Genomic DNA, 72,089 nt, shown 5'->3' on the forward strand with positions numbered 1-72,089 from the left:
TACAACCAAACGAAAACAAAAGTTTCTTCGAAGACACGGGCTCCTGATATGTCTTACCCTGGCCCTTTGCTCTGGATCTGGACTCGGAGTGGCTGGCTGCGGCTCAGCTGTGGCTGGCTGTGTCGTGTCATGATCGTGTGACTACCTCTGCTGTTAGTGTAGGCACTCTTGCTTGTCTGATCACACTGACTGGGACAGTCACTGGGATACTGCTGAACTGATTGAGCTCACTATTCGGTCACTTTTTATACGATAATGCTTACGATGGATGAGCGAGGTAAGATCTCTGATAAAAGTAGATATAACAAAGAACTGTCACAGTTCTAGATAGACACACCATGTCAGTTTCTAGACGGCTATAAATATCAGTTCGGGAAACCCACTCACAAGGGGGGCCCCTCCTTATAAGTAACCCATCCCCCTTATAAGTAACCCCGTCCCCCTTCATAAGTAACCCCCGGGGCACCCCTTATAAGGAGTCTCCACGCTTTTTTGCAATGCAATGCGAAAATGAAAGGACTGCGGCAATTCGCTTGATTATGTCCATAAAGCTTCACAAGTTTCCTAGTTACTCACGAAATTTGAGCAAAATCGGTTCGAGGCATCATATCTAAAATCATGGATTTAAATGCGATGTCAAACTCAGTCGCCACGTCTGCACTCAAGCATTGCCGCGCCGCCGCGCCTGGCGACACTCGCGCCAGTAATCGCTCGCATTTCAGCATTCGCATGGGTCGTTTGACATCGCATTTAAATCCATGATTTTAGATATGATGCCTCGAACCGATTTTGCTCAAATTTCGTGAGTAACTAGGAAACTTGTGAAGCTTTATGGGCATAATCAAGCGAATTGCCGCAGTCCTTTCATTTTCGCGTTGCATTGCAAAAAAAGCGTGGAGACTCCTTATAAGTTAATGGGGTGACCCGGGGGTTACTTATATAAGGGGGACGGGGTTACTTATAAGGGGGACGGGTTACTTATAAGGAGGGGCCCCCCTTGTGAGTGGGTTTCCCGAACTGATATAGACTCTACTACCTACCATTGCATGAATTACAGTGTGGTGCGTGGCGTGGCGGATCCAAGCACTGTGTACTGATCAGGGGGCGGGGGAGGCATCGGGCGCGCACACCCTCGTTTAATATTTTATTATTATTTTTTTTTTAATTTATTTATTTTTTAAACAGAAGAAATAAAAAGAAAAAATGGGCTTGGGGTGTGTGTTTGCCCCCTATTAAAAGGTGCCCTCTCTGTACGAAATTTGTGGATCTGCCCCTGCCCTGTATTGTCTGTTGTCTACGCTACCAGTACATTGGAAAAGAAAAGAAACGAAAAACTACATGTAAATTTATTTTAGATGTAAATTTTATCATTGAGTCATAAGTTGATACACATCTCACTAATTCTGACAGAATGTTTATCATCAACTTGTTGACTCAATTTCATGTGCTGTGCTCTGGATAAGAAGATCTTTATTGGAGAGGGTAACTTACAATTGTAATTCTCAAAGAGTGCATCACTGCACGAAAGCTGACTAAAAGATCAGTCTGTATCTTGGCAGGGATATGTTCTGTGGAGACTACGCTACATCTGGTTTCAGCCTTCATGGAATCCTCTCTGAAGAACAGACAGATTTTTTATTTTTCTTTTCTCTCCAGCATGAAATTGAAATACTGGGTGTGATTAGAAGTAAATGTTAAAACCTATTTCAAGACCTACTATAACTTGCAATGTTAAAAAGCATACATTGTAGATATATACAAATGTATGTTCAATCAGATGTCATTTAACTACCGGTACTGATATTCCCCAAGACATACATGTGTATATTTAGCTATTGAATCTGAGCTTCACGTTTACGAGAATGCTGCATGTTGTACTGTATGTGTATACTTGCAGCTCAAGCACCAGGTAATATGAAATTTTAAAGCCCTAACCCAATATGGCAAACCAACTTTGATTGTTAATATTCTACAATAAAAGAGATGCAAACTGTGTGGAAATATCTGTGTATTAAAGGACTCTGTCAACTTTGGACTACTTTCTTTATTTTGGGAGGGGGGATCATATTGCTCAGCACATCTCACCATAGCTCGACAGTAATTTTACTTCCATCTGCAAATACATGTAGCTCTTGCACTGACTCCAAATGGAGTTTAAATTTCAATTCTTTGTTACACCACATTCTTGCTTTTCCAATTTACCAGTGAGATTTAAATGTTTTAAGTTATTCTTTGTATAGTTCTTTTTAGGGAAACCGAAATGGATGAATAGGCTTACTGACACTCTTTTGTAATTTCCTTTGACTTTTCAAGAGGAAGAGAAGATGGCTGCTCCACTAACGATGAGCCGGAGGGAGAAGTTCAAGTCCAAGCACACACTCATCTGCCTCCTCCAGGCTTTGCAAGGTCGGATCACGACGGTGGAACTCCGCAATGAGTGCACTGCCACAGGTTACATTGACACTGTGGATGGATTCATGAATGTGACCATGTCAAGGGTGCTCTTCGTCAACCAGGATGGACAGAAAACTCACATGGAGTCCTTCTTTGTCCAGGGAAGTCTCATAAGATATGTCCAGGTGCCTGATGATGTCGACATGGTGAGGGCAATCAAGCGGCAGATGATGCACTTCAACCCCCACCGTGCACCCGCTGGAGGCGGACGTCAAAAATTCAGACAACCGAAGCGCAAGGAAACTGGCAAATACTGAAGGTTTATGAATATCAGACTGAACTGTGGAACTGCCTCCATGCTGTATACTTTATTTATTTCTTTGTATGCAAACCTGTGTAAAGCTTGAGGTTTAGTGTACTGTAAGAACTTTTTAAAGGGTTAGTTTCCTTGAAAGATGGATCAGAAAAATTGGGAAGAACTCAGTGAAGGTTTGAGGAAAACTGACAATCTGTTCTATGAATTTCTACTACAGTACTCTCCGCGTAATCGGGTATTGCTTAAACGGGTACTCCGTTTAATTGGGTAGAAATGTCAAAATCAGTTCCGATGCACATTAAAATTACCTGATAATCGGGTTGGCTCTCCGCATAAACGGGTAAATAATTTTCATCTAATCTAATTTCTACCCACATTTTATCGCAGATATAATACTTTTAGAAACCATGAATGTCAAAATTTCCATTGCTAATCGCATTCTCTGCTTAATTTGCAAAGAAGACAGATCATTTTGCGAGTGACTAAACATGACAACACATCTACCAGTATACCGACTTGCCACATGTAAACGAACATTACACAGTCATGTAGCTGGCACTCGCAATTGCATAGTCAATCAGGAGTTGAACACACTTGCGCTCCTCCCTTGCTCCGCAACATTTCACAATACGAGAAGTTTGCAACGAAAATCAGGTCATGCACCAGCTCCATAATTTTGCTTTTCCCCAGTCACTTCTCGAAAAGTAACCCGACGTTCTACGTGAGAGAAGTGTTCATTTCGGAAAACGCCTGCTTGTTAGCGAGGAGTCCATATTCAAACGACAAAGTTTTCTGAAATTTTGAAAACATATCTGTCCATAAAAAGAGTGTAAATTTTTGCTCGTGATTGAGCAAATGTAGGGTATAAGTATAATGTGCCGTGCAAGCACGCATGTTAAGCATTCAGTGTAGGTGTTTGGTGCAGTGTTCAATGCATTATTTACGTACACATTGTGTGTGTCAATTGTGAATGAGACGTGTTCTTCTGTTAATCGGGTACTCTGCTTAATTGGGTAAGAAACGCTCTGCTAGAGCCTACCCGATTATGCGGAGAGTACTGTATTAGTATTAAAAAAAGCTGTCTTCTGTAGATGAGTATTCTACCACAATTTATGATGTCACAATACATATAGTAGATCAAGACATAAAAAATATGAAAGGACTTTCACAAAACTTATAATTCTTATATGAAAAGTTCACAATGTCTCTGGGACCTGCTACCGAGATGTGCATAACATCAAGGTGTAATTCCTGTGATATATCTCTTTTTCATTTTGCTGCTTCTGTCACATCATATTATTGTAGCGTTTCCATTTAGAAAGTGGGATGCATCAACTAAAAAAAGTGAACACTCATAACTTTCAAACAATTTGTCCATATTTCCTCAAACTTTTACCAATTACTCGTCTTTCGGTATTCATAGACGCTCTACCAACTACAATCAAACCTGTCTACATAGTGTATATAGCGACCATGCAAGGGAGATGAAGAGTGGTCATTATAGACAGGTGGCTGCTATTGGCAGGTTATGCAACATTTGGTATGAAATGCCTACATGTATAATGTGTATTATGCTTGTTAACATCCTCCCTTAAGTAAACATGACATGTGTATATGAATAGGAGTAGGTACTGTATGCATAAAACTGTATGCACAAAATTCTGCCGCAAGACTTGTCTCCCTCTCCAGGAAATCCGAGCCCATAACTCCAATCCTCCGTTCTCTCCACTGGCTTCCCATACATCACCGCATATCTTTTAAAGTTCTTTTGCTTACGTACAAAATTCTGAATGGGCAAGCCCCCAGGTATCTCACAGATCTTGTTTCTTTACGTTCCATTACTTCCTCAAGACCCCTCCGTTCCTCCTCTACAATGCAATTGACTCCTGGACCACGTACTTCCACAAAATACGGTGATCGTGCTTTTTCTACAATTGCCCCTTCTCTCTGGAATTCTCTACCCGCCTATATACATCAAGCCACTTCCGTTAATCAGTTTAAGATTTTGCTTAAGACTTATCTTTTTAGTAGATAGTTCTTTGGAATAGTCCAGTTGTGGGTCGGTCAATGGAGGTGCACACTGGTTTTGATTTTCATTATTTATCGTAATTATACTCTGTATCTATTTTTTTTTCTTTTTGGTATGTTTGTACTTGTATTTTGGTATTTTTGTATTATTCTGGTATAGATATTAATTTTCCGGTAAACTGTGCGCTTAGAAACATCGGTATTAAGCGCCTTATAAATGTATTGTATTATTATTATTATTATTATTAAAGTGTCATGCAGTACCAAATTTCATACAGTACATGTATCATGTGCACAGCAAGTAAACTATTCACTGGTGCCTTATTATCGCGCTTTTTTTATTTTCACGCTTTTCGCGCTTTGAGGTTGAACCGCGAATTCAACATCACGCGAAAATGTTTTGAACTCGTGGGTTGTTACAACGCCATCATTACCGACCGCGAATTTAAACACACGCGAAAAAGTCGGCACCGATGGAAACCGCGAAAGTTTCTGTACGCGAAAGAAACCACTTTTACAGTACAGTACTAGTATTATGACTTGACAGGTTACTGCTAATCAGTATTTGTCATACATACAAGTTAAATTAATCAGGAAATGATTTGTCAGAAACAATCTCAAGCTCGTAACAGATTAAGAATGAAAACATTCTCTCAAGTTTTAATTTCATTCTTATTAAATTTATGACTGCCTTCATTGTATACGAGAGACATTGTTAATACTCAAAGGAGAAAAAACTAAATGATTTCTTCATTCAGTGGACATAACAAAATATTACTGTGCTTGGTCCTTTATTTTGTTTATACTGTATTAACAGCAATGTCACATGTAATGTTTACACTGACTGCTTTTGAGTTTGGCTTCTTCATGGGTGTCCATATGGCTATTACTATGGAGGTACTGTACTAGGCTTGCCTCAGGGAAATTAACCTGTTATTCACTACAGTAATATAGATAATTTGCATCCAACAAAGGGGCAAACATTACACTTAAATAAAGCATACATAAAAGTCTATGTAGAAGTAAATTGCCACTTTGGGAATATCTTTTGATTTTGTTGACAATTCTCCAGGTACAATGCATGTAAAATTTACCTTCTTTCACCCTGGTAATTATACTGGTGATTTTATTGACTCTTCCGACCCCATTCCGGGGTATGAGAGTACAACACATAAATACAAGATATGGTTATTACAATAACAAAGAATACATGTTTGTGATATATACATGATGTATATAAAATAGTCTATACCTACTAAACATATATACAGTGATATACAAATTGGCAAGCAAGGTTAACTAATCGTATGAACCATACGACCAAACAATCGTAACATACAACTACTATAGATCGAGTATCACTGGATGCTTAATTTTTCTACCACTACGAGTTACAATATTTTCTTTCTTGACTAAAGTACACTCAACTTGTTCAGGCTTCTGCAAATTTGCAAAATATGACATGATCAGCCTCACAAATAATACTAATCTATTAAGCTGTCCTAAATGCGAACATGAAAATAATCTGGACATGTGTACTGAGCAAGGACGTTCAACCAAATAATGATTGCTTAAATGTACCGGTAACTGTCTTTCCTTTTCAAAGAAGGGGCATACGAAAACAGTGAAATTCATCACCTGTTTCATGTCTATCACAAGGGCATTAAACATCCCTTTCATCAAATGACTGTACAAATCTTCTATTATTAACTGGCAACTGATTTGACCTACATCTAAAACTGCTCAATGAAATTCTATCCCTCTTACTCAACTGGACTAAATACCTTTCAAAGTGACTATTCCTCTTAGAAATCCTATAATTTAAACATACTCTATATGACCAAACATTTGCCAACAAATCCTGTTTAGACATATCACTTAATCTCAGCTTCAAGGTGCTCAATATCTAGCTATTACTAAATCCTTCCCCTTTTCCTAGCCATACAACACCAAGACCAGCATGGTTTAAAATTTCGTCAATATGAGATATTCACTTAAATACAAAGGTCAAAGGTCGTGTCCTGTTGACTTATTAGACTCCTGTGTCACAGAAGAATTAGACTCTTGCCTCCTTTTTAGTTTTATTTTAGTACATAATGGTTATTCTGTATCTGTGAACTAATAAAAAATCTAAAAATTGCATAATATTAAGCATGAAATATGCACTGAAATGTCTTAACTCATACAAGATTGACTTCACATTTGAATTTAGCCAAGACTACCAGTAAGCACACATCCACAAGTACACCAAACACACAATGCATGCAGCCCTCAGAACTTGTGCCACTCCATACTTCACTTATGTACCAAGCTGTATCTACTACATACAGTCAACTCCACAAAATTGGCAGCCAAAATGTCAAATAAATGACCAAGTTGATGAAAATAAGTCTCAATTTTCATTCATTACCTTACGTGCTATTTCTCTGTACACACAGAAGTGAATATCACTCAAGTTGCAGACTGCTGTGTTTTCCTCAGATCCGTCAAAGTCAGCTTATGATTAATATATATACGTATATATATATATATATATATATATATATATATATATATATATATATATTATATAAACATATTTAGTGTGTGTGTGTGTGTATATATATATACCGGTATATATATATATTCTCCTCGAACACTAAACTTTGCCAAGGATATCTTTTGAGACATGAATTCTTGTTCACAGTTTCACATTGTCAGATGACTTACATGATTTTAATCATCACAAGTTTTTTGCCTTGGATCCTGTCTATGAACTGCCTCCTCGGGCCATACAGATGTTTCAAGCTTGGTGAGATACAGAATTTATGAATGAAGTGCCATTGAGCAAAATAACTTGACCCCTGATATTCATTGTCTGGAATATACAACACATGTAATCCAGCGTCCATTTACAGACAGACAGACACACATAGGCAGCACACACACACATGCACACACAGTCACAAGGAACACACTGAATATTTTACTTGAATCTTAATTGTACCTGTTCCCAGCAAGCAGGCTTAGCCAGTCGGATCAGATGTATGGTAATTTTGTAGACAATTATACTGATGAGCAAAGACATCCTTGTGATACTGATGTACAAAGACATCAGCAATATCTACTCAAATTCTGTATTTTTTGTACAATGTAGTTTTAAATCCTTTGTAATTATTCTTCTTGCATCGAAAATTATACAAATACATGTACACACGCACGCACACATACACACAAAGTCCTGCTATACAATTTCTCGACAACTCAACACATGTATATAAATTTTCATGTTTCTTTATTTTTGTAACATCTTAGTTACATTTTCATAAAAATATCCATCATAAAATCTGTACAATGTACAGTTTAAAACAATAATTCATTTGGCCTTGCTACAGTCAGGTGTACATATGAGGAAGATTAATTGAATTTATGCAATAGCAGACTTTTGCAAGTATTCCTCTAACTTCAGTCATCTTCTGAGTAAAAATGAGAAAAAGAAATGACAGGCCTCATTGCAGAAAGCTTACACTGCAACAGACTGTTCTTAGTCCTACATGTACATGTACCACAGCATGGAGATAGTGACTGTACATCACTCTATATCGCTCTCATTGGTCCATTCATGTCAACAATACAGGAAAACCCTATTATAACGTCGTCATCATGACTGCTGTTTTAGCTTGTTTCAATACCAGTGCCTTGTTAACATATTTGTAAAAAGGAAAGAAAGAAAAAAAAAGACCAGATAAATAACAGTACACACCACTCCCATTACATGTACAAGTACATCAACAAGGTCCTTGGGACCAGCATTTTTCTCTTGTATACAAATTTCATTACAGCTGAACAAGTAAAGTATACCATAAAGAAAGATGTATAATAATTTGGGGAACTGAATTTCCCTTTCATTGTGACCGAATTTTGTTCTAACCATGATCACTGAAAAAGAGTGTACCATAATGGAATATTAGGCATGCTTAATTAACATCGTTAAAAGTAGCACCTTGTTCAAAGTGAACTCATCAAAATGGTGCTTCCCTGTTGTTACAGTCTAAGATATGAGACACATCGGTTGGAAGCATTCATCTACAATTCATGGACAATACAGCAATGTCTGAGTTCATATTCCACACTACTCTTTCCATCTTCCTCCAAACTGAACTTGAAGTGAAGAATGTATTTCACTGCTAAAAGAGCTCATCGTTAAAGCCCAGATTATGGTAACATTATTGGTAAGAGGTGAAAAGGAAGTTTCTAATTAGCTCATTCACAAAATAAGTAGCATTTTAGATGCCATGTATTCAAACATGAGATGTAGTGTGCAGTATGTTTTCATGTAAAGTGTATTGACGTGCAGTAGCTGTCTTGAAATGACACTCGATCCAACAGTCAGTCTCGATGCATACAATGTAAACTAGATGTAATATTTGGTTTGGAACTAATACATTTTAAATTCAGTTTTTCTACTGGTTGAATTTGTGATGGTGCAGAACTTAATTTACCAGTATCTTTTTTTTTTTTTTTTTTACAAGGAAGTTGGTTATCATCCACATTCCAAAATAATAGATACTCTGCACATTTGTGTCATGAGAAGTAGTATTTCTACAATTTTTTGCATAACATTTTGTGAATATACATTGACTCACAAAATTCAGAATTATACCAAAAAAACCCCCAAAAAACATAAAACACACCAAGTATTCAGTTGAGGGAAAGAACTCTCACATAACAAGATACAGCCCTTGAATTCAAACTGTTCCAATTTATTTCCATTAAATGCCAGTTACACAGATCTTTACATATGGACCCTCATTGAAGAAGCACCCATCATTACTCAGGGCTTGTAGACGAACCTCTTTTCAGTTGGATATTCAAGTAGCTTCATAAATCTTTATGGAAACCTTCAAACACTCCCAACACTGGTTGATGCATTACCAGTGGAATGGTGGAAAGGGGTGATATCAGGGAGGTGAGACATCTCACCTCCCCGGTGATACATTGTATATAAACACTAGTGTTGTACACATAGATTGTCATTGATACAGTATTTACAGAGAAAGTGGATAGGTAGGAACACACTGAAACAAACGTGACTGACCAAACCTCACAACCTGATCCCATACCATGTTCTCTTACACTATCCAAGCCTGCTAGAGGCTTCTAGGAAGTTCTTGCACTATGTGCGTTCAACAGTTCAAGGCCTTTTCCATTATCCTTGCCTAGATAAGTTGGTGAAGACAAGTTGCACATGTCTGGGAATAAAGAAAGGACACAGACAATAAAAAAAAAATGACAAAGATAATGCCATGAAATATACAAATGTACCTTCCATTTCAACATTTATTACTGTAAAATCTAATGCATATGTTCATACCTTTGTCATTATTTCATTGTCCTGTTCCTTTGCAATACACTTGTACTAGTACATGTATTTGTCTCCATACAGTACATACAAGAAAGGCCAAACCTAGTTCTCTGTCAATATCTGACATGTAAAACATGCAATAGAAATTTCTTTGAGAATGATATCTTCGTAACAACTTCACAATATAGAAATGTGTGTCTTCAGGTTAATATCTTGTTCCCTACATGACTGCAAAATGTCCTTCAAATCATTCATCCGGAACATTGTTTGTACAAAGGAACATTGGAATATTGGTGTAAACTTCAAATTTGCAGGAGATGCATCTATAACGAGGCAGTGATAACTAATAATGTCTTCCCACAGCCAGCAGCAAACCCCCAAACTCACCATTGATATGTATGTGTATCTATCCCTATTGAAATGACTAAAAATATCATGACAAAACATTTGAAGTTGAGTGTCGACTAACGGTACAGAAAAGTCTCTCACAATAGATTTCTCAGCACAGCCTATGGTCAAATGTTGAATCCAAGTCCTCTCATGCATTCTTTGTGGGCTTCGATGAGATCACCGCAAGCTGCTTCCCCTTTTTCCATGATGCTTCACAAGTCACAGACAGGATTACAAAGTCATGTAAAGAAAACAGAGAGAGAAAGTTAGCACACAGCTACTGTAGGAGGATTGACCAAGCTACGTGTACGCAAAGCCAAGGCAGTGTGGATTATTATTGCATGGATTACAACAGCATGCTGGCGTGATGCATCCTCTTAATACCATTTAACAGAAAAGTAAGTAGACCACAATAATTTTGTTTTATAAGCATTATAAGCACATCCATTTCCATCGTGCGTGTTATTTGAACGTCCACTTGCAAACATGTATTGGTATTGTATCCCGTCCTGCGCTGCGCCTACAAGGTAGCTAGCCTTCAACTTGTCGACTGTGCATGCACGTCGCACAGTACAGCTAGCTATAGCTGTTTAAAGTGCGTTCAGTCTACTCTTGCAGCTGCATTCTTGATGTTCGCCTGTCGATGTCCGGCATGAATTTTGAAAGTCCTTGTAAAGTATTTCTTTTTGATATTTGTTTTACTTTCAAATTGAGAAAGTACTAGTACTTACACGTGTAAGGTACTTTTAATTTAATAGACAATTATAGTTTTTTTGTTGTGAGAGTTCAAGTAAGCTCAGTTAGACCCTCGCAACCGCAAAATTAACAACACGCGAAAATGTCCTCCAAGTAGCAATTCACGAAAATATCTGTACGCGAAAATTTCAGCTCATACAGTTCCTGATATTACAAAGTCTTAGCAAACAGAGTTTTGTATGTGTTCAGAGCCATATCTAGATCTACAATGTACATGTACACTGTATCTTGTCAAAAAAAAAAAAAAATCTTCTCTTGGACTGAGCCATCATACAACTGAACATGTAGTACAGCATTGAGTGAGCAGTGAAGATGAGTTTCAGTTTCAGTCTAATAAAAGCATGTTAATCATAAGGGCTTGGCTGATGCAAATGTAGAAAAAATAACCAATATATTTAGTATTTTGTTACATTAGTGCTTTGGGGAAATACTTTATGAAAGTACAGTGTACTTTGAATAAATTTCTTCTTGGAGTAAACATTATATCTTTGATAGGTGCAGTTTGGTTCACATTTCTAGGAATATCTAGCTGAACTTTGAATCAAATTATCTTTCAGAAATTTATAGTACTGGACAGATACAACTTTAATTCTGGCAGGCATTTGCATCATAATGCACATCACCCCATCGAATGCTAACTAATAAATGGGGTCATGTACTTGTGTATTTCCAGCTAGTATCATTAAAGTACACATTGCAATATATTGTCTGGGGAGGATTTTACCAACAAGATGGTCTTTAACTACCTAGTAGATTTCATAAAGGAGTAGAGAAGTACACATGTATACATTGTTTATTCCCACATCCATGACTTGTGAATATGAAAATGTTTAAATGTTCTAACTTCTTGACATTGTGTACATAATGTTTGTTGTTTAATCGAGGTTATGAATATTCAGTGTCGATCATCCTGTTATTGGCATGTTTTTGTAAAAGAAGTATAGTTGTTGACACATGTATGTTGTGGGCATGTTTTTGTAAGAAGTATCAATTTATGATTTAGCTTGAAGGAATGGTATAGGATCAGTGGAGATGAGGATTGAGCTTTTAACTTTTTGTGAGATACATGAGAGACCACTCATGAAATGTTACAGAGCATACCATTCTAATAGGAATTCAAAGTTTATTTAATGCAAATCCGTTTTGATATGGCTGAGATAGTAAAAAACATAGTAAAAGAGAGCGATCCAACCAAAAAATTTAGAAGGATTCTTTAGTTTGGATATCTCGGCCATTTCAAAGCCAATTTCTATCAAGTAAACATTGAATTCCTGTTGGAATTAAGATGATCTTTCATATTTCATACTATTTGAAGAGGTTTCTTATTATCTCACCGAAAAAATCAGAGACTTGAAGCCAGGTCTCAACTTAAACTATACAGGTACCATCCCTTTAATGGGATCGTATAGTTTTGGTTGAGACCTAACTTCAGGTTTCTAACATTTTGGGGTGAGATAATGAGAAACCACTCACGAAATATGAAAGATCATGTAATTCCAAGAGGAATTCAATGTTTATTTGATAAAAATTGGTTTTGAAATGGCCGAGATATGCAAAATAGTGCAATCCTAATAAAAGGTGGGTCCCACCTTTTATCATGATCACTTTATTTTACATTGTTTTTGGATGTCTCAGCCATTCTAAAACCGATTTTCATAAAATAAACTTCGAATTCATCTTTAGAATGGTATGCTCTGTACTATTTCCTAAGTGGTTTTTTGGTAAGCCTACATTTGTAATCCTTGCCTTCACCAATACTGTACCATCCCTTTAATGGGAAGTGAGTCCTTGACATTGTATTCTTGAGCTTTAACCCGTTGAGGACGGTTTGATTTTGCTTCAACAGGCATTTCCCATAGACACCTGCCCGAGTATACTCGGGACTCGTCCTCAATGGGTTAAAGGCCCGTTAATAGCATGAGGAAACATGGATGGTCAAATTGGATTGATCTTCATTTGCTGCCCACTGGGTTACATTTGAAAACCATGTACTGTAAAAGTGGATATTTTCGCGCTTGGCCGGGTGAGAAGGGTTTCGCATGTTTTTAATTCCGCGGAATCAAGGCATCAACTACTGGCTCACATGGCATGCAAAAATATTCGCATGCTTTTATTTTCACGCTAGGTTCTGGTTGCGCGAAATGCGCGAAAATTTCAACACCGCGAAACTTTCCACTTTTACAGTATAGCGCCCATTAGCCACGTGTCAGCAAATATGTGCTTTGAAGCATATACTCATCGGTAATGGTCGACTCCAGTTGAGATCCTTCGGCTGTGTGTAATGTACATTACATCTAGAGATCAGTAATAAACCTGTACCCGATTCATTACAGGGATTCATGAATATAACTGAACTATAGGCCAGCCTTCCCACTACTTGGCATCCCGACACTACTGGTTCTTTAACATGACTGTCATACTATAGCATGAATGACACTTTCTCATGTAAAGCAGTACACCTGGGGAAGAAAAAGAAAATTCTGATAAACAGTCAAGAGATGAATGAATTTTTAGATTTTTTCGTTTTTTTTTTTTTTTTTAATCAAAGAGGACAAATATCAAGGAAGTTTGCATTGCCATTAGAATGTCAATTTAGTCTTTATGAAATAATGAAATATTGCTAAGTTCACATTTTCTCAAAAGATTACTTTATCGCTTCTATTGTTGAATATAAATTGAGGACATTTTGTTCCAGTGTACATGATCTATTAACAAGAGGGAGTCATAATCTTGGATTTGTAGGATTTGGAGGTCAATGCTAAGCACATGGTAGACCTACACTATTGTATTTAGCCGTTGTGTACGTACAAAAATAGCTCAATTAAGTACAATCTTTATCACAGTTATCGATTTATAGGCAAGAATATGAACAGCAAAGGGCTTTGAAGTGAAAGAAAATGTTTTTAAATACTCAGCCCTACAAAATACATTGATTCTAAGTAAAAAATGATAAATAGACACAGCAGCAAACTATAGAAGTAATGTTTTGCTACTGTTATTAAAACATCTGCGTTAGTATACAGTAAATAGCTGTTTTGGATATTGTGTGTTATGATTTTAGCAGTTTTTTTTTTTTTAGCAGGTTTTTTTTCTTCACAACAAACTCGTCAAGCACATTATGCACTTTATTGGAGTCTATTTCCATAGATGTAGTCATTCAGTCAGACTGAACTGAAGTAGAAGAAAATGAAGAGAGATTTTATATTGCCACATATTACAGTAATCCGCCATATTGAAGAAAGCTTTTAATGCCTCTGTTGAATGATGAATAGTAGTCATGACATGTCTGAAGCTTCCAGGGCAAAATTGCCAATACTACACAATGTTAAAAAGCAACTGATGTACAACTGTTAGTGTATTATGCTCCCTGTAAAGAAATTAGGATTTCCATTGCATGCTATTAAAATGACATCTCCCGATGTAAGGTTGTCAGCTCCTTTGACTGATGTTAGGTCATCGGTATCACACGTTTGTTTATGTTGATGTAGCTCTGCACTTTACCCAGTAAAACTTGGACTGTAGCTCATTTGTGCATGTACTGTATAATGAAAAGATGTTTTTCTTTTGATTGAATCCAAGGCAAAGGATGTACTCACCTGGAGAAGTCTGTGAGCTTGAACAGTGTGAAGAAAGGCCTAAAGAACTGTGGCTTTGGCCAGTGTACAGTGAGTACCAGAGCTTCTTAATCCTTTGAGTCTCGGGGGAATTCCCTGCAGAAATCATCATTGTGTCATTATTACATATCTTTTAATAGCATTTTTGAATTACACTGCATATCTTGTATTGGAGGAAGATTGATAAAAGTTACATACATCTGCTCAATCATTAATTATGTAGAAACTAAATTTACAATGTAGTTGATGAGGTGACGATATCGTGGCCTCACAAGTTTTCCGATGGCCTGCATACAAATACAAATGCAATAAATTTCATTCTTTGACAAATATAAAATACATTTTAATATCATGTTTGCCATATATTCTCTGCATACACAGTATGAGTGTATGTGTCATTTATTTTGATTGTGAATTTCTCGGAGAATGAGTCGAAGTTGCCATATTAGTGAACCAAAATTATTCAAGGAGAGCATGAAATTGTGTAATTGGCATGATTTCTCTTACATGTCAAAATGTTCTTTTTCTGGATGTCTAATTTTTTTTAGACAATAGTTTGTACTTACACTGTAGAAAGCAGTGTTACACAATGTTTGAGTCAGCTTTGATATGTAGCCATTTCAAGTGCACCGATTTGTCAAGATTTCATCAAAGTCAGACCTAAAATGAGGAAGTTGTGAAATCTTTTAAGTTTCATGTGTGTACGCTTTCATAAAAGAGTAATCACCTTTCATTGTACACAAATTGAATGATGTCATCATCTCACATTTTTACCACCAACTGGTTTCATAATCTTCATCAAATTTCCTTTTGTCATGAAATCATGCAAATATGTTGAATCCTTCACATCAAATGTTGTCTAAGTAATACCATAACCCACTGAAAATGATTGTTAACCCATTCCATACTGAATTCTGAAATCCCCATAGACTTTAATACGCAGACCACCAGGTTCCCGTATGGAACGGGTTAAGGGAAATTTATGGCTGTGATTATCAAAATTACCAGCCAAAGCCATGATTCTATGATATTTATGTGCAACTTTCTTCTCTTATGTCATGTTTTACTGACATTACATGTAGTCTCATTCTCCTCTGATCATCATAATAGATTACCGTGAACATAGTGAGAATCGCACTTTGATATTGATCAGCATACGTCATGTGTGTACCGTTATATTCCTGTATCTTCAGCAGTTTGCTAGAAGATTTCCTATAAAACAGTTAGAATGTGTAAAGATCAGGCAGCAAATTCATATTTATTCAAATTGATGAATCCAACCAGAGTACAGGTGTTCAAATGTATGCCCATCATTTTTCATCCTGGCTACTACCGAAACACTGAATAGATGAGTGCTTGATATTCATTTGTGCCAATGAAATGCAATTTGTCACTCAGATACAATGGAAATTCAAATTTATTTGAAAATGCAGCAACCTCCATGCAAGACTCCAGAGACAGAGGGCAAGAAAAGATTTTTTTTGCCATGAACGCACTGTGAACCACAACCGAGACTCTAAAAATATCTCGCCACTTGAGTGCCGTGTGCCGAGTGTGACAGCTTGCCCCAGTATGCATATTAATTGTGTGTATTGTATACACACTGGGGACGCAAGTGGAAAGTTTGTGGATGTTTTGAGCTGTGTGTTGTCATGTGACGTGTTTGGTCGGGGGCGGCACTAATTGAAGAGATCCTGTAGCAGGAAACTAAGACACTGTACAGTTTTACCGAGAAGACTTTTACGGCTATAGCATGGTAATTTAATGGTGCTCACAACTGCCAGTGTCAGAGAATTTGTAGTTCTGTCAAGAGAACCCAGTTTAAAAGCATCGTAAAGAGTCTAGCAACACAACAAGGTAAAGCAAGTGGTATGGTTTCACATCTTTTAAGTGTTTGTAGGGATTAGTTTTGTTGATTGTGCACGCGTCTCGTGGTGGTGGTATTATACGTAATACGGTACATGATTTACAACGTTACGTTCAGCAAAGTTTCCATTCACATAGATTTCATATGAGCCGTCTTCGCTCACAGATTTCTGTGTTTTATAGCTTCCCTCTTGTAGCACCAGTGGTTTTGTGTTTAATTGGTAGTAATATTTTTAAGTCTGTATCAGAAAGAAATTTCTTTAGTTCAAATTAAGAGTTTGATTTCACCTTTGTGAGCTTGCACGTACAACAAGTGTTTTCTGCCGGCTTTGTCACTCTTGTGTTGACTCAATGTCAAACGAATAGCAATCAAAACCTTTTTGCGAACTGAAGAAATTTGCTTTTGATATCTAGAGATTTACCAATCAGATTATTAACCTCCTCCAGGAATGTTTACATCTGTTTTGGTTGAAATTCTTAGGTAATACTTTTGATTTGCATGACTGAGCTGCATAATTTACTCTTGTGAATATATACACAATGTGTTCTAACGCCACGCGTCCATCTTGATACACAGCCATGTACCAATGATAAAGGAGGAGGCGGTAGCAGTCAGCGAGTGAGTTGTGCAGATGAGGTTGACGGAGAAGTTTTCGAACCTGTGATCTGGCTCTGCTTGCAATGTGGACATCAGGTTGGTGTAACGAATAGTGTGGCACTTGTGCCTCCTTTCTCAATATTAGGCCAGCTTGAAATTAAATTCTGCGCATGAGTAGACAAAAAACATGCTAAGAGTTAGTAAAGACCTAATGACATGCAGAGTTGAAATGAGCAATGTCATGCACAGCGACTGAATGGTTTCTGTATGTTGCAGTGAAAGAACATTGCAAACATCGAAGGGAGCTCATAAAAGATGTAGGCATCTGTAGAAGGCATGTTGGATTACATACAATGTATGTACACGTATTAGTGGGTGATATCCAGATTTACAACTGTTTTGTTTTAATGGTAAAATTTAAGGTCATCTGAACCATCGCTAGCTTCAAACTGGTCTATGTTTGCCATGCTGGGATGATACATTTAATGTAGATGAAATGGTACATTTGTATGCATTATTTCCTCAGACATTCAGCATTGCACATAAATAATATGAAGTGAACATACGTTATAGAGAGCAGTGAGTTGCACTCTAATTTCCTCTTGTCAAATGTATGAGGTACATTGTAGATAGAAGTGGCTGAGGTACACTCAAAAAATATGTTTGAGAATGACAAGCTCTCAATCTTTTGTTGTTTTTTATTGCTCTTTTCCATTGGCGACTCGTGTTTGCCAAAGTCGGTCGCCCTTGAGAGGTGGAATGAATTCTGTTCAGTTTCTTCACATTCATTGATCAATGTTTATGGTGGTTCAATTACCTTTGGAAAATTGCTGTCATCAACTATAATTTCAAGAGAACTACTGTCCCTTATAATTTCTGAATGGATGTGAGCTCAGTAACATCCTCTGAGACCCCGTTTACAGTGCGGGGCTGGGCCGAGCCGCGGCCGAGCCGCGGTCGAGCCCAACCTCAATTGCGAGGCCGAGCCCCGCAATTTTGTCTGTTTACACTGCCGGGCTCGGCCGCGCTTTTGATTAAAACCTTTCAATATTTTGTTGTAGCGGCGCTCTGCTTGTAAACAAACGCAATTTGGTATTGTCTGGTTTTCAGACCCTTTGCCAACTGAATTCCGTGGCAACGAAGTCGCTGTCGGGCAAAGGCCTTTGCCGAAGGAAAAAATCCTTTGCAGGACAAAACCACCTTAAATCATACTAGTTTTAGACGTTGAGGGGGTTAATATCCTGAATAGCAAAATAGTACAGGCAGAGGGTTTGGAAGCCAGACTAAAATTGGCCGCGCATTTGGCCCAGTTTACGTTTACACTGAGAAAAGGCTGGGCTCGGCCGCGGCTCGGTTGTGGCCGAGACCACCTCCAGAGCGTGGCCAAATGCGCGGCCAATTTTGGCCTTGCATTTGGCCTTTTGCGCATTTACACTGAAATGAAGGTGGGCTCGGCTGCGGCCTCGCCGCAGCCTCGCCTCGCACTGTAAACGGGGTCTTATTTTGTTTCTCTTGTGACTATCCTCATCTGTATGCAGGGTTGCTGTCGAAACAGTCCCGCCCAACATGCTCTGAAGCACTTTGAGACGCCCCGGTCTGGTACGCACGCTCTCGCCGTTTGCCTGGCCAATTGGAACGTATGGTAAGACTTAACTCACAAGTTGACCACTATTTCATATTTCTCTCATATCTCTTTCCATTTCTCTATCTACTGTAAAACATGATATATTCGCGGCACGAAACTTTCGCAAATTGGAGCCGACAGCCTTTTTCGTGGCAAGAAATTTTCGCGAATTGCCTTTTGCGTTCAATGCATATAATGTAGATAAGAAATTTCGCGAATCTTGGCGCTCGCGAAATTCACGAAATTAAAATACACACAAACATTTCTCGTTTTACAGTATTTATCTCACTCCCTCTCTCTCTACATGATATCCATTTCATTCTTTTCCCCCTCTTCATCTCACTCTCCCCCTCTCTTTTCCATTTTCTCTTTCTCTATTCATCCCACATTGGAGCAGATAGCCTTTTCTTTTCTTGTCATGAAACTTGTGGGAAATGCCAATCATGAAAAAATTACGAGAGTGCTACATGTACTAGATTTTGGAGACAAAACTTTCACATGCATTTTACTTTTGCTAATTGTGGCTCCTTGTAATATTCGCGAAAGTTTTACGCATGCGAAAATTTCTGGTTTTACAGTAATTAATATCCACTGGCTGTGTGTTTTCAAAATATGCTTTTTGATTAGTCCCACAGATAGTTGAAAGTGTAAGCGCAATTGAGCAGGTCACACCATTCTAGCATTACCTATTTAAGGCATGACTGCTTGCTACTTTGATGCTTCATAAATTTAGTTTGGTTTGCCAAACATAAAATGTGTACAGGAATCATTATTCTTCCCATAGTTACATTCTTGACACTACTTTGGAATTGTGATGGTGCTTGTGCAGTCAATACCTTGACATGGTTTATGAAGGCAAGTTCTATTAAGACTAGAAATACTCACATGAATGAAAGTTTCACAAATTTCATGGGAAGCCAAAATTTACGAACCACTATATTTGCAAACAAAAGTGCTTTTCTACACGATGCATTGAATGCCAGTGGCAATATATGCACAAGTTTCATCCCACAAAAAACAAAAGATTGTTGGCTCCAATGTGCAAAAGTTTCATGCTGCGAATGTTTTTGGTTTGAAGTTAATATCATGTACACTCTTCTGCCTGATTCATCCTGTATTTGTGGAAGAGAGTGTTAGCATAATGATGTCTACATAGGCACTTGATACCACAGTACAAGTTGTTGAACTCAAATGGGTCCACCATGTTGCAAGGTTCACTCTCTTGTCATCAATGTACAAAACCTATTATGTATGATAGGCCCGTTTATTCTGACAATTGGAGTCAAAAGGGGCCTGAACTTTCAATCCTAGCAGAATCTTCGTCAGAGGCAAAATGACAATTGCCATTAGGAATACAGATAGCAGCAGTTCAAGGTCAAAATACTGTCAACTTTAATACTAAAGGCTGCATTCAACAAATGTTTCGATTCTACCCCTTACAGGAAAGACAAGTGATAATTGTGCATAGTAGCTGAAACTTGCCCTACATACATTTTTTTTTTTAGCTTCCTCGTCCCTGAACCAATGATTGTGACATGGTTAAATATCATGCGAATGGCAGCCAGAATTCATGCCGCTGTTACAGCATCCTCTTTAACCCAATGTGTGCTTTGAATGGTGATTAGCACAGAGAGCTCCATAGCATTGTACACATTATCCACAGTCCCTGGCGCAGAAAGGGTTTAAAGACTCCACCTGCTGTGGTTAAGTATCTCTGAAGGTCGGTCTCTTTTGGGAGGGAGGGGCTTCAAGATGTGATGGTACACCGTTTAGAAGTAGAAATGCACTGAAATGTTGTAATGTAAACTTGTTGTAAAGTGCATTGATAAGACATGAAATGTACATTTCCTCTTGCGGTACAAGTAGGACACTGTATAGGAACACTTTAATACAGCAAATATCAAAAAGTACAAATGAGCATTTACCTTAAAGGCAGAATACTTCCCTTTTCACGGTTAATACTTTCTTACGGTTTGTAATATATTTTTTGTCTTGTACAGTAAATATGGCACTTAATGTTCATATACCATGATATCGATCCCGATCTTGTTCAGATGTAATATTTATATAATATTGGATGGCCTTGAGATTAATACAAGGAAATATTGGACGAGCTATGCACAAATATTGGACGAGTCGAAGACGAGTCCAATATTTTGCTTAGCGAGTCCTATATTTCCTTGTATTAATCGAAAATAGGACATCTAATATTATCATTATTATCCTACAGAGGATTTTAGCAAAGAATATTTTCACTTACCCTTTCTGTTTCAGAGTGCTGTATGGTCTCCTACTTAGCTACTGTATTCAGATCCTGACATGGGGTGTGGTACACTCTTCAGTGCAAGTTATTCTACTTCATTCCCTGATAAAACAGTGATCTATGTATCCATGGTAGCAGTCATGTTACTATTAGGCCGAGATCTAGCAATTTACACCAGAATTAGATGTTCTTGTATCCGAGATCTGAGACACAATTCACGCCACATCTTCCGTAGATAGTGAAAGATCGAATTACTCGTACTGTAGTCCTATGGCCTACTGTATTTAGTATACACATAACGTAACATGCATGCAAATGCAAGCGGCGGTGGCCGGCTACATGTATTTGTATATCGCGCGCGGGCTATCTAGCAGTAGCGCTGAGCTGATCAATCGTCGCCTTTGTTTTCATCAAACCTAAATTTAATTTCCTGGTATGAAAGTGATATTTTGAAAAATTGTATGCAAAACAATTTCAACTAATTGATATATGAAATTTGTTTGTATAAACACAGAATTTTTAAAAAACCCCGATATTTCAGTTAATTCGTGATTGACCAATCACATACGGTTTTACTTCATATTTCAGGTCATCTCGTATATATCCCAGCCAATCACGGTGCAGTTTATAAAAAACTTTGGGGAATCCCCCTCTTGCCGTCCAATATTTCAAATATTGGTCGCCTCGGCAAAAAAATATTGGTCGAGTTCAACAAACTTTCTAAGTGGGTCGGAGGTAATGAGGTGCGTCGACAAAATAACACCTTGTATTTGGGCTCTAAAAATCCTCTGTATGGATAATAATTGTATATATTTGATGGTGAAAATTGTAATTCCATGTTCTAGTATTGCCCTTTCTTTTCTTCTTGCATGCTTAAAGTGTTGTATGTCCACAATTCAATAATATGGTGTGAATATTCGGTCATTATGTGGAATTTTAATGATAGAACATTAAAAATTGATATTAAAGTGCTTACCTCTTAAATTGTCAAATCATGCCAAAATCAGTTACTGTGTACTTCAGAGCCCTGTGGTTTTATGGGTTTTCATTGGGATCTACATGTAGCTACCAGCAGATAGACTGACAGTATGGCAAAGATGTCTGAAAATCTTGTAAAGTGAAGAATTTGAACTGAAATTCTATGTCTATGCATATTTCTTGACTCTTCTTTCGATGTTGTGGACAGAGTCATGTCTTGTATGGGTCAGCTCTCTTTAAAGAGTCCCATTTAGAATTTTTAGCCTTGTAGCTACCTTAGAACAATTCAGTGTAACCCTGCATCCCCCTGACTTGCCAGGAAGTGAATCATAAAGAGATAGGGCAGCACTTTAACTTGACAAAAGTAGCATCACTTGATAAGTCCCGTGAAGCAGCAACGTGTGGGAGTACTGAGTCGTGCTGCGTAGTCCCTGAATCATTTTAATAACTCACTTAATCTCACTGCCCAGCTAGTACGGTGGCAAGCATCATTCTATGGGTGCATATTGTGGCAAGCATCATTCTATGGGTGCATATTGTGGCAAGCGAAAGTATAAAGACATACACGGTGTATCTCAAGAGCAAAACCAGTGGAGTATACAGTAACAATGAATTTTGTCATTGGATAATGGATAATTGTTTCAACCCAAGGGAGGAACACTTTCACTGCTGCAGACACATCAATTACTGCATGCTTGTCACAATGAAGTGGATGTCAACATGACTTTTACACTCTGTATAAAACTGTTCCTTTCATACAGTGCACACACAGGCAACTGATCACTCTATTTTAAGCGTGTAGTGCTGACAGATTACTAGACACATTGCACATGATTATATTAGATATACTGAGGATCCCTACCTCCAGTGAGATCACAATTGGACAGTCATTTCTCTTTTATGTTTGTTTAATCTACAGTATCAAGTCTTGCAGAAACTTGCAGGCAGAAATTATTATTTTTTCAAAATTGAATAATTTGCAGCTCTGAGTTTCACTGAATATCCTGTAAGTACATTGTACTGCAAAAAACTGGTCCATTTTCGTGTGTCGTTCATTCCGCAAAATCAAGATAAGAACTACCGGAACATTAAGCAAGCAAAAATATTTGTCTGCTTTTATTCTCATGCTAGTTTTTGGTTGTGTGAAATGGGGGGGGGGGGGGGGGGGGGGAAATCACTTTTACGATGTAAAAATTGATAAAAGATGTACAGCAAGTTCATATGTAGTTACATCAATGGAACTGGCTCAGAATATGTTCCAGATCAGAAATGAGTACAACTATCTGCCAGTATTGGACAGAATCTGTAACCTAATAGTCTTCTAAAATATTTTATTGATTCAAGGATCAGTTATGAATATAGCATCTTTATTAAAGCTTTTGCTGGTTCTCAAACTGACATACACAATGATCTGTGGCCAAACTAGTTCTTAAGGAGGGCAAGGTTTTTATTCTACCATGAGAAATACTAGGTAGCACTGAAGCAGAGCTCTATTGATGCTAACAATCATTAAAAAAAAACTACCCAAATTGTTTTCCTTTGATTTGATAGGTTAAATCAGTGTATTTCGAAATTGTGAGCGGATGCTAAAGTCATGCGCAGATAAGATCAAGGTCAGGGGATTCTATCTATTCTGCACCAATATGTTTTCACAATTACCTCCATATACAGTGTATGTTGCCAGACTTGAAAATCCTGTATTTGTTATCCTGTGGCCAAGACTGCATGTACTGTATTCCTGTTCATGTGTACATCATGTTATAAATGATAGCTTACTTGTTTTTTTCTCTATAGTGGCCTACTGTAAAACGAGGAATTTTCGTGTGCATTTTAATTTCGCGAATTTCGCGAGCGCCAAAATTCGCGAAATTAAAATGCACGCGAAAGTTTTTGTCTACACTACATGCATTGAACGCCAGTAGCAATTCGCGAAAATTTCATGCCACGAAAAAGGCTGTCAGCTCCAATTCGCGAAAATTTCATGCCGCGAATATATCATGTTTTACAGTATTCTGGCCGCAAAAATATTTTGATCTAAAAAGGAATGTATTGGTTTGAAGTAAAAGGAAATATAACAATCCATTTTGAATCATATTTGCCTAATTGGGCCACCAAGCATTAACCTTTTTGGCAATTTGGTAGCCCAATATCAATTCTCAGTGGTCCTGGGCTACTGCTAATGTCGAACCTTGGGTAATGATACCTTCACATTCAGTAGTACTTGTTCATACATTTAGATTATGATGATCTAATCTTTTTCACTCATAAATGAGCTTTGAAAGTATTGGCCACAAATTAAAATTTCCCTTATAAAAAACGATAATGATTGGTGTCACACTCTGAGATGTCCAGTGTTCTGTGCAATGCTTACATTTTCCTGGCCCATGCAAGTGCACGTACACTGTGTGTGTTGACTGGATGTGGAGATTTGCGCAATGAAATAATGCCACATGATTGTTGCTGTGGGATGGCCGCTTTGAGTCATCCTCTTAGACTAAATTAAGGTCGTAGCCTGCTCCAGAGGTTTGGAGAGTGTCGCCATCTGATTGGTTGCTTGACAAGTCTTAAGAAACGACTCAGACCACATGCAAGATCTCATGATTCTTACGAGCATGAGAGAACCTGAGGCAAAGGTGCTGGTCATGGTAGTCCTAAGTAAGAGTGACCATGAATCAATGATCTACACCTTTACTATTGAAGGAGTCAACATTCATCTGTAGAGGTCAATATTTGTTGTCCTCAACTTTGTACAGTTGTAGCAGTCAATAATTGTTGCAGTCGGTGTTTAAAGCAGTCTACAACAGTGTATGATTTGGAGCCACCAGTATCTGAAGCAGTGAATATTGGTAGCAGTCAAGGTTTGATGAATATTTGTAGAAGTCAATATTTTTGTAGCAGTCAATATTTTTTGCATTCAATATTTGTAGCAGTCAGTATTCTTAGTGGTCAATATTTTTGCAGCAATCAGTATATATTTATGCTGTCAGTCTTTTTATGTTGCCACTCTCTATCTTGTCCAGGTGTTATAAATGCGATGAGGCCATTAATCCGGCGGAGAGCAAGAAACTTGCAGAGTGCATGGACTGGATCAAGAGACAAGCTTTGCAGCAGCGGTCTGCGGAGAAAGCCTCCGGTAAGCACAATTTATGCAGTCCTCACTCAAACAGGAAGCGTGGAGTGACAGGGAGCTGTGTTCACTCTGACAGGATGTGGCATAATTTTAGAGTTCGAAATATGATGTAGTGTAATACCGCAATGTCAAATCAGCTGTCCTTGAGGGGAAGAGAGTAAAGATAGAGAGATGGATGGATGGATAGATTTAGATAAACAGAAGGTCAGAGAACAGATAGATAGAAAAACCAGAGGAAATCCAATTTCCCAATTCACCTCAACAATTCAATTACAGATTGAAATATGAAACCACTCTGTTGTGTCTGCCGTATAATCTCATTCTTTTTTGTTTTGTTTTGCTTTGCAATATGTAGAAAGTTTGGGAAGGATTTCCGTCAGTTTGGAATTATTTCATTATGTGATTCATTGTAGAAGGGGACAGCCCTTGATCTTTCATAAGTTTTTCCAGTTCATGCAAAACTTTTTCCATGTAAGCTTGTTACAGTATGACTTGTTAGATTAGCACAATCTAGTTTAATGATTTAAATGCCTGCCAGAGAGAAAGAAAGGGATCCTTGGCTATCTTCCTACAAGTACTTGATAAAAATTGTGTATTGTATAGCATGTTGCAGTTGCTGTCCTATGAAAGGTGTGACGTGTGATATGAATGTTACGGTGTATTTGTGATTAAAAACACAGTTGTACACGTGACATGGGACCTGTGTGTATGTCCTTTTCAAGCCAATATATGAACCAGGGCCTTGTTACCTAAAAGTTGCAATCAAACATAAATCAGGAAATCAAACATATGTCTGTGAATGCTCAATTCTGATAGGCTGATGCCTGACTTGTGTTTGATTTTCTGACTTACGTTTGATTTCATCTTTTTATGCAACAGGGCCCATATCTTTCTTTCTGTAGAGCACTGACCCTTTGAATCACCCCTTCAGTATAATCTAGGGTCATCCTTTGCTTTGGTCTGTTGTGACCTATGACATGTGAATTATTCGAAATCCAGTAATAATACCTAGCTTTGATGCAAGTTGTCTCTTAATCAATAAGCACAGGTTTATACATTACATAATTCACTTCTGTATGGTAGTCACATCAATCATTGATGCATGGGGAGATGTAAATATAAACACACTTACACCTTTGAAGACACTGAACACTGTAGACGTTTTTAGAATCAGTTTGTACCGATAACCCTCTTGTGTTGGCTCTAGATGGAAGATACTTATTGATATTGATGATAACTTTTTATTACATCTTTGTAAATAGTTACAGTGATCTATGTTGGGGTACTCGTTGCACTCTCTCTGACTCTCTCAATTCCATGGGGACCATTTCAGCAAGGTGGCCGATTTCCGGCACTTGCTCTTTTAATTCAACTGCAGTGAAGATTATAGACAATATGCTACGCTGATTATGGCATTTTGTTTTGTTTCATTTTTTTTTCCACTGGCAATATCCTCTCATCCTATTTAAAATTTGCTTTGTTTGTTTTGTTTCTGTGTTTTTAATTTTGTCTGGCCTGCAGGCAAGAAGAAGAGTAAGGACTTAGACAGCGATGAGAGCCATGTGCGGTCCTCTGCCTCCCCAATCAGGTCTCCCCCGAGATGGACCCCTCAGCCGAGATGGATTTTCGCCCGCTGCCAAAGGTCAAGGTCTTATGGGAATTAAAAACACACGTATAGTAATACCTGCCAAAGGCGGTAAGGCCGTAATACCAGCTAGTATACTTTCTCGTATACCAGCACCCTGGTCACATGAACAAACCCACATTCCGCTTGCCTCCGTCAGTAGCACGCCACCTTAGTTGTGCCTTATATCCACTGCACAAGCACATCATCCTTCCGCAATAACATTAAAAGGGAAATTCCATCCTGATATAATGTTGCTTTGTATACAAATGTACAACAGAAAAGTCATAGAAGTAAATCAGTTTTTGTTGTTGTTGTTGTTGTTGTTGTTGTTGTTGGTTTTTTTTTTTTGGGGGGGGGGGATACAGACACACAGAAAAAGAGTTTGATTTATAAAAGTTTACAACGGTAAGAACAGGTGAAAACCGTGTGATGTAAATCCCGAGTTTTTGTTTGTTTGTATTTAATAAAAAAATGTCACTAGTATTCATTTTTTTCAAGTAATTTGGCACAGAGAGAACATGCCCATCAAGGAGAACACACAAAATGGTGTTACTCTTATCACATACAAAGATTATGCCTGAAGAAAAATATTCTGAGGAGAAAAATGAAACTTTGTGAATGTCTGTGTACAAACCAAATGGAGACCTGCACAAAACCTAAATCACAGTTAGCAACTTTTCTTACTTTCTATTAAAACTTTTATAGATCATAAATCTTTTTATACATCTCATTTTGTCCTCTAATTTTCACTGATATATGTCTCTGATCTTCCTGTTTTTTTTTTGCAATAAAAAAATAACACGCTTAATATCAGGATACAATTTCCCGTTAACATCCGACTAGGTATCCATGTATACCAGTATGTAACCAGATGTTGTGTATAACTTGTCTTGCTGAAGGATTCAAGTGGTGTTGCGAGGTTTATTGACCTGTAGACCCTCATATTTAAAACTTTGTGTGCATCCACTATATTTTGAACACTGCAAGATCTATACTGGATTCACAAAATAGGCATAGAAGCCTGATGTGCCAGATGATGATTCATTCATTCGTTCGTTCGTTCGTTCGTTCGTTCGTCCATTCATTTGTGCAGCAGGATGTGTCTTGTCAATACAAGGCACATTGTGACCATGCTGACTATTTGCTGACTATTGCTAGTTACCTGCTGGAGAGTCCAGAGTCAAAATTCAGTTTGTGGGGAGAAATGGTTTGAGTGAAGGAGCTCTACTACCGCTGAAGAGCTCAGATGACAATTGTCTAACTTGAAGAAGTAGAAAAGAAATAAATTGATAAGGAAAAAGGGTCAATTCTACAGTTCGTTTGATTTATGTTTTCTTCAGTCCATGCCTACTGTCAAGAGAAATGCTCAGACTTATCACTTCTGACTGTGAATACTTGATCATGTTCCATTCTGCCTGTGATCGTAGAACCGCTGAAAACATGCAGGTCATTTATTGTCTAGGTTTGTGAACTTTTCTGTCTTACAAATTGTACTTATCATCTTGATTGTGACCAGATATACACTTGTATGCAAGACTGCACTAGATGATACACCTTGATTTCTCCTCTGGATTTTTTTTTCCTTCTGCAGGGATTGAACAATTTAGGAAACACCTGTTTCTTTAATGCAGTTATGCAGGCAAGTTCAACTCTGTTTCATTTCAGAACTTACAATGTAAAGTCCAAGTTGAGTGTGTAGAGACTACAAAATTGTGTTGCATGACAGAAATCCAAGATTTATGGATAGTGACGTAACCTGTTTGTTTGAAAGTGAACAAAAATACATTAAAAATGAATACCCCCTTTATGATGTCATTCTCACATGTTGCATTATTTTGATATATATTGATAGACTGAAACTCCTCTCTCTTGTTAGTGGGTATGTCTATGTGATGCTTCATATTCAAACCTAATTTTAGGTTTTGTGTTAAAGTGGAAGGCTACTAACTGATCAGTGGGAATCAGTGGGAATGCTGAGGGATGATTGTTCCAATCCTTGTGGGATTCATTTAAGAGTACATTATATATCTACTGTTGTGTAAAAATTCATTGCTTCGGTCATGGTCTCATATTCAAGTAATGTGCAGTTTAATGTTTCCAGGTTAGCGTGCCTGGTCAGTGACGGGGCATTAAACTGGACATTACTTGAATATGAGACCATTCTGAAGCAATGAATTTTCACACAACAGTAGATATATAATGTACTCTAAAATGAATCCCATAAGGATTGGAACAATCATCCCTCAGTATTCCTACTGATTCCCACTGATCGGTTACTAGCCATCCCCTTTAATATGAATAATATATATGGATATCCCATTCAGAGTACATTGTCTTTTGGTGCTTTAAATTATATTAACTTATACAAAAGATTGCACTTCTAAACAATTCTGTGAAAAGTTCAGAATTGAATGAGATGTTGAGATCAGTTCTTACACTGTGGACTTTATAGTTGTGATATTTTTGCTATTGTCAAGTTGCTATGACATACTCATGACATCAAACGAGTGTCATGCAATTGAAGAAATTTAATGGAGGTTGATTCTGACAAATTTTATTGTCAAGCGACATTTGACCTCAGCAGACCGTGAGTTCCTCTAGATCCTAAAAATATGCCTCTATGACAAAAGATTTGGCTTATTCCTACTGCCTGTAGAACTTGACCCAGACCCACGTGCTTCGGTCTCTGCTGCATGAGAAGTGGTCGTCGGGGAAACAGGTGGACGTTCCCTTGGATACCCATCTCTCTGTCGCCACCAATCAGAACGGATGTGGCGGGAAGGACATTGACAAGGAGGCCCTTGTGAGTTTTGGTTTCGTTGTCGAGCTTGAGAGTTGGTTTCCTGCAGTGTTCACTGGGATATGAAAGTGATGCTTACACTCTTTAAAGGGAATGACCAGGCAGACACTGCTATACGATGACAAAACTCGGGTTTCGGTTTGGGTTTGGCGTGTTGGAATTCAGAGCTTAGATTTGACTTTGAGCTGCAGGATGATGGCTGGAGTTATACTGAAGAAGGTCAGGAATCTGTAACTGATGGCACTTCAAACACATCTCCAGTAATTGCATTAATTAGGATTTCAAATATTATTAGAAAAGGTTTCAGGTGTTTTGAAACCGTGGATGAGAAGGGTAAGTCCCAACTATGAATTACTACTATGATTTTACATGCTTGAGTGCATTCGTTGCTGTCACTGTCTCAAACTATAAAATTTGAATAATGAGATAGTTAAACCTCAATCAGAACCAGCTCACATCACATCACAAAAGATTGTACTTTAAGGGATCAAACTTGAAGTTTTCACAAGTTTTGTTACCAACAAAATTCCTGACATTTTTAAATCATAGATTATATTGAAAAGGAAAGTTCTAAGCAGTATTAAAAAAAGCTCCTTTACATTTAACCCAATGAGGACGAGACTCGAGTATGCTCGGGCAAGTGTCTATGGAAAATGCGTGTACTGTTGTAGCAAACTCAGCCTGTCCTCAACGGGTTGATATGTCGTGATTATGTTGATGTTGAAGTTATTTGTAATATCAGATGGTGTTCATAAAGCACTGTGATTTACTCCAGACAACTTTGCACCGATGCAGCTCGTCTCCAAGTCCATTTTGTGGCTCTCATGTATTTGGCTCTCATGTATTTTGATTCTCGAGTCTCACAATGCTTTAAGGTATAGAAAATGTGAATGCTTATTTTGATTTAGAGGAAGAGTAACTTCCCCATGCTATATTAAAAAAACCCAACAAAAACAAAATGAGCAAAGGTTCTGCAAATGTGAAAGATTTTTGTGCAGACATTTTTCAATTCCAGGAGAGGAAAGACAGTCCGTACTAGTGTCACAGTTTCAGAAATGTCTGGGAGTGCAATGAGCCCTTGAAGTAGATTATCAACAATTTTTGTAACAATGATTGTGTCATGTTATGTCTTTATCAAATTAGACGCCGATCACCATCACAGTGACTGCTCTCCATCCGCTGACAAGTGCCCTCATTGAGTTTCTCGATGAGATGCAAAAACCAACCAAGTCACTCACTCTCAACCCTAGGGCCCTCTTCAACCAAGTGTGCAACAAGTGAGTCAAAAACTGCCCCCAAACACTTCTAGACTCTTAAACGTGTGCTTCAAATTGATTGCTATGCATTATATTGCCTACCTGACATTTAATTGTAAGTTGAGTTAACCCATTAGCAATTGCAACGCCCCAAACCGCGCATCTTATTTCTCCCTAAAATGACAGGAACTTCCCGTCCGTTTATTCTTTTTTCCTTTGTAGTTTTATGCTTTGTAATTTCTTTTGTTTTCATATGGAATATATAATCATGTAATTTGAAAGAGGTCAAAGGTCAGCAAAAGTATGTGTATGTCAGAATTAGTTTTATGTCACACCTTTCTCTTGGTAAAGTCTTAATAAGCTTCCATATAAACATAAATAAAAAAAAAAAAAATGCAGTGAGCTACTTTACATCATTTAGACGGTTATTGAAATGAGAGCGATATCGCTTAACCTTCCAGCGAACCATAAGCCATTATGTACAGAATGTTCAGTTGCCAAAGGGTGGAATATCTGCAGAGCCATTGTATATATAAAGTTATTTCCATTTAAATTGACATGTCAAAGATTTTGAGAAAAATTCATATAGATGTCCCATTATTCAAGGGGACTGCATGGACGTATCATGAAAAGTGTCCTCATAATTAGGAGTTGGCATGATCTGTAGTTTAGTAGTGTTCCATTATACTTAAACTAACACCTTCTGGTACTGAAATGCGTCCATGAAGTTGATCAATGCATACAAAACATCTGATCCCTTGTATCCCACTTATGCGTAGGTAGCAATGTCTCAAAAGAGTGACAGGGTAGCATGATTGATCTTGAATTGCTGTTTTAAATTCAGAATGTTTTTTACTGGGCAGATATTTCAAAACAGCAGAGCATAATATCATGTGAGTTTTAACCCACAATGGCGGCAAAGGTTCAATGGGTATATCTCAAATGCCCCTGATGTACCCGTGCTCATGTGATTTCTGGCCTCGTGTCTGCAAAGGTCATACATCTGTACTTCAAATCTTCACTGCAAGGTCATGTGTATTTCTAACCAACAGGGCGGCAAGGTTCAAAGGTTATCAGCAGCAGGACAGCCACGAACTTCTACGTTACCTCCTGGATGGCATGAAGGCTGAAGAGATCAAGGTAAGACAGGTCTGGTCTGTTCAGAATTTGAGAGAAAGAAGGGCATAATTCCTACTAGCTGCTAAAGAAGCATTCCAGATAATTCATATAATTTCACTTTTTGTGGTAAATAAATTGATAGCTCCATATATAGATTTATGGAATGTACTGTGGTCCTTGAGCAGATTAACCAATGCTCAGAAAATCCCAAAACATGGTACACTGAAGCTGAACAAAGATGATGACATAGGAGGCTCTTACATATACCAGTGGTTTAGCAATGTAATTCCTTCACAATACCACTTGCTGAACATGTTCACCTGTGAAGAATTGTGCATGCTTTCTTCTTTTGCTCTGCTTCCTTGAGCACCCAGCCATGCATTGTGTGAAGGTGCCGCTTTATCATCATTGTTCATTGAGATTTGTTATTAATTCTAAAAACATTCTTAACGCTCATCCCAATCACTAGAAAAGTTGAAACTATTTTACCCAGTATGACCAATTTATAGTTGTTCAGTTGAGAGAGTCTAAACATCATCCGGAGGTCTCCTCTAACAGTGTTAACTCTCATGTGTAATAAACAAAGACAAACTCTAACCCTAAAAGTGGGGGGCATCCCCTCGTTTGCACAATAATTCTGCGAGATCAAAGTTTCTTGACAAGTTCAAACGCGCAGATTTGAGACCAAATTTGCAACATTCTAACAGTAGCCCATTTTGTAAATGCATGTCACGAGATACGCGGATTTTTTTATTTTGTGTAATTTTCTACAACAAGCTGTGTTATGTAAAAAACCTGTTATTTGTACTATTTATCAGTATGATTGGCAATCGTGAGCATAGCCAAAAAGCCTATTAGGGTAAAGTACAATGTATGTTCAATTGCATTAAAAGAAATTTTGAATTCATTGATACGAGTCGTAATATTTTCTTTGCAGAGGATGCAAGCTGTTTGCAGGTGACCTTTGACATAAAGCAAGATCAAGAACTGAGGCAACCAAGAAGAGTAAAGGTGATGCATGTTTGCAGTAAAAGAAAAACCCAGCATTAAATATAGTTCTAAAATGTGATAGGGATCTACTTAAAAATTTATCCGTTTATCGATGCTTAAGTATTGTTAAACACACACAATAGTTATACTAAAAATGTTTGTGGTAGTTATGTTCTGTTATGATAAACACTGATACCTTTAGACTTTATTGCAAAAATTTTGTATGGTAGGATGTTTTGTCATACGACAGACTACACAAGCATCAAATATTTCTTGAAAAAAAGTCACTGCTCCCAAAAGTTAACAGTACCATTGAAGTGTGTTCAATGACATTAGATGAGTGAATTATTGTAGGATGATTATGTTACTAAATTGTATGTATTTCTTTGCAGAGGATGCAAGCTGGTTTGCAGGTGACCTTTGACATCAAGAAAGCCAAGATCAAGAACATGGATGAGGCAACCAAGAAGAGGATTAAAGGTAATTAACCCGTTGAGGATGAGTCCCGAGTATACTCGGGCAAGCGTTTATGGAAAATGTGTGTTGTAGCAAAATCAAACTGTTCTCACCGGGTTAATAAACTGTACAGTGGTTATAATGGTACTTGTACAAAATCTGCAAAAAGCAGGGAAGATGCTTCCAGAATGATTGTAGATGAATCATGCTGATTAATACCGTAATCGCCTTTCTTTGCAGTCTGTATGTCACAAGATTGTTTAAAAAAAACCTTGACGTGTCTGACTTATGTGTCAATGGCATATGCATCGTGTAATAGTGTGTACCATCCTTTCTATAGAGATTATATGTCTGCAGGATTGTTAGAATGCTGTGGGGGGGGGGGGGGGGAGAGAAGAATTATTCTATCAGTTGCTGTATGACTCATTAGGTGCGGTCAGACTGGCAAAAGATCAAGAAGGTTAAGTTCGCGATCTTTAAGATCTCAAAGTTTTGCCGGTGTGACTGCAAACTTCCCGCAAAACTTCCCACTCCAACTGGGGATATTTCCTCCTATGCCACCCCCGCCAAAATTCCCGATCTTTTGCCACTGTGACCAGGAGACAAAGGAATGCGAAGATTTTACGATCTTAAACTTCTCTGTCTTTTGCCAGTCTGACCACGCCTATTATGCTTCTTTGCATTTGTGCCATCTTTGGGGGAGAAGGCAGGTGAATAAGATTGTTTGAATTCAGGGAGATAAACTTTCAGTATGTTTGTTTGTATATCATGTGTGTATCTTATTGTGATTTTGGCACCCCTCTATGCAGAGTACGGCAACCACAGCAAGCACACCTTTGTGGACACGGTCTTTGGTGGTCATCTCATCAGCTCTGTCAAGTGCAACGAGTGCCATAACGTAAGAAGCAAACAGCGAAATCATGTTTCGGGGGGGGGGGGGGGGGGGGGGGGGGGGGGGGGGGAGGGGAACCACCCTTTGGCAGACCAGTCAACCATTTTTAGCTCACCTGAGTTTAGGGTTCAGGTGAGCTATTGTGATCATGTATTGTCCAGCATCTGTTGTGCATAAACTGAGTAACAAATTTTTAGCTTCTCCTTGAAAACCCCATAATGGGTTTTCACCAAACTTGACAGGTAGCTTTCCTAGGGTGACAGTATCTCAATTTGTTCAATTGGGCACCATGCCCTCCCTCCCCCCCCCCCCCCCAAAAAAAAAAAAAAAAAAGAAATATATGAAAACAAAAAGAAAAAAGAAAAAAAGAGTAAATGAATAAATAAAATGTCTAGAAATAGAAGTAAATAACAATTAGTTTAAAAATGTCTAGAACAAGTGAGTGAGTACATATGTGATTGTAGTTTCAAGTTTATTCATGGGGGATCAGAGGGAACAATCTTCTGAAAGTGCATGGACAATTTTTTTGTCAAACTTGACAGGTATTATTGCAGGGATGATAGAAGATAAATTTGCACAAATGAGCACCATGCCCCACTTGTTGTTTTATTATGATTTATGATTTGGATGGCTGTTTGCCATTGGTGAATTGTCATTTTCATAAACACTTTGCCTGAGATTTTTTTTTTTTTCAGATTAAACACATCAAATTTTCTTCTGTCAAGAGAGAAATATTTATCCATTTATTTGATTGTGTGTGTTTTGATTATGTATGTCTCTTTTATTTCAGTGAAAAAAACTGCATAGTCTCAGGCATTTCCTATTTTTTCCCCCTCAGATCTCAGAAATTTTGGAACCATTCCTGGACCTTTCTCTGCCCATACTTGAAGCCAAGGTATGTGAGATCTTTGACATTTCTATCTTTCTGTCTTTGCATAGTGTGTGTGTCTGTGTCTGTGTGTTTCCCTAAGTCATCGCCATTTCCTTAAAAAAAAAAAAAAGTTATGTTCAGTATGTCTTTATTCCTTGTTACAGCTTACATTACACAGCCATATACTCCACGTCATAATCCCAGAGAAGTAGAGCATGTTGGATAAAACATTTTATGTCTGTGGGAGAGATTTAGCCATGCAGCTTTTGTTTCTTAGGTTGTTGTTTTTTCAAATAATTTTTCAAAAGCAGGGAATGTGCTATGCATTTGTATTTGATTGAGGCTGGCAGAGTGCCAAAAACCAATATTTCAGCATTGAGATTAGGTCACCCTACAGCAGTAATTCTAAAGTCTTAATATGCAACTGTTTCTTAACCCATCTAGGACAAGTCCCATGTATACTCGGGCAGGTGTCTATGGAAATGCGTGTTGTAGCAAAATCATTCCGTCCTCAACGGGTTAAGAAAGACAGAGAGTGAGATGTAGAGGAAGAAAGTTTGGATGGCAGAATGCATGCTGAACAATTTACCCTTGTTACATGACAATTATTGATGTATTCAACACACTTTTGTACTGAAATTTACTTTTTATTTTTTTGTGTTTCTAGTAACTTTATGCTGACTTTGTAATCTCACTAGAACGGTATGATAATGTATTCATCCCAGATATTTCAGATTATCTGTCTTTGAAGCATATTTGTTGACTTCTGTTTTGACATCTGTTGGAATTGCTAGCCACTGCCCGAGAAGATAAATAGTTGCAATTTTTCATTGCACCAAATCCACTTAATGAAATGCTCAAGGTGCACTCGGAGATGAAAGAATGAAGATAGGTAAAGGAATGGGGAAAGTTTAGATATCACGACACAAAGAAGTTTCAGCTCATTCTTATATGACCCTGTTAAATACCTAGGACTAAGAATTTATGAGTAAGACTTATGATTAAGAATTTATGAATGTTTGTGTTTTCTGTTTGATGTAAAGGTTACAGCACAGCGCAGTAGAGTATATTTACATAGTAGCTGGGCTATACAAATTTGTCTAATTATTATCATCATTAATATTATTATTATTATTATTATCATTATTAAAGGGAAGCAAACGAAACCTGTCCACCAGCAAGAGTGTGGACAAGCCGGGTAGCCAGGTGACGGAGCAGCAGCCTCCCAGCGAGGGCGACAAACTCGTCAATGTGGCGGCCGCTGCCCAGGAGACGGAGACGCGGACGCTCAGCAAACACCAGCAGCAGAAACAGAAAGAGAAAGCAAGGAAAGAAGCCAGGGTGAGTTTGATTTGTTACTCTAAATTCTGTTTTATTCTCAAACAGATATTCTTGCAGAAGAAGAGGCTACATACATCATCATGAGATGATACGTAGGCTATCATATGTGCAGTGTGAGTAATGGTTATTTGTAAGATCCATATTAGTTTAGCACTGAACTATTGCTTGCTAGTAGATGCTTATTCCTTTGGTAATATTTGTGACAGAAGTAAATAAGTCTGTCTATAATCATAAATATTAATATTAATATAATATTAAACTTCATGTATCATCACTTGATCTGTTCAAACTGATTCAGAGGAAAACCAGAAGAAGCCGAACAGCCTCTCAATCGGAGGATGCGGACCCAGCCCTGGATCCTAAGAAGGACTCGCCAGTCCAGTCGGAGAACGAGGAGGAACCCAGGGAGGAAGGCGTGGGCTACCGGGATCCAAACGATGCCGACAGCGAGGCGTCCGTGCTGGACCGGCTGAGTAACGCTGGCAGCAGCCGACGATGCAGCGAGCAGGCCGCTCCCAGCATCCACAACAGTCTGCCGGAGGTGACGTCCGACAGGGAGAAGGAAGAAGCCAGCTGTATGGGTCATGTGACCACCAGGCCAACGGATGATGACGATCAGTCGGACGTAAAGGACAAACTGAATGGGGCAGATAGACTCTCCTTGAGTAGTAGAGCCAGCACAAGTAGCAACTCCTCCAGTAGACTCAGCCCCGTGCCCTCACAGCATTCATCAAAGGCGTCGGGGGCCGAGTTGTCGGGGGCAACGGATGAGGAGAGGAGGAGTAGCAGTAAAGGGGGCCCGAAGGGGGATGCGGATGGGGTGGAGGTGAAGAACGTGTGCGTGAAAGTGGAGCAACTGAGTTTGAATGAAAATGGGAAGGAAGGGCCAAAGGTTAATGGTGTGATAGAAGAGCATCTAGGGAAGGGGGTGAGTGGTCGCAAGGGGAGTGCTGATAGTGATGGGTGCAAGGAGGCGGTGGTGCAAGAGAATGGGATGGAAACCAAGGAAGACAAGGATGAGAAATTGCACGGTGGAAACGAGAAGAACTCTGACGGGCCACCGACGGGGATTGCTCCTCTTGCCAAAATCCACGAGTTAGGTGATAGCCTGGTCGACTGCAATCACGTCGACTCGAAGAAAGACAAAAGCACGAGCGTCACGCCCGCCAAACTTAACAACTCGACCTCTGTGTCATCAAAAACTAGCAGCTCTAAAACCGGCAGTCAGGGAAAAACAAAACCTCACCCAATATCAACCGCAGCTGCATCGAGGCTCAATGCCTCGACCCACAGCACCACGAGTCCCCCCGTCTCCCCGATCTCTCCCACGAGTAAGACTCGTGTCGCCTCAACCCTCGCCCAGCGCTACCAACCCAAGAACCAGGAGTGCTCTGTGATGTCATGTCTGAATCAGTTCACGGCGCCAGAACTCCTCACTGGCAGTAATAAGTTTGGCTGTGAGACCTGCTCCAAGATGCACAAAGGTGAGTCCAAAGGATGCCTTCTGGTGCTATGACAACAAGAACATAATCTCAGTCCCCCCCCCCCCCCCCCCCCCTTAGCTGTTGCAGGAAGCAGGAAGTGTTTCATCCATTCACTTATTGATTCATTGATGTTGATATTTTTGTTTTACACCTTCCTGTTGATAATGGAATTCTCCATCAAGGGAAATTGTATCCAAACAACATTCTCATGGCAGTACAAGAAAATGAAACCCACATGTATTATGTAGATTGAGTGAATGCAGAAACCTGTACAACACATCGGTGAAGTTTGAGGAAAATCACACAATGTATTATATAAAATGTGGTACAGCCATCACTGGATATGAAGACTGCAACAGTTTGTGATGTCATAGTAGGGCAAAGATATAAAGAAAATTGAAAGAGAATTTCACAGATTTCATTTTATATGAAAAGTACACATTTCTTCCTTGTGTTACTGACATATGTTGAGGACAATTTTCTTCCCCTGTTTTCTGAAAGATGTTTAATGAGCCCAGTGCTCTTTCATTATGCTAGAAAAATTAAGATATGTTGATTTTGAAATTTCATATACTTACACTGTATATCATATGGGTTAGTCAAATGCCAGTCATTGATTGGATGATCATGATAATGTGATAGTGGACCATTTGTTATATTCTCTCGTCGGTAGAATGTACTGATATGCTCACCCACAAGAGAACGTTTTGATCTATCATGGATGCATGAAATAGCAAAGAATAGCAGTTCAAACCCTTTGGATGAAGCATTCTGTATGTTCCCTCTGCAGCCAGTCAATATTTGTGTGATAATTATATTATATTGGATGGCTATGAATGGGATACCAGGGAATATTGCACGAGTTAGGGCCAATATTGCATGAATCAAAGATGAGTGCAATATTGGCCCTAACGAGTGCAATATTCCCTGGTGTTCATAAATCAAGGCCATCCAATATAATTATTATCATCTATACAATCAAACAGAGCAAGCATAAACCTCACAAAATACCCGGCTTCTACTCGTCTTGGAAGTTGACTCGGCAGTCACATCCCAGCGCTGAAAAGGGGAAGCCCCTAAAACTGCGTATGAATAAACAACTAGCAAGATGTTTGCGCGCTTGTGAATTGTAGCAAAATGACGCGCACTAGTAGCAAGCGTTTGCGATTTCAGCAAGCGCTCGCGCAATAGACGAGACAGAATTGAATATGGTGTGATCTTGAACGGCAAGTAACAACGGTAGCCTATGGTGAATTAATACGTTGGCCTATGCGTTTCGTTCAATATGCTCTGATATTGAACGGTAAAAATTGAGCGGACTACAATACGCGCTTTTAATGCGCCGCTAAAACGTCCTATATAGATGATAATGAACTTTATTCTTTGTATCAGAGTGTTATGATGGTACAGTTAGAAGTTGATATTGTGCTTCCTTAACCATAATAGTATAATGACATTGCAGTTTATTTTAACAGGGAATTATGGTTATGATTATTAGGGCCATCCACACAGTGAACATCCCACTAGGACTGCATTTCCTATCAGAAGATTACATACTCCTTTTTATTCATGTTGCTATCCACATGGCAATTCCAACATTGCATCATACCGATTCACCACACAGTGTTAGGAAGACTACTCATCTTTTCACTTTTCCCATCTCTTCTCTCCTCGGTCCTTTTCAGTACTTCCCACAAGGTGTACTGCAAACCTCCCCCTATGATGATAAATATTATGTTGTATTTGTTGACCTGAGAAATGTGTAGACTGTGCTGTGGCTATATTGCCTTCCATTTGATTATATTGCAGAGGAAGGGAAGAGCAGCAAGACGGTGTATACAGATGCCAGTAAGCAGCTCCTCATTCATCAGCCCCCACCCATCCTTACCCTCCACCTCAAGAGGTTTCAGCAGGTGAGTGAGGCACCTCATACAGAGAATAACTGATGCATACATATAAACAGTCATATTGCAGAGTCACCTCGCAGTTACAGTCCTGGGCCCTGTTTTATCAAAAGATAAAATCAATTTTTAATTTCCTTAACACACAAGCTGCCATAGACTTATCATAGAAATCAACGTTATAATCAACTTTAACTCTTCATAAAACAGGGCCCAGAGCCACCTCACAAGCAAAGAAAAAGAAAAAGAAAAAGAAAACAACAACAACAACAACCAACAAACAAACAACAAAAAACCAAAAACAGCAACAAACCAAACAAACAAAACTAGACAAAAACAATCAGGAGACTGGTGCAGAGACTTGACATTCAGTGCAGAAGCCCCTCACACACAGCAAAAGACTAACATTCATTGGGAATCATAAGCATTGAAATCATAGAGATTCAGTACTGTTGAATCAAATTGTCAAGTCAAGCTTCTGCTTGCTCATAAGTGAAGATCCTATGTGCTCCAGTATATACCCGGCAGAGGTCATTCACGAGTATAAATATATTACTAATTATTACATTCAATAAAAGTCATATGTGAAGGGCATGTAAAAGCATATTACTCTTCTGTTGTACCAAGAACAGGTCTGAAGAAAATTTGTCTTGGGAGAAAAATGAAAATTGCCGACTTTTTGTATACAAACTGAATTGAGAGCTGCTTTAACTCCTACATCACGTAGAGATGCCAATTTGTCGTACTCTCTAACTTCAACTGATCTTTTTGTATATCTGATTTTTTCCCCCAATTTCTTTCCCCAAATATTTACTTAATAACTTCTCTTGATTTTTGTCTTGTTTTGTTTTCATACAAAGCAACATGATATCAAGATAGACTCTCACTTTAACCCTAACCAGGCTGGGCTCTTTTGGCTGTTCTATGGCTGGGGGGGAGGGGGGTGATTTAACCTAACCCAGGCGTCGATCGCGCAATTGCCATGAAAATTGGCACATGCATTACCTGTAGCGTAATCTTCCAAACTATACAAAAAGAAATGGAAATTTTCGTTGCAATAATTAATTATGCTAATATATGCATAAAATTATACATTTTGCTCTAAATCAGAAAGTAAAGCTCCTACAATCCTAATTTTTGGTGATAACACTCTTTGTAGCATTCCTAACAATGTACTTGAAAAACAATCTGGTATCAAAATCAATTTCTTATGTATTTTATTGTTTTATGAATTTCTTAAGTATTTCTTTGTTTTTGACCTTTTGTTTTTATCAATTTTTTTCACAAAATTTATGACAGAACCTACTTTAAGCATAATTATGCTAAATTTAATTAGTTTTAGCCTAAGAAAGTGGAAATAATCATATCTTTCTGAATAAGAAGAGAAAACTCCATTTGCATAAACTTTATACACAAAATCACGTTTTTGAGCCATTTTCGGTCTGACAAGAATGTATAAAAGGTCGTGCAGCGTCGTAACAGTATGTCCGATTTTCGCAAAAATGGTGTCATAAGATGTGTGAGACTTAAAAGTAAAAAGTCAGCGAGCAGCGTGGTCAAAGAGTTTCGCGCGGCAGAGTAGTCATGGAAAATGTCGAGGGGGGATTGATTCAAACTCCCCCCTCCAGCCCTTTTGCATGATATGATCATTTGCTAATATAGAGATGCAATAGAGACCTGTCATAACAAATGCTAATTTTGTGGTATTTTTTATGTTGTTAGGTTGGTTACAATCTCCGCAAGATTACGAGGCACATTGACTTTCCCATGACGCTGGATGTGGCGCCATTTTGCAGCTCAGCATGCAAGGTGAGTTGGGATAGTTAAAGGGGCATTCCAGACAATTTTCATAATTTCACATCATGTAGTACATAAATCAACAACTCCATGTGTAGATTTTTGGGATTTATTGTGGTCCTTGAGCAGAGAAACCAATACTCCACAAATCTTGAACAAATTACACTGAACAGTGTTGATGACATAGGAGCCTCACATATCTCAGAAATGTAGCATTGAAATTCCATTACAATACCGCTTGCTGAACAAGTTCACCTGTGTATAATCTATGTAGCTTTCTTCTTTTGTTTTGCTTCCTTGAGCTCTACCATATCATTATCCTTGTTCATTGCAATTTTTTATAAATTTTAAGAATGATCTTATTCCTCATCCCAATCACTATAAATTCTGAAACTCTGTACTCGGTATAACTAATTTGTAGTTGTTCAAATGTAAAAGTCTGAAAATCATCCGGAGGTCTCCTTTAATTATTAGTCAACCGTGCCTTAGTTGACCTTGCATGAGTAAAATTTTCTGAAGTCAAAGAAAAATTCTACCTCATGTGGATATAAACATGAGTTAATTCTATTGTGTAGGTTCAAAATCACGTAAGTCAAAGGGCTTTTGCTGGTCCTTTTGGATGCGACTTATGTGAGGTTGACCATTTGTCAGAGCCAGTCATTTTGAATCATGTACTTGTTCTGCCACTGCATTTGTATGCTTGTCCCGTAGATCAGGGGATTCTGACACTGCGTAAATGCTGTAACCATTTAAACAAAATACAAACAATTGAAAAATACCATAAATTTGTATCACTGTTATTGAAACCAAATGCTATATTGACATACTGTAAGAGTGGATATTTTCGTGACTAATTTTTTGCGCTCGGCCGGCTAACAAGAGTTTCGCGTGTTTTTAATTCAGCGGAATCAAGACATCAACTACTGGAACATATGGCAAGCAAAAATATTCGCGTGCTTTTATTTTTGCGCTAGTTTCTGGTTTGCGGAAATGCATGAAAATTTCCACTTTTGCAGTACTTGCTGGCATTGGAGCCAGCTTATTAAAGAGGGTTAAAATTTTGCAATGTGCTTTTGAAAGGATTGTCTGGGATTACCAGTAGGCAGATTAAAAGGCTGTTATGTCATTAAGTAATTTCCAGCAATGATGATTTCATCTCATATATCATAGCGCTAAATGATGAGCATTAGTGGCTAACATCCAGTACCATACGTACATTGTGGTGTAGGAAATGCTATGAATAATTTTATGGTAAATCTTCGTCAAACCATGGACATTTGATCATTGCCTATATGTGACCACTTATCATGGTCTCTCATTTCAACGTAGGTCCAGTGAAAACTGAGGTTCGGTCAGTAGTGTACCTTCAGAAGGTACAATCCTTGTGGTCTGTTCAAATGGGCAATATCTTCAACAGTGTGTGCCATGTTGATGTCTTGTTCTTTGCAGCGATATGCCAACAGTGAAAACCGAGTGCTGTACGGCCTTTATGGTGTGGTGGAGCACAGTGGCCGACTTCAGTTTGGTCACTACACTGCCTTTGTGAAGGTACGTCAGCCCAATCGGAAACTCAACCTATACACTCTGGGGATCCCTCGGACGCTGAACCTTCTCAACGAACAGTGCGAGAGGTTGCAGGCGGAGAAATCAGAAGAGCGCCCTCAGAAGGAGCACGGGAGGTCGTCGGCAAAGAACGGTGATGATGGGGGCGACAGCTCGTCGGGGGAGAACTCGGATAGGAGATCGGATTCGCAGAACAAGTCGAGCAACTCCGCCAATAACATTTCCGAGCGCAACCACATACAAAGCCCGGTATTACCCTTTCACGCTGGACGCAACGTCAGCTTACCGAGTGGCAAATGGTACCATGTGAGTGACACACATGTAGCCGAAGTAAGCGAGTCCAAAGTTTTAAGTGCTCAGGCCTACATTCTCTTCTACGAGAGGCTGGTTTCATAGTAGATGGTGAAACAAGCACAAAAGCTTGCATTTTTTCTTCCATTATTATTTCTTTCTGATTTCATTATGTTTCATTTCACTTCTCGTATGCCATGCTTCATATTGTCATTCTTCATAGATGACCTAACTTTTTTTGTCACCAGCAAATTTATGCTGTGATGATTAATATTTGAGTTCATCTTGTGATGTCATGTCTCTCTGTTCAGATTTTTTATCTGCTGCTATTATCAAATTGAATACATCTTTGATGAAAGATTCATTTATTCTTTGGTATTTAAAGGTAACAAAATATAGTAAAATTGATATAAACATTTGTAGCTGAAAGTAAATGTTGAGTGTAGATAATTATGATTGGTGTTTTTTTTAAACTCTATAAGCATTAACTGAAAATTAATTGAGGAGCTGAAATTTATCAATGTTTGAGGGTTTTTGCCTCCCTGCCTAAATGATCAAATTGACCAAAGTTAGTGAGGAAACAGACACTGATAAGAATGATGAAGCTGCCAAATTTGTTTTCATGATGTTTTGTCTGGTGAACCTTCAGACTGACATCAGATGTAGAACCTTTTTTTTAAAGATTTTCTTTTCCTTTTTTTTTCTGTTCTAGTGTTTTTAACATATTGTTATGGGTCAGGAAGATGAGGGAACCACTGCAGGATGTTATCTCCTTTCATCAAGGGGACAAAAAATGCTTTAAGATACGTATATGCGTGTCTTACCTGCATTCTCGTGTCATTTTTGTGTTCATATTTGATTTTCAGATATGCATGTATTACCCAAACAATAAAGTACGTAGCACTCAATCGATATGTTACAGTACCAGCATAGACGGAGGGGGATCTGGGCAAAATTGTTGAACTACTTTATTATGCCTTATTTTTCTGTCAAAGTATTATAAACTTTTTTCATATGTGTCATCAATTTGGCATGTTTTTGGAATCTGCTGGAATAAGGAGAAGAAGTGACAGTATGGCTATTTAGATTTTATCCAACAGCTGAATGGATTTTGTTCTTTATCACTGTTACAGGACTTTCTTCTTTCTTTCTTTCTGAAATGCGGAGGCATATTTGGAACTGTGGTAAAGTAAACTCAGACAGTTTTATGTCAAATGCCAAATGGATGTGTTATGTTGCTAGTATCCCCAGATTAAAAATCTCAAGAATAAATATTAGTAGTTTTTAGTCAGTTATTATTTTTTTTAAGTGTAAATACTGTACAAGCAGCTGATTCTGTGAAATATGTTTATTTGAAAAAAAAAAAGAGAAAAGAATCATGATGTGCATCATTTACCTCAGATATACAGCAGAAGGTAGAAAAAAATCCCCACAAACTCTCATAGAGGTACCTCTGTGCATTGCATCATATTGTCATTGAGGTGCCTGTATGTTTACATCATATGATCATTGAGGTACCTCTATGTTTACATCATATGATCATGGAGGTACCTCTATGTTTACATCATATGATCATGGAGGTACCTCTATGTTTACATCATATGATCATGAAGGTGCCTCTATGTTTACATCATATGATCATGGAGGTACCTCTATGTTTACATCATATGATCATGGAGGTACCTCTATGTTTACATCATATGATCATGGAGGTGCCTCTATGTTTACATCATATGATCATGGAGGTACCTCTATGTTTACATCATATGATCATGGAGGTACCTCTATGTTTACATCATATGATCATGGAGGTACCTCTATGTTTACATCATATGATCATGGAGGTACCTCTATGTTTACATCATATGATCATGGAGGTACCTCTATGTTTACATCATATGATCATTGAGGTACCTCTATGTTTACATCATATGATCATGGAGGTGCCTCTATGTTTACATCATATGATCATGGAGGTACCTCTATGTTTACATCATATGATCATGGAGGTACCTCTATGTTTACATCATATGATCATGGAGGTGCCTCTAAGTCCATGTTTTGCATCATATTGCTATTGAGGTACCTTCAGGGTACCATATTTATCATGGAGGAATCTTGATGTGGTGATAGTCTTAAGAAAAAGGAAAGACATTGAACTATGAACTGCTCAAGGTTAGGTATAACTTTGATGTAATATGGTAATAATGACTCATAGGTTTAGTGTGACATTCGTATCTACAACTCATTCATGTTCCGTCTTTATATTCAGTGTAGACAAATTTGTCTACTTATTATTATTATTATAATTGTTAATAGAAGTTAAATAGAAGGTCATTTTAGCAGATGAATTTAACTTACAGCTAAAGTAAAGGCATGAAAAAATTGCCACAAGGCCATTTCTAGCATACATGTAAGTACATCCCAAACTGTTATAAAAAAGTAATTTATTCAGAAGGTAATATTATGTGTCTTTTGTAATTGGTAGATGTCACTCAGGAAACTGATTTTTTTCTATTGCATTAGTATGTTTTCCTAATTTTATTTGAATAGTTGAACATAGTCTAACAAGGGCTAACAAATTGGATGATGAACTCTTTAAAATGCAATGTATTTACAGAAGTGCTGATCATTACTTCTGAGCATATCTGAATACAAACATTATTTTAAATACTTTGATGTGTAAAGTGCAAATTTTAAAGGTTGCGATGGCATAGAGAAAGTGTGTTGAACTCTTTGCTAGTTTAGGATGCACTTTTTGCGTCACACAGTCACAATAATACAACAAACTACTAAACCCAGCCCCTTCCAGCTCCCCGAATTAAGACCAGAGAAATTATTTTAAAAGAGAGAGAGAGAGAGGAAAGCAACAGTGGATTTATTTGAGGTTTTTTTTTTTTTTTTTTTTTTTTAAACCTCAAAATAATACAATGCAAGCAGTGCTGGGTCCCTGCTCAGTGCATGCCAAACTACTCAGGTATTATCATGCACATCACCTACAACTTTCAACCAATTTTATTCAATATTCTGCTTTTCGTGATAACATTGTGTAAACATTCATGTAGAATGTGAAAGAGGTCCGTTAGAGGGTAAGGAAGAGTTTAGATAGACACAATATGTATTGTTTTGCCAAAGAAGTTGTCTTCAATGTGGTTGGAGTGGTTGACACAGATTTTCTATTCAATGTGCTTCAGTGAGGGCTAAGCAAAGCATGTAGCTTTATACTTTCATTTGGTCTTTTTCAAGACTTTTTTTTTTTTTTTACAGTTACAAAGAATATCACACGATGCTACTTATAGCAGTAACTGTAAAGAATTTCGTGTAAGTGATATGCAGCTATTCGTATTGTGGGTGCCTGTATTGTCTCTCTTGCTATATGGGCAACCCTTGCTTTGTGCTTCTCCTATGTGGATTGGAATGATAATCCCGAGATAAATTTTGGTTGTATTTGGCAGTGACTGTAAGAATGTTATTTAAGTGACATGCAGCTATTTTAATCCATGTGGGTTCATGTACAATCATGTATGTCTCAGTCCTGCCTCATCTTCATGGGCAGCCCTCGCTTTGTGCTATGTACTTCATGTGGATTGCAATGATAATCCTGAGATAAATTTGGGTGTATTTTTAATTTTAATGAGAAAGGAGGTACATTCATTCCTGAATAAAGTGATGGCACCTTCTCGCCAAGGCAATGCTAGAACGTGCAGGAGCGAATAGTGTTTCGATGTGGGGCAGTGCAGAGGTCGTGTGATATGTGATGGCCTACAGTGCACCTGTTAGCATTTGGAGGGACTATGTGTATTAGTAAAGGGTGGGAAAGTAAAACCTCTCTTCCATGGGAGTTTGAGCCAATGCCAAAGAAACAACAACAGCAACAGCAAAGATCAAGAATCAAAATTCATGAAGTTTCATTTTGTTTGTGTGTTATGACAAATTATATACATGTAGCTTATATACCCTACAACTAAACTTATGTAGGTCTAAGCTCCTACTGTTGAATGGGTCAACTCAAATTTAAGACTATATTCTTTTTTAAATCCTTTTTGTGCTCATGTACTTACAATATTAGCTGTAACTTGCCAAGACGCCTTCTTAGCATTGTGTGAATTCTTCCCCTCCCTCTTCCACAAAAAAAAAGGGGGGGGGGGGGGGCAAAGAAGTGACCAGAATACCAAGTTTGGCAATCCAACAAAGCATGTCTCTACCATGGCTTGGCTCGGAGGCCATTTTGATACAAAAGGAATGGATTAGAAAGATTGTGACATCTTCAAGCTAGTGATGATTATGCAAGCTGATGTAATGATTGGTGATTTTACAGTCAAACCTGCCTTTGTGGCCACCTGTCGTATATGGCCACTAAAAAGGAATCCCCTCTGAGAGAAAAGCCATGAAAATGACCCTGTGTGTAATGGCCACCTGTCAATTATGGCCACTCTTTTCTTCTCCTTTGAGTGGCTGCTACAGGCAGGTTTGACTGTACGAACAAACACGCCATTGCAGGGTTGAGCACTAGCTTTCAATATTCATTTGTATGCTGCATTTTATATGCTTTTCTTGTACTGTCCTGTAGTCTTGTCCTGATAGCTGTCCTGCGTATTTAAAGCAGTTGATTTAAGCTGCAAATCAGTTGAAACTTGAGAAAGATTAAACTCATGATTGAAGCCGATTATCTCAACATTGATAAAATAATGAGATATTACATCTCTAGGAACCCCCAAAATTGCCAATACAATTATTTCATGACCATCTTCTGCAAAGCTTTCATTAAAAAAAAAAATGAAATAAACAACAAACCACATGTCAAGTAATCTTGCAGCTGTGTGTAGATGTTTCCCTCAAATATCTTAATAGTTGTTGACTCAGAAATTTTGCGAGTGGGCACAAAAAGCATTAAGCGAGGCTGTCACTTTATCATTAATTGCACTGTCCTGTGCATAGAATAAAAGAAAACTCACCCACAAAACCTGTTTTTGAACTCCTGTCATGTCTAGTGGTAAAGAAATGTGCCATTTCTGCACTTGTGGTAAATTACCACTCTTTGCAGTGGCCATGATACAAGTGTAGTTATGAAGGGTATATGGAATGATGACAATGATTCCATTATGGCATATTGTCATGATGTAATATTGTGATATGCATTTTTAGTGTTGATCTCTTGTGTTAAGGGACATTTCAAGATAGAAAGAGTCTGTCTTTAAAACCCTTATTAATGGTTGCAAGTAATTAATGTGTAAACCATGTGCCTGTGGTATCTTCTGCTGCCACCATGGTTGGATGTTATATTGTCAGTGAGTAGATAATGATGAATACAGCAAGTCATTGGTTGCATATTCAAGTCCAGTCAAGATTGCTGTGATGTCCTGTTGGATTGTAGATTCATGCTGAAATAAGCTATACCCATCTCAGAGTTCAGACTCAGTTTATTACCTTTCCATGCAAAGAACTCCAAAAGTCTGAGACAAATAACATGTAAAGCTTGCACCAGACTTGCCCATGTGTCTAATGCAAAAAAAAAAAAAAAAAAAACTTTACTGCAACCGATTGACTAATTGCCCTTTATCATTGTAAGTAAGCACTAATTATTCTGTGTGTTAATTATGGACATACATATCCAATTTTTTTTTTTTTTTTTTTTTAAATAACCTTTAAGTTCTGTGAATGGGTTCTGACTTCTGCTTCAGTTTGCGCATCTTGGAGATCTGGTTTAAAAAGAGCCACAAGGCAAGGGAAGGGAAATTTGTGGGTGATTCTCTGTGATCACAAGTTGATGTTTTTTGTAATTGAGCATGTGGTAAGACGGTTTATAGTATGGGGCATTCTGTATAAATGTCTTCTGTGTGGCAATGATGGATGTCATGTATTCAGAAAGAAGCTGCTAGATTAACGGAGGAGCTGAGGGGGGGGGGGGGGGGGGGGGGGGGTAGATAGTAACCAAGAGACATGAAACTGAAATTGCTAGAAGATCTCTGCCACTCTCTTCTACATCGTGACTGAAATTACAGTAGTGACATTTTCTTTTTTTTTACCAGTGACCCTTGCTGCATTATGACATTTTGATTTTAATACTGGGATATTTTAGTATCAGTAGGTTTCATACTGATCTTCATTTGGGTTGGAAGCAACAAGATATGGATACAGAGAAATGACCTTGTACATGTAAATCACAATCTAACCCCCTTGTCCTTCATTGTCCATCTATATACTAATTACTTTGTGATATTGTCTTATGTGGTAATATAAAAGTACTTTGGATATATTTTCTTTGTTCAGTTTTGCTTCTTATTGCTTTGGTAATTTGGTTCATCATTTGATTCATTTTATTTGTATATCTTTTCCTCTCTTTTTTTCCATTTCTGGCTGTTTCTGTGAATTCATTGTGCAAACAGGTACGTGCTTCATGCTATATTCTGGTGTATGCTAACGTAATTGAACGTGGTTCCTTTTATGGCGGGCAATTGTCATGTAAATTAAAGCTGGTGTCTGTGATGGTGGTACGTAAAGTGTTACAACATAAAGTGATCAATTGACTTCTGATGTGTTGATTCAGTTGGTGCAGTTAATGTTTGTGTAATTATGCTACAACAACTCACTTTATGTTGGATGTAAACAAGATGTGACAAATCTATAAAAGCCAACCATGTGTAATATTTTATAGCCTGTTTGACTGAGAAACTTAAAGAGAAATTTGTATCTACAATTTAGCAGAGAGTTTAGAAATGTTGCAGACCCACACAGCTTTACTTGACGTGAGAAAGAGAGTTGGATAATAGGAAAGACGTCGAAAGAGAAATCAAACTTTGCCTTCGTTGGTGGCAAGATTAATATCAACTCCTGGGTGAGTTACTTTAAATTCAACATCGTGTATCTTGCTGTAAATAATTGTTACATGATTCATAGGTGAATATGAAATATATTTACTATCATACATGACTATTTTATACTGGGATATTTGCATTCTTATGTGGCACCATTCTGTCCTGTTATCAACTGTCTTATAATTCCGACTGAAGATATCGATGTCAAAGATAGCAATAGCAGATTTACACGTGTACAATCGTAGCAGAGGAGAAAATGTTTTTGTGTGTCCTTTGCCATAATCTATGGCAGGCGTTTCTTGGTCATAATTATTGTTATTATTGATAATGATGTCTGGTTCTGCTGGTTCATGAGCAAAAGATCTGGTGTGAAAATGACTTTATAGTATCTACATGTACCACACAATACCAGGGAAGTCAGAATTGACCCATGAAACATGTTTTACTACGTCAAAGTATACGCCTGTTCTTTTCCAGTAAAAAAAAAAAGTTACTTTATTGCAGAATAAAGTCTCTGGGAGTCGGAGGTACCAGAGTACAAACTAAGTGATGCAATGAAACTAAGGAGGAATATCTTGTGCCTACCTTTCTGTGTGTTGTTCTCTCTCGTGTTGATGATGCTCACAAGCATTGAGCAAAATAGGAGTATTTACAGCTTAAAGGGATGGTACGTACAGTTCTGGTTGAGATGGGGATTCAGGTTTTGAGTTTTTGCAAGATACAACTAGAAACTACTTATATGAAGACTAAAGAACATACAATTCTAAGAGGAACTAAAAGGTTTTTTTTTTTTTTTTTTGGAAACTGGTTTTGAAATGACCGAAATATTTCAAAACAAAGAGGTCCAAATGAAAGGTAGGTCCCACCTTTTATTAGGACCACTTTGTTTTACTCTGTTTTTGTATATCTCAGCCATATCAAAACTGATTTTCGTCAAATAAAGTGTTAGTTCCTCTTTAATAGAATGGTATGTTCTTTAGGCCGTTCAAGACGAGTCCCGAGTACTGTATACTTGGGCAGGTGTCTATGGAAATGTGTGTTGTTGCAAAATCAGTCTCGTCCTCAACGGGTTGATATTCATATATTAAGTGGTTTCTAATCATCTTGCAGAAAGTTCAAACCTGAATCCCCATCTCAGCCAAAACTATGTCACCCCTTTGATAGTTGCATATTTTGGCCTGGTCGCAACATCGGAAAGTTTTCAAACATGAGGTTCCTCTTTGTGCACAATTATCTGGACTGCTGACCATCATCGTGAATATCAGTCAAAACTTTACAGCTGTCTGTAGATACGCATGAACACATACTGTGAGACATACATTATTAGAATCTTAATATTTTGGTGGTCGTTTCGGAAACGGTTTGGTTGTTTTGACAAATTTTATACCGTGAAATATGTCTGCATTACAAATTATTGCTTTTATAGTAACCCTGGGTTCAATCTCTCGCAAATGCCTTTGAGGCTTTTTTTTTTAACCACTTGTAAGGAAATATGTAGGAATTTCGCATCCATTTGAGATATCTCAAAACCTTCAAGGATGCAAGAGGTGAATCATCCAGATTCGGATTCAGCCCCCTGGAAATGGGGTAAAAACTGTCTTTTTAAATTTAATTTTCACTATATTTATTATGTATATGGGAATCTCAGTGTTTGGCGGCCATTTTGGTGGCGATCGAATATTTCAAAACCCTCAAGGATACAAGATGCATTACATTGACAATTCTGAAGTTGATTGTATATCTTGTAATGAAGAAAGACTAGATGTAATTGGCTAAGTGTGGAAATCTGAAAAAAAATGAACAGATTTAAACAAAAGTTGCTAGTTTCGAGAGAAACGTGAACTTGAATCTACTGAAATGTGCTGCCAGTTTATGAATCAGTTCGAATTTAGTAATCCAGATGCTTTTGATACTGTTGTAGTTCTGCTATGAAAACAAACTACTAGAGGGCTCAAATGCTGGACATTTTTTTTTTCTTTTTTTTTTTTACTTTACTTCATAAGACACTACCAATGAATAGAATATCAGCCCTCCCCCTCTCCCCCACCCCCCAGATTAAGCATTAAAAAAAAAGCACAATATTCTGCAGCCACTATAGAGGCCATGATTTCAACACGGGCCCACAAGCAAATACCATACTTGCAGAGACTCCTTAACTCTCCCGCTTTCGACGGGAGATCTCCCGCCGAAAGCCCACTTTTGCAAAATCTCCCGTTCTCCCGCTGGTGATTTAATTTCTCCCGCCCTGGCTCTGTGTCTCCCGTTTGAAATGATTTCTTACTTTTTATCTTCGTATGGTGAAAAATAAGCCTTAGAAAGCACGAGAGAGCATCAAGAACCCTATAATTATTAGAGCTTCCAGGGCCCAAGCGGGCCCTGGACCCCGGCCGCAAGCAACTTTGCACTCGTGGTATGCGCTTCACGCACATCAAGTTGGAGTCTCCCGTTTGCTAGGGGTTTCAGGCGGGAGAATCTCCAGATCAGAAGGTGCTAAAGGTTGGAGTCTCTGTACTTGATTTATCATAGTCACTACCATCACTCCATCATCACTGCTGTTACGTGCTGTAATCATCAAATAATTCCATTATCAATGAGTATCATATTTATGAATTTCACCCTGATCATCCCAACCATAACAAAATTCTGTCAACATGAGTGTCTCTGTGGAGATTTTTCTTTTCTTAATTTGCCTATTTTAATTTGTGAATCATTCCACATGTTCTCATTACTTTCATCCCATGAGTTATATTTACAAGTTGCTGTTACACACAAGCTACCACAATTCAATAAGGACAATGACACATCAAACCAGACATTAGAATTTTTATTACATTTTATTTTTCAACAAATATACTTCTGCAATACACGCTATGTGAATATTTTCCAGAGGGAGTGGAATAAGATGTCTAATATTGCCAGTTAATGTGCAGCTCATGTTTCAGATTTTGTCAGATCAGCAGTGATGAAAAATGAGACAGCCTGTAATAAGACTAATCATCTTGGCGTAGTGGTATGAACAAAAATTTGGATATGAAACAGCAGTTAGTCATGTTCTTGTACATAGTGTGCCGAGCATATGCTACTCTACACAAGTGACAGTTTCAGCCATGATACCACACTATAACTGTTTTCTACAAAATAATAATGCTGTAATAATTTACAAGAAAAATAGATGTTTCTGCACAGACCTGAATATGAATGTCTTATCAGCCTATGGAATGCCATGTTCACAGCTCTATCCACAAAATCAAATCCATATATGGCTGTGAATGCATAAAAGCAATATATGTGGGAGAAATCAAAAATGAGCTCTACAGAATAAGGTTTTCAGATGGAGTTTGTGCCACACTGTTCATCAAAGTTTCTGACAAGCTGATCCATACAGAATATGTGATTGTCTTCTTTAAAGCAAAACTTTAACTCTAAAATGATTATACATCACTTTCTGAATTGTCGCACTTCAACAAAATCTATTTCATTTGAAGTCATTTGACACAAGATAAATCTGAATTCATTAAGAAACATGAACAACTCACCAATTACACTTTTCTATTGCACTATCATTTGTGGAAATACATGTAGGCCTACCCATTTTACCCCATTTACCCATAAGATATGCAAAATAGCAAAACACTAGATTTACACTTTTACACAAACCGACCATACAAGACAACATCTGGCTAGCTAGTAAAATACAACAACATCTCCATAAACTTTGGTATGAAGAACAACTATCACTTTGGGGAAATACATAATACATTTGATTAGGTTTCTGATTGTTAAGAACTATTTTAAAGAATAATGAGCACACCAACACAAAAACAAGACAAAATAAATTAGAACAATTAATGGAAATAATGCCTAACAGTCATTGCCACACTCAATGAGTGACACAATATGCAAACAAAATCAAACAAAAGACCAGAAGGGTGGGGGAGGGGACATTTTGATATCTTGAGTTCATGCATTTCTAAAAGAACTACAAGTACATGTATACAAGAAACAGTCCCTAAGAGAATGTACATGTGCTGGTTGTTCCCCATGACCCCCTGACAAAGCTATCGTCTATGCATAAATGGCTGTACATTTGAGACACTGTAGCAGAGTTAGACGTCACCACTATACGGCTCTATAAAATTCATGTAAACCATACCACTTTGCTTCTCAAGAATCAGTTTTCAGTAACCCTTGACTTGATACTCCAATGAGCATTATCTATGAAATGCTTCATTAAACTGAAGCTGATCTATGCTACTATAAAACTGTTCACTACTACCATCACAGTCACAGTAATCAATCAATCACATGGAATGTTATACTCAAAAGCTGGATTAGATGTAATCTCCCATTGTAAGCAATCTCAAATAACCACCACTTGCCTTGCCAATGCATGGATGTAAAGCCCACAGCTTTATTAACTTCTACAAGATGATAAAACAAACTTACAGCATGCACCCATCTGCCCGCTCCTGAGAAAGATGTGACTTCTTTGTAGAACTTTTGCAGACTTGTGCGTGAGTTATTGCTTTGGGTGTCCAATGACCACTAGGATGACCACACAGGACACAGGCAGGATGGCTTGCTTTAATATCAAGATTCAGCACTTGTGGTAAATCATTCAATATAGCAAAAAAAAAAAAAAAATGCCTCAGGCACCATTGGTGCACAGATGATAAAAATGAGACCATCAGAGAGATTATTTTTAAACATCAAATTAGCTCCTTACCATTGTCAAGTCACCTCAAATTTAACTTACATGTATGTCATCCTCAAGCCTTTTCCTTATTAATTTCAGTGAAAACCTGTCCATACATGTACTCAACAAATTTGAACAAACGCTTTGATACACGTAAATCCATATCATAACTTCCGCTAATCGTTAAGATGGCAAGTAATTAATTGATAATTATGGTCCCATTCTTGCAAATCCACTCTTATGGCACTGATAGTTTCTCTCACCATGCTCTGGACAGATATTGAGAGAAATTAATACTGACAGTAGTATCTGGCAACATGTCAGGAATTCACGTAATCTTGAAATCAGTCATGAGATGTTTCGTAAAGTATCTCTAAAAGAGAATTCAACCACTTGCAATGTAGACAATCATAAATATAATACAATGTATTATATTGACACCCGTTGAACCAGCACACCTTTACCATGGTCTATAGACCATCCACAATACACTTTCTACAGATTAATGACTATGTACATGTGACATGTGTCAAAGTTTTCAGTTTGTCAGCAAAACAAGATCACTGTATATGTTTACAATGCTATAAATATTCAATAATCAACCTTTAAACAAATTATTCATACTACCATGTTACATCTGAAGCTGACAAAATATAAAAAGGCGTTAAAGTTTAAAAAGACACCTTTCTGGAGTGTATTGGTGTTTTACCTTTGAGCTGACCAGATCTACATGTTTGCTCCAGTTCTTGGTAAACAAAACATTTCTGTAAGTCTCTTGCTGCAGTACCCATGGCTTTGTAGCACTAATCACATCAATTTACAACTCCACATCAGGGCATAATTTGATGACCAACTCGATGACGTGTTTGGGTCTTTCCCTTATCAAAACCTAGTATTACATTGTAAATACTGTATGTCAAATTACTTACATTAAGTTTCTGTGTCAAGGAATTTTTAAGTACTCTTGGTCACATGACGGGGGGAAAAATAACCCAACAAATTGTGTCATGACTTATGACCTTTTTCCATCCCTGGTTGTGAAATTGCTCTGCAAACAGTTGTCTGAAGTCCCATGATCCATGGCATACATGCACAAGGAGGTAAATGTTAGTTCAAATAATCTACATGCACAATAATCAATGGTTGAGTGTGTGCATGTGTGTCTGTGTGTGTGTGGGGGGGGGGGGGTGAGTACATGGATGGTATTCTGTTGCTTTCACTGAATCATGAGAACAACACACTGAAAATTCAAACTGATTCATACAAATGCTGAGCAGCTCAAGCACTGGCATTAGCAGCAAAGTGTTTATCAACTAATTAATGAAAAGAATACCTTTTTCTGCATGGCTTTCAATTTTTCCTGGGGGGAGGGCTTTCTCATTTAACCGTACATCGTTTGTAACTGATGTAACCCTTCATCTTCCTTGATGTCCAAAGGGGAAACATGTACTGAAAAATATATCTTGTGGGGTATTTCAGAGTGTTTTCGCCTCATTTGAGAAGGTCCAAACATCCCCCTTAACTACAGAGATCTGGATTTACCCCCACTTGATCTGTTTGAATACCCCCTCTTCCCTACCCCTCCCTCCTTTACAATGAAAAGAAAGTGTTTGCCCTGTAGCTTAATAGGGTCCTGGTAATACACAAACCCTGTGCTCCAGTGTTCAGGAATGCAGTATTTAAGTCCAACAAAAGTTTCCTCGTGATCTTGGCTTGACTGAATGGCAGTGTTCCACTTTTCCCAGCTCTATCTACTTTTACTGAATTTCATTTGAAGATAATAAGTAGCACTGGAGTCAAATTTACAGTTGCCCTTTTTTCTTAGCACTGTCATCTGTTCTACAATGTAAAGTAGTTTTCCTGAAAGGATTATAGAGCAGTGTAACCATACAGACAGCGAAAAATGTAGCAGTCTTCATAATTTCATCCCTCTTCTTTGGCACTTTCTATTTCATCTCTGTTAAAAACAACTTTGTGAATAGAATCTTACATTGTGACTGATTGGTGGAGATGAGAATTGAGCTATTAACTTTTTGCGAGATACCAAGAAAACACTTTTGATATACAAGTGTAGTACATAGCATACCATTTTAAGAGGAATTCAAAGTTTATTTGATGAAAATCGGTTTCGAATGACTGTAACATCCAAAAACAAAGTAAAACAAAGCGATAGTAATAAAGTGTGGGTCCCACACTTTATTAGAATCGCACTTTTTGGGATATTTCAGCCATTTCAAAACCAATTTTCATCAAATAAACGTTGAATTCCTCATAGAATTACATGCTCTTTCATATTTCATAAGCGGTTTCTCATCATCTCACCAAAAAATATTAGAAATCTGAAATCAGGTCTCAACCAAAACTGTATGATCCCTTTAAAATGCATTGTAGTTACAAGCATACCATTCCAAATCATAATTGTTTTCAGCTACAACGTTTTGCGAGTGAGGGCCACTCCCTTTCAAAGAATAGACTAGACTTCTATAACCACAAGCAGTCCAATGGCCATATGCCACATGGGAGCTCCCCACATCACGATGCATGCCCATCAATGCCATTCATACGTACATCAAAATCCAGGGGAGTACAACTCATAATCAGGAAAATTTATGTGTTCTACGTATACCTACAAACTGCAAGCCTACCTCAATAATTCAAACTAATTCCCATTTCGGAGAGATTTTTCTTTTCTTTTCTGCTGCAAAAATTTGAAGCAATAGTTACCGTATGTTTTCAGGAATCCTCCTGCAGAATTAGGGATACCTGGCAGCTGTGTATGATTGGTCAAAATCGGTCAAAAAATTGTGAATGCATGGGTAACCTCTACACTTTGGTCTATGGTAGGGTTAAACAAAAAAAAAAACAACTGAAACTATCATGTATGTGTGTGTGTGGGGGGGGGGGGGGTGGAAATTCAGAACGTGGTCGAATAGTATGTGTTGTATTTCACTGAGCAGCATGGGAAGAAGCAGACTGAGACAAATCCCATTACATAGAGCCCATGGTATGTTCCACAGCTATATGCACATATGGACAAGCGTTGGAAAAACACACATCTGGTACGAGCAAACAATATCACCAGATCCCCCAACCCTCCCTATTGATTGTTTGCCTCACAAGTCTTGGTCACGTTTTACATCTCCACTACAACACAGCTCCACGTATATCCCAGTAGGTACCTTGCACAATGTAAGACAGTTTTAACTGGGCAGGCTTATATGTTACATGTATCTGCTTGCACAGCATGCATTACAATATCAATGAGAATATTACAATATCAGAAACAATTAGATACTCTAAAAGTACAAGTAAAGCATAACTGCAGATGTAATATTAACATGTGACAGGCTGGTACTATTTCTATACACCTGAGGAATACATTGTTGGTTACTGCTACAATTTTGCTACCATTGATAAACTTTCATGGTCAAATGTGCCTTGTACCTATAAAGTTCATGGGCAGTGGTATGCATGCACACAAATCAGACGGAACCTGTGAGAGATACAAAGCCTATTATCACACATTACAAGGTTAAAAAGAAATGCAGGAAAGCCACGCAAACAATGACCAACACTTCATTACACAGATCTATGAATAACATCACCTGCTTTGAGGTTCATCATGACCAGTAGATCAACCTCACACATGTTAAAAGTGTCTGCTTTTATAAGACAGATTAGAGACATTTTGAAACACGACAGCTGAAGTTAAATCTGCATCAATTGTGACTAGCCAAATATGATAACATGTATTGATTCCATAGATCTACATAAGTGCCATCTTGCATGATATTGGTAATAGGGAGCATCTGCTGTATATTCACTATGCATACTGGGTGTAACCACATGTTCATTTGGGTCATCCTGTACTGTAGTGCGCTGCAGCAAAAATAGAAAATTTCACACAATTGAAGCTTTTAAGTTTGGCCAATTCTGGCGAATTTTCCTCGCTTATGATTTTGCAGACAAAAGTGTAGCTATGCATGTCCTAATATCTCCCCAAAATACCTGTCACTCTTTTGTATTATTTCTGCGCAGCCTAACATAGAGCCTGAAGTTAGTGAATATTCCCACATAACAAAATATTCCATATTTACAATATTTCACTGTCACAGCTGTTAAAAATATGTATATTTGTCTCAATATCTAAACCATACGTTTTACTTCTAGGTCTGTAAATCCTACGATGTATAAGGCAAAGGGCAACAGAGGGAGAGAATGAGTGAGTGAGAGAAAGAGAAGAGAGAGAGAGAGAGAGAGAGAGAGAAGGGGGAGGAGAGAAACATATAAAGAGACATATTAATATAAACATATACATCTGCACAATGTATGCAAACTTGGCATACACAGTCTGCTTTGTTGACCTTACACGACACCTGCTCGGATTCTGAGCCACCACACATAGTCACAGAAATACAATTTCCACTCTCAGATATCTTCAAAATCTAACATAGATGCATGAACCACACAAATCTGCTTTCATACAATTTGACTGTCATTGAAGTTTATGAATATTCTCAGCTCCTACTTTCAGTGTGAATGTTGTATAGGAATAGGATAAAAAGCAAATCTCTCTATTGATGAACAAATTGAAAGCTCTCATTAGTCTTAAGTATGAGGTTGCATTGTGCACCTTTTATAGGGTTGTGAAACTGTTTCATAACAGTTTCTAGTATTGTACAACATTACTTAACACTATCTGTCTCTATTCCAATTATAAACCACCTACAAAGCCATGTCCTCTTATACACCCTGCTAAAAATGTGAAGAAATGTGAATCACAAGGCATAGCCTGTTAGATACACACATCTCCACCACAACCTAAAGTTGCCCGCAAGCGTCATACCACATGTCCAATATTTAAAAGATCCACATGTTGGTTTGGTCTCCTGTTTATTTTGACAAAGTAAAAATTTCTATCATAAAAGTGCATCTGCCTTCACTCCCATAAACATGGACTGGTACATGGAAAAATGACATGGACACATTTCATATTTGCTTCATACAGATTAAGGAAACACTTACCAATGGTGGAAATACCAAGTGTCAAACCAAATGTATGAAAGCATCCCACAATGAAATATTACCAGACATGGTGAGAAAACAGGTGTTGTTAATGTTTGTTTGTTTGTTTTTTCCTGTTCAGTTGGGTCGTTCAACCATTTTCAGGAAATACCAATGAGCAAAGTTGTTGGTCTTTTCACTTGTTACATACAATATCTAAAATATGCTTGCAATGTATTGTTTGGTTGTTTTGTTTTTTGCTTTTTGTTTGCATTCGTCTAAAATCATTTGTTGGCATTCGTTTCAAATCATTTGTTGACCAGGGCCCTGCTGCATTTTAAAAAAGATGCAATCAAATATAAGTCAGAAAATCAGACATAAATTCAATAGGTATCAGCCAATTAGAAATGAGTATTCACAGACTTATGTTTGATTTTCTCACTTAGGTTTGATCTGAACTTTTGTGGAACAGGGTCCAGGTCTTTTTCTTTCCTTCACTGTGATTTAATAGACCAACACAAGGGAACACGGAGATGGACAAAAAAGGCCTGTGGAAGATCATGGTTTCTTCTCTTGTACTAAAATCAACACTTCTCCCAAATCTTGAATCACACAAAACCAGCCAGATACAAAATGCACACTGAATCTCAAGTGGAACAAAAACATAAAACAAAAAACAATAAAACATAATCAATTAGTTTGTATTCCCTTATAGCGTCTGGTAGTTTTTGTCTTGTCTGGACTGGTAAAATTTGAAACCGCAAAATGCGATTCCAATAACAGCCACCGCTAGGACAATTCCACCAAAGAAACTGCCGGCGCTGAACTTTGACCCGCCGGAACCCGCTGGAGTCTTGGCTGTAGTCCCAACCACTGGGCTTTGTGTCTTTGCTTTCGTGGTCATTTGCTTCTCCGTGGCTGGGGCTTCTGTGGGCGCCGCCGTGGCAGGATTTGTCTGGGCTGTCGTCGCATTCTCATTAGTCAGTGAAGTCGGCTCGTTTGTGGCTGCAGACGTCTGCGTCGCCCCAGCCGTTGTCCCCACATTTGGCTCAGTTTTAGTCTCAGAAGGCAATTCTGTAGACAATAAAAGAAACAGTTCTTGAGAAACCTGCACAATAAGCATCACTGCATCTAGAAATACGGCAGTGCGACGTGGAGAATCGTTCTTCCAAATACCATTTGAATTATGTTTCTATGTGCCCACTGATAGAGCAGTTTTTAACATGTTTCTCCTATAAAGTAAAAGAAGGTATTGGAGGTTGGAATATATGTGAAAAAAATGCACCAAACTGGGGTGCAGAAAAGTCTTCTATGGGACATCTTCAAACAGATAGTATGATATCATCTACTTGGGCAAAATGGAATATTGGTACAAAGTGCAAATTTTTGTGCAAGTAAACTTTTGCACTCAGCTGGGTAGATGAATTTTGTAAGTTTTTTCTTCCATGGACTCAAAACAAAAAATAGCATGACATGCAAGCAAAAATATTAGAGTGTTTTGTTATTGGTCTTTTTTGCTAGTTTCTTATTGTGTGAAATGCAGAAAAATTTCCACTTTTACAGAAAGAGAATGGGAGAAAGGGGGAGAAAAGACAGAAGGGCAAGAAAGGAAGGGAAAGGGGGAAGCAAGCTTTCAAAAACAGCTTGTGAACAGGCAAAACATCAGGGATACATGGTCTCCTATCATGAAAGATGTTGTGATAGCAATTTTTTTCTAGCATGATAACAACTTCTTGTAGCAACAGCCAATCAGGAAGCAAGATTCTTTTTTAATACCATCAAATGATGATAATTGCCAAGGAAGCAAGTGTTGCAGCAAGATTTGTTACCATAGCAACTTTTTCATGGAATACGGCCCTAAAAGGCATGCAAAATGTTGCATTAAAAAATGAAACAGCAAGAGGAACAGAATGAGAGAAATTGAGTAATACCTGTGGTCATCAATTCAGTTGCAACTTCTGTTGGGCTTGTTGATTGGGCTGCACACACACCTACAAAAATAACCACACAAATATGAAGATAATGAAGCTGTAACGGTGTACATTAGCATGGGAATCTTGTAATACAAGAAACTATAACCATGACAGTTACCTTGTTATATTAGGTTTTTCACTCTATCAGGCAACAAAAAAAACAACAACAACAACAAAAGAAGTACATGGTTGGGGCCTGCAAAATAGGGTTTTGTTCGTAGAACTAATTAATAAAGTCTGCTTCATGATGGGGTTCCAAAGTGAAATGAAACTATCAGCGTGGGGGTGTACCAGGCATATTTTGTGTGTTATCGTAGTGTGAGAATGTTTCAATGTGTGTTTGACAGAAACAGACCAATATTCCAAATTTATCATAACATAATCAACAAATTGACTGGCAAAAACGTAGATTTGTTACAAACATGAGAACACAGTGTCAAGTAAACATGATATCTTGATGGACATTCCATGTACTTTTCAATGTCCACCATTAACACATCAAGATGACCACTGCAGAGATAAACAGATCATTATCTTTTTCTTTTTTTTTACTTTGATAAACAAGAGGTGAATTCCTGTAAGGTAAAAGGCATGTTTTGCAACACAGAGAATGCTTGGTACAGTATTCATCGCATAATCGGGACAGGTTGGGAGTAGCAAACACGGCCCCTTTAAGCGAGGTGCCCGATTTCGCGATGAGTACTCACCACACACTAACGGCATACGACATGTACATGTAGTGCACACACACACACACACACACACACACACACGCATACTGACGTACTGTACATGTACATGAATACACAACACGCTACCCTAGGCCCTCGGCGCGACCCTCCAGCTCTCCCTGCATTCTCGCAATGATGTCGAGTAATCGCAACTGGGTTCGATTCTTCTGTCAAACACGCGTGTACACGTAATCAATGTCAGCTCATAGTCTAGATTCATAAAACATTACGTATTCGCACACATTGAACCCTTCTCATCTTTCACGCTCTCCCTCCCACTCTCTCCCCCATTTCACTGAATACGTAACTGTTTATGGCCCTCATTTCAATCATGTAACTTTTGCCCAGTCACAACTGAGGAAGATTGTGACGTACACACAGATCACAGTGTACAGCTGTATTGAAAGTTGAAACCAAAGACAATAGATAACAAGATACGAAGGCGCGCGATAACAATGGACTTTGCCCTCAGTGTGTATGACTGAGATTAAACAACGCACACAGCCTGGGCTGTATGAGCGAGGCATGTTTTTTATTGGATGTGAGTCGAGTAGGAATTGCAAGCGAGCACATGGCTTTGCTTATGTAGGGGAGAAGAATGTTCGCGAAGGCACGTGCTTTGCAATGGCATGGATACTTATACACGGCGCTTCGTGGCTATGCATGTACATGTACTGGATGGACGGAGGTCAAAACACACCAATCCGAAGCTTGCTTTGTAAGTTTGTTGTAAACGACAACTGATACGGAATCTTTGAAATATTGTTGTGGTATTTTGGTAGATTTTTTGTGTAAAATATTAACAAAATCAAAGATCGCTTGAAGAAAAATTGTCCCGTTTATCAGAGGTCCCCGCCCGATTATCCAGTGAAAATAACGTGCGTTGGAAATGTTTCTGGGAAGCGTATATCATTTAAGCGAGGATCCCGATTATCAGATGCCCGATTATGCGATGAATACTGTATGTCATTTTAGAATACTTCCATCCTACAACAAAATGAAGAATATACACAATACTGTAAAACATGATACAGATGTATATTCGCGGCACAAAATTTTCGCAAATTGGAGCTGACGGCCTGTTTCGTGGCATGAAATTTTCGCGAATTGCCACTGGCGTTCAATGCTTTTAGTGTAGACAAGAAATTTTGCGTGCATTTTGATTTTGCGAATCTTGACGCTTGCAAAATTCGCGAAATTAAAATGCACGCGAACATTCCTCGTTTTACAGTATCTATATCATACATAAGATAATTATATTCTCATCCATTTGATAAACATTTTGTGAGGAATAGTAAGATATACCCAAAAGAAAACAACAATTGAAACAGGTCACACTTGTCATTGTAATGTAAACTTTGATAAATACACTGTACTGCTGGTTGGAGGAAACTGCCTAAAATACCCTGTGTCAGAATTAAAGAAGAAAGTTTACGATCATCCAGATACAATTTTACGCACTTCCAGCTGCTTTAGCAGCATACAATGTGTTACAGCAATCAAAACAGTACAAACAATGCTTGAACTTCTGCATTACGTAGCTTACTTCCCATGCAATGTTAAACAAATACAACACTTCATTCACTACCATCTTTAATGGCTCTTGCATGCATTTTCTTCTTGACTCCAGGAAGATTCTAGCAACATGACAGTGCCTGGAGTGGAAGGGGAATCTCTTTGAGTGGCAAAAAAGCATGAGAGAGGGGTATAATATTCCTAATAAATGGCGACACCGCACAATCAAGCCACACGAGCTCCCTATGCAAGTTAAGTAGCCTGATACAGAATGATGCATCACCAGCAGCTTCTCATATGGATAGCTCAAAATCTTCAAAAATTCAGAGCCTGTCCACTCTGTTGATTGGTGATGAACTATAGAAGCGTGCATAGATGCGATAGAGAGAAATAATAATGAAGTCTCTGACACAATCAAAAAATATAGAATGATATGACACCATGAAGAGTAAAGCATGGTATTTATATGCCTTTAATGTCCCATTTCCAAATTTACCCATGACATTCATAGTCATGAAACACAGCATTACATTAATACAATTTAACACTATGGTGTGCTTTTCCCTCTGCCACACCATCCCAGACTAACCATGCTTTAGCAAGACTCAAGCCTACAGCACAAGTATCACGCCCAAACAAGCCATTTCATCTAACGCTCACTGGCACAGCAATAATTTTTTTTCACGCCTCCAAGGAAAAACACAAACAAAAAGCATCGCATGTACATTAATATAAACATCGGATGGTACAAGGTTTTTAGGCCTGCTAATGCTGAACTGAAAATAAAACATTTTTTTTTCTTTATTCTCTTAATACTAATCTTACATATCAGGGCTACAATTCTAAATGAATAATCCATACTGGTAGATGTCTCTAAAAAATTGTGTCATCTACGGACCATACTAAGTTTTATGAAGATGTCAGTCATACATTCTCTTTTATCATTCACCATTGTCCAGAATTTGATGCAAAAAAATAATGAAAATGATGTCTTCAGGACCAAAAATTGTGTCATCTAGGGAACATACTAAGTTTAAATGTCAGTCATACATTCTCCTTTACCATTCACCATTGTCCAGAATTTGTGGAAAATGCTGGAAATTTTTTTTTTTCAGAACCATCTTCTATTACAAACAAATGAGAATTATGAAAATAAAATCATGTATGCATCAAACTGCACAACTTTTAATCCCTAAAAGCTCCCTACTGGAGGGGGGTGGGGGGGAGGGTATGGGAGGGAATGTCCCTCCCATACCCTTCCCTTCTCACTCGCTTCGTTCACAAAGTTAATCCCTACCTCCCACCCAGTTGAGAAACTTGGCCTCTCTGCTGACCCCGTCCCCCCCCCCCCCCCCCACCCCAAGAAAGAAAAGAAGAAGAAGAAGAAAAGACAGAGATAGTGAAATGTTGGATAGAAAGTAAGTGTGATGGGTTATTTGTTTGCTTCTGTCTCAAGCTCTGCTTACCATCTGTCAACAGTTGCCAAAGGGGTACTTTAAAGGGGATGGCTAGTAACTGACCAGTGTGAATCAGTGGAATGCTGGAGGATGATTGTTCCAATCCTTGTGGGATTCATTTAAGAGTACACTATATATCTATTCTTGTGTGAAAATTATTTGCTTCAAAATGGTCTCATATTCAAGTAATGTGCAGTTTAATGTTTCCAGGTAAGCGTCCCTGGTCAGTGACGGGGCATTAATCTGCACATTACTTGAATATGAGACCGTTCTGAAGCAAATAATTTTCACACAACAGTAGATATATACTGTACTCTTAAATAAATCCCACAAGGATTGGAACAATCATCCCTCAGCATGGGCCACTGATTCCCACTGATCGGTTACTAGCCATCCCCTTTAAAGGACATGCATTGTAGAATCTAACTGATACTTGCACACACTGCCCATTCATACACAAGAGTAATCAGTTTTAGGACTGGGATACAAAAAATGATTTTATAATGCATTGTCATTCACACATAGCCAAGAAACCTCTCACCCCTGTGAGCGAAATAATTTGAATACTCTCAACTGTGCATGCCTATAGTGACTGGACCATGACCCCAGTCATCCTTACTGCAGACCTATTGCAGGAAGTTGAATCATGGGATTTGCAAGAAAAGATTTCAATTTTATTGTGTGCCATCAACACACAGTGTATGATGACAATTATTTCGAGGGTTTCAAAAGAAAAATCGAAATAGACATATTTTTGCATTGCAGTGATTTGGTGTGTGTGTGTATGTGTGTGTGTGTGTGTGTGTGTGTGTGTGTGTGTGTGTGTGTGTGTGTGTGTTCACATAGTAGAATCATTTCAAGTTCTCTGCAAAAAATTGACAATCAAAAACCATCATTTTGGGGTGTGGGTAAATGGACATATAGAAATCACATGAAAACTTTGGACAACGACCAGCATCCTTGATTAACATAGAATGTCTGCGACTGAGGGTCAGACTGCCTTTAGTCGTGACAAGAGTCCAAGTGTCTCTAGGGTTTTTATCAATTCCTTTCAATTCGAGAGCACTCAGCTGACAGTGCCTTTAATATCACCATCCCCCGAAATGAGGCGTAGACACAGACGGAGACAGAGAGCCCTGTGAGGGAAATTGATTTTGGATACTGTAACGAACAAAAACAAACACGGGCTCATTGTGTGTGGCAGATTTCTATCACCTTCCTCCTGTGTAGAGTGGAATTATCGCCTCGCATTAATCTGGGGCACTTGTATGACCAGAACATTTGTGCCATTAAGTAGCAAACTACATACCTGAACTAGATTTGAAAAAAAAAAAATGACGTATCAATCGCTGCAATGATACTCCACAAAAGAAATGCATCTTAGGTGATGAAACTGGCAGGAAATCCTGAAAATTGTGTGAAACATGTACTTTTGTGTCTAAAGTTACAGAGAGAGAGAGATAGAAAGAGAGAGAATCTGACCAAGAAAAAGAAGGAGAAGAATAAAAAAGAGAATAGAAAGGAGAAAACGAGGAAAAGATGAAACTAAGTTGAAGAGGAAGGAAAGGAAAATGAAAGATAATGTCCCTGAGCTGAAGTCAAAGAAGGAGAGGACAAAAGAAAAGAAAGAGTAAAGAAAAGAAGTAAGCCATGATTTCTTGCACTGGGTGTGTAGACACCCTTTCCATGGTAGTGCACTGGTGCAGCAATACAAGGCTAATCAAGAACACATCAATAAAAATAATGTGATGCATGGTTTCACTCCTGAATACTTTGCAGGAAAAAGGCAGGGGCTTAGGAAAGCAGAGAGAAAAAAAAAGTGAGAAAGAGAGAGAAAAAGAGAGAGAGAGTGGGGGCAGAGCAATAGGCGGTGACAAAGAAAGAGAGAGAGAGTGCTATTATGCAGATCTATATGAGCATTACCAAAGACCACATAGCTAAATGACATGTGATGCACTTTCATGATAGGCAATAATTTTTATGGCTTGCCCAGGTTCATTAAGATAGTGTGCAGGGGAGTTGGGAGGGGGGGGGGGGGGAGACTTGGCAAATGGCTCTGTACGGCTTCACAAATTGCCGTCGTCCTCAACGGACTGCAAGAGGCATCATGGAGTACATGCACACGTGTTACACACTCTGCATGGCCTTGCTCTACCCGCGGAGGAGGAATAAACTGAAGCCGCACACCATAGAAACTGGTAATATAAAGTGGATCTCAATTGGTTCATATCCAATAAAGATAAGCCTACTCTGCATAGTACAGTGTGGCAGTCACGGCATCCACTGCATGTAGAGCAGGAAAGAGCAGTATACACACATTAGTGTAGAACCATTCCAGTTTCATGTCAGTTGTACAATTCCATGTAAAATCAGGTTTTTACTTTAAATTTTAAATAAGAATATGGTGTTTCTTCAAACATTGAAAGTCTATAAACACGTATTCAGGTTTCCAAATAAAAAGCAAAAGGCTATGAAAAAAAAACTAGTTATACACCATATGAGGTTTGGTTTTTGAATATTTTTTTTGTTGCTGCTGAATGAATTCAATGACTTCTTAAAGTAAAGCACAAATACTGTATTAAAATCAAAGAGAACTTACACAATAGGCACTCCTCTTCTGAAACCCTTTTTGCACCATGGATTTTACACAGTGTGTACAATGCTATGGAGCTTTCTATGTCATTCAGCACTTGAAGCACACAAAAGCATGTTTGTATTGTCTGTGGATGAGGAACTGTCTTTGATGATATGATGAAACATGTCATTATTACCTTGGATAGAGTACTGACGAAACGTTTAACTCAAGAAACAAAGAAAGAAAAAACAACACAAAAACTTCAAGTCCATGGCAAATGGAGCTAACATAATCAGATGACCGACTGCATTCAAGCAGTCACATGAGGTTCAAATTATCTGTCAAGAATTTGCTGAAGTGGGCATGTTGGCATGGCATTAAAGGGGTTGTTCACTAGCTGTGCTAGATTATGAATGAATGAATGAAAGCAATGAAATACCAGGGAACATGTATGTCACAGGGAATCAACAGATTTTCATCAATTGGTGCAAAATCGAGCAAATGAAGTAAGGACGGTCTGAATCAGTGTGTGTGACACGAAATAGGGGACTTTCCCTATAAACCCTTTATTGTCTTGCTACAAATTTTGTACATATTATATGTAAATCTGACTGAATTTAGGCATAATAGTTAGTATTGCACATTACAGTTTGCAACAGGACAAACACAATCAAGAGATAGGACATTTCATTATGCTCTCACGTGAGAGAACAGTTTTGTGACAAAAAATGGTTCACAATGCCAAACTTGAATGTAAAAGTACATTTTGATGTTCTATGCAAGTCTATAGCAGCTTAAATTGCATCTTATAATTGTCTTCAATGTTTTAGAAGGGTCATGGGGTCGCAGTTGCCAAATTATGAGGCAAAAGAAGTTATTTCTGTTTGCCAAAGATATAGCAGAGCTGTGATCCTATAAAACAGTTCTGTACCTCATCAAATTTGCTTGTAGTGGTGACATAGTGGTGTAGTGGTGACTAATTTCATTATTTAATGCAGAAATCATTCCATAACATTGTTACTGAACAGAGCTATGATTTTCATGAAACTTCTAACATTCTGTGTGTGTGATTTCATTCCAAGTTCCAAAAGCAAAATTTACTTTTACTAATTATAATGGTCTCTCCCTTTAAAAGGCTTTTAAATAATGACAGCCTTACCCTACTTGTTTACATCAATAACAACAACAAAAATATCTATTTTGCTTTACAGCTCTTTTGGCTATCTTGTTTTCACAATACCTTATTATGCAGACTCAGCATATTAAAGTACAGTGGAACCTCTATTATCCGGCCTCCCTTTTAATCCGGATCTCTCTATTATCCGGACGCAATCTCGCCGTGATTTTTTATCTTTTTTTAAGAATTACGGGAGGAAGGGGGATTCCCAACTCCTTGAGAACTCCTACACAAACACACATGAATTACATATACTTGATACATTTCTTAATAATTATTTAGGTAAATCATCCCAAGAATTTATAAAAGAAAATGATTTCATTCTTGCAAACACGAACCTCTATTTTGGGGTCTGTTACTGAGTGTAACAATGAAAAGGTTGCGGTATACACATTACTACATGTGGTACTACAATGGGCTACATCAGTACATGTGTATGTATATGTACATGTATAAAGCATTGAGTCTCCCGTATCCGGCCAAATCCCTTTCATCCGGATGAGCCCCGGTCCCGACTTGTCCGGATACGAGAGGTTCAACTGTATACCACACTCTCATAGGATCTACATCTATAGTTGAAATTATGGCTTCTGAGGTGGCAGGGATAATCACTCATTTCTAGTAGGCTCAAGAAAATTGTGCCCTGCATGTCACCTCAGAATCTATAATTTCAACTAGAGCCTCTCAGTGCATGGTGATGTATAGGCCCTATTTCTTTAATGTCCCCTTTTGTCACTGTCCCCATTAGTGTGGAGAATAATTTCAATGTCCTAAAACATATGGACACATTTCATTTTATGTCTCTTGAGTCCAGTGAGAGCCTGCATATCCTCCCCTCCCCCCCCCCCCCAAAAAAAAGAGTTAAACCCATTGAGGACGGGTTGATTTTGCTACAACACTCATTTCCCATAGATACTTGCAGGAGTATACTCGGGACTCGTCCTCAATGGGTTAACAAACTAAAAGAAAACAAAAACCGCACAGAGTTGCATGATATGCAACAGCCAAATGCCAGCATAATCTCATCTACTCTTTTTTTTTTTTCTAAATACCCATTACTTCCTCCCCCAATAATCCTATTTTGTTGCAGACATGGCACATTTATACAAGGTGTGTGCACAGAGTAAACCTGGCTTGCAGTCAGCAATGGAGTCCTACGGTGTAATGTAAAGTACAAGGTAGAGCACATACACAGCATGGCTACGAATGGGACGTGTCCACCTCTTCCACACACAGCACTTCCTGATTCCAACACATTTCACTCTTTCTAGGCCCCCATCCTTTCTCCCTCCCCCACCCCTTTTTACCAACATACATGTACACACACCCAAGTCCTTTCAAAATGGTGATAGAATATGTGGACCAATCCCTTTTAACACCATCCCCCCCCCCCCCCATAGTGATATCAGGAACGACATTGCCACCGCCACGTATATGGGTGTATGGCGCAATTGTGTGGGATGAGTGTGATTAATCATTGGATTGAGCACACCTCATCACTCACTCTCGCTCGCTGGAATTGACGTGGAAATAACGCTCACAACCTGTGCTGCTATCCCAGTTTGGCTTTTCTGTTTTTGCAAATAAAAAAATCTCTGCCCCCATCCCCTAAAAATGAATAGATTATAACACATTAAAGTTTGGCCTTTGGTATTTTGTGAAAGACGATGTTGCTGAAACTGTGGGGGGAATTCAAGCCCATACAGAAGTTTCTGTGTGACATCAAATCTTGATTTAATTTCTGTTTACAATGATACACCTGTAGAGATTTCCCGAGATTTCTTGGATGCCATTATTCATAGAAATTTTCCTTGAACATTGCAAAATATTCCCCTATTCTCTGTGTGCTGCTGTCTACTAAAGATAGTGTCTTCATAGTACATGAGTAGCGTGACTCCACAGTGAAAAACAGCTGAATGCATTATAGTGCATACATTTACCTGTTTTTATGCAAAGAGAAAAGGGAAAAGGAAATTTCATTGCAAGTGACAACAGCTGTAACTTCGCACATCAGGTTTTGATTCATATCCAATGAAAGAGGACATTCAGAAATATGGTGCAATTCAGATCCAGTATGATTTATACCCAAGTAATCAAGCTGTCCTACTGGTGGTAGGTCAATGAATTGCAACTGTGATCATTACAAAAAGTGCGGTGACATCCTCCATAAGAAACAAGCGTTTTTAAATGCACCGCGCAGAGCTCAAAATCAGGTACAGGACATTTACACGGACTCTCGACTTTACGAACTCATACCTCCCAGAATATGTCTTTTTGCTTAAATGCACCTGGTTTTTATGGAAATCTAGATTTCAAGCTTCGCCATCGGTACCTTTTCAATATTCATAAACCATGTTAGTCTAGCCTCGAGTGAATAACCCACCAATATGTTCATACACTGAAAAAGCAATTGCACGTCCCTGCGTGCTTCTCACTTTATATGCTACGCTGATTGGC

At 38.2% G+C, this 72,089-nt stretch overlaps 2 protein-coding genes across 2 annotated transcripts in view; one reads left to right on the top strand and one right to left on the bottom strand.

Annotated features, from left to right (window-relative positions):
- Positions 1-14,803: 14,803 nt before the first annotated feature.
- On the top strand, positions 14,804-43,916 carry LOC139717505 (ubiquitin carboxyl-terminal hydrolase 16-like; the record flags this gene model as incomplete). Its single annotated transcript, XM_071629010.1, has 18 exons — positions 14,804-14,893; positions 17,286-17,402; positions 18,845-18,948; positions 25,192-25,304; positions 26,823-26,943; positions 28,087-28,135; positions 28,520-28,567; positions 29,585-29,731; positions 30,872-31,005; positions 32,037-32,124; positions 33,486-33,573; positions 34,359-34,447; positions 35,280-35,336; positions 36,465-36,653; positions 36,952-38,137; positions 39,947-40,050; positions 41,761-41,847; positions 43,285-43,916. Coding segments are annotated over 18 exons (3,321 nt in total), but the record flags the coding sequence as incomplete, so codon positions are not given.
- Positions 43,917-59,475: 15,559 nt separating this feature from the next.
- LOC139717543 (uncharacterized) overlaps positions 59,476-72,089 on the bottom strand; it is a 26,475-nt gene continuing 13,861 nt past the window's right edge. Inside the window, exons 2-3 of the mRNA XM_071629052.1 lie at positions 62,136-62,195; positions 59,476-61,278 (exon numbers count right to left, since the gene is read on the bottom strand). Of these exons, the coding sequence (XP_071485153.1) occupies positions 60,914-61,278; positions 62,136-62,195 (425 nt within the window). The 3' untranslated portion in view covers positions 59,476-60,913. The remainder of the gene's footprint in view (positions 61,279-62,135; positions 62,196-72,089) is intronic.

Source organism: Diadema antillarum, unplaced genomic scaffold (assembly GCF_040938485.1).
Source record: "Diadema antillarum isolate AM-2024a unplaced genomic scaffold, OU_Dant_1.0 scf00000076, whole genome shotgun sequence".
NCBI classification, from domain to species: domain Eukaryota; kingdom Metazoa; phylum Echinodermata; class Echinoidea; order Diadematoida; family Diadematidae; genus Diadema; species Diadema antillarum.